Below are 71571 nucleotides of genomic sequence, written 5' to 3' on the forward strand. Positions count from 1 at the left end.
GATTTAATTTTAATGTGCTATACCCAAATGACAATAAAGATAAAGAAACTTAAAGTTTTGCTCTAAGATCTATATAAAAATTTGAAAGTTGGATCTATCTTTGATTAATCTAATATACAAAGATATTTTTATCTTTAATAAACTTATATAATTTGGTAAGTTAAGATCAGAGTGCACAGCAAAAGTATGGTGATTTAAATTGATTAGAAATATTAATCCTTTAAATCAAAAGATATTATAATAGAATATATTAGTTGCAAATAAGAAAGAATTTTATTGATAATGAAAGGATGCTACTGATATTTTTGACCTAATCTGATCATAGACGTGTAATTTTTGTCAGTAGATTATTTTATTACAGATAATGCTAAAAAATTCTAGATATCTCAAGTTTATTGTTAACAGCTTGATAGTTCTTTTGTTAGTTCAAATCTAGAATATCTTGACACAGATCTTATTTTTCAAGATTTAACATTGTTACTCGAACTGACGTAGAAGGTTGAGATTTTTCTAAGAAGAAAGTTCAGTTGTTAAAATTATTGGAAGGTCAAAAGAAAAAGAAGCCTGTAATTATAAGGAGTGTTTGATGTTTAGGCTATCTTTAGTTTCTATTAAAGGTAATGAGTTAATCAATCAATATAATAGATAAAGAATTTTGAGATTTTAATATTAGGTCAAAATGTTATTGTTTGTTAGAAAAAAAAATTGAGAAACTGATACAAAGGGAATGAATGTGAAATGTCACATAATTTTTGTTATATTAAGATCTTATGAAACAAGTACTATATAAGGCAGACTATTAAAAGCTCGAGGATGACATAAACAATATACTTTTAAAGTTATTGATCAAGCAAAGTTAATTTTGAGGATGAAATTATTTTAAGAAGAGAAGAATATAATAACCCAGTTCCCCATTTGGGCCCTTGGACTAGATCCAAATTTTAGATGCCCAAAATCCTTAAAAAAAAAAAATCAAAACCTCACGTGTTGTGCATGTGAGGCTGGGAGAAGGAAGACTCCCATCGGGAGTCTTCCTCTTCTCTGACTTTGGCTGGAAAAATCGTGTTTAGGAGTCTTCCTCTTCTCCGACTTTGGCTGAAAAAATCGTGTTTGGGGCTTTCAAAATTTTGGATTAAATTTTTAAAAATCCATGTATAAAAGGGTTCTTCCCCTCCCTTAAATTTCCTCATGAATTCCTTGAGAAACCATTATCGATTCCTTAGAAAATCACTGCCATTCTCCTAAGTTTTCCTTTCGAGTTTTTTTGATCTATGCTGAAAAAAGAACGCCGGCCTTTTCTTCTTTTGGCATTGTCGGACCGAGGTAACTAGATCACTCTTCCCTCTCTTCCTTTCTTTGGCCTTGCAGTCACTGTCGTCGCATGAATTTAGACCGACGAGCCATCGATTTGGGCATGAATAGGGCTCCTCTGTTTTGAAGTCTTTTCCTCTATTTTGCCATCGACCACAGTTGGCCATGGTCGTAGATGGATTCATAGCCTCGCTGCTTATGGGAGCTAGCATAGGTGGCCGGTTCCGAGCTTCCACCATCACCTTTGGGAGAAGAAGAAAAGAATAGGCATCCCCTATTTTTGGAAGGAGAAAAGAGAAAAATAGAGGATTTTCTTTTCTCTCTTCCCTCTTTATTTTCTTTTCTTTCTTAATTAAATTAATTAATTATTTATTTTTTCTCTCTTATTTTAATTGTTGGATTATGGGATTGGTTGGTAGATCCTTGATGAATTTCAATTGAGGATTCTAGAAATATGAATTTTATTTCATGAACTTTATTTTAAAATATTAAATTTGATTCTGTAGTAATTTTTCAAGCAAAGAATATTAATTAAGGTTCTTGAGATCTAGATTGTAAACCTAATAAATTTCTCTCTCTACTTTCTCTTTCTATCAATTTCTCTTCCTATTTTCTCTCGATTTTCTCTCTCTATAATTTTCTCTCTCTTCATGATTTTTTCTCTCTAAAAATCTCATGGATCAATAGAGGTTCCAGATACCTACGTAATCTAGATAGATTGGTTGACTCTAGAAGAATCTTGGACTTATAATGTTTAGAAATTTTTTCGTAATTTTTCTGTCCTTAATCGTGCATGATTTTTATGTTTAATCCTAATCATGTAGATATACAATTATTGTACAAGAAAATATCGAGTAAATATCTTGATTTCAAGTTCGTAGATTGAGGAGCTCATCGATTTCTGTATTTAAATCGATCATCTGTAGAGATAAGAATCTCCGTACATGATCACTATTATATATGTTATTTTTACCATTGGATTTGTATCGTTGAATTTATATCATTGGAGTTAGATGGATGGATTTGTCATGCTTGAAATACATCTGTTTCATGTATAATTTTTAGCATGAGTATATTATGTGTTGATTAGATATATGTGCACTAATAATTAAAAGTATGACTATATAGATCTGATATACTTGTTTTAATAATGTTTCAAATTAAAATTGATATGATAAATTCAACATGAAACAAAAAGATATAGTTTAGATTAGTATCATCGTGGAATAGCCTGTCAGGAGCTTATGCCTAGAACAGCCTTCATGGGCTTATACTTGGATCAGCTGATCAAAAATTCATGTCAGGGACAGCCCGCTAGGAGCTTATACCTGGGATAGCCCCCACAGGCTTTAGAGCTGTCCAGACGGGCCAACCCATCCTGACCCGCCTCTAAATAGGTCAAGATGGGCTGGTCCATTTAACTGACGGATTGAAAAAATCCTAATCCGACCTGATCCATCATGGGCCATGGGTTAAACAGGCCAACCCGTCAAAATTTTAAAAAAAAATCTGTAAATAGTAATATAAACTGAATTTCATATTCAATTTGAGCTCAAATCAACCTATCAAAGTCTCATATCTCAATTCTTAGAGTCATAAAATAAAATTGTCAAACTTAAACTAAATATTTAATACAACCTAAGCTTAAAAGACTTTCAGTTTCAATTTTCAAACTAATTTAGAGGTAAATCAAAGTCCCAAAAAATTATCCTTTGTATCATCATTGTGGTCCTTATCATTCAATTCTTCATTTTCTTCCTCTTCTTCATCGATTATCTCTTCAATAACATTAAAACCCTCTTTTAAAATATATATATAAATAAAAAGAGACGGATCAACCGGTCCTGATCCATCCTGACCTGTCCACTCAAACGGGGTGGGTCATTTGATCTGCTTTTAAATAGGTTGCTAAAATATAAATCCAATCCGTCCCATTTACATGACGGGACGAGCCAACCCGATGGGCCCAACCCAAATTGACAGCTCTAACGGGCTCAGACTTTCATACGTGGGACAGCCTCTAGGAGCTTATGCCTAGTATAGTCCGTCATGAGCTTATGTCTGGGACAGTCTGTCAGAAGCTCATACCTGGGATAACTCCCATGGGCTTACGCGTGGAATTTTGAATCAGACCAAGAATTGAGGCATGATCTTGATTAGTCCAAAGCTGGAAAGAAAAAATTAAAAAAACTGGATATGTGATAAGATAAATAGATGACAAGACATAAAATTCATGCTGAATAAAAGGCTTTCACTAATCGATATATGATAACACATCTCTTTTGATAAGACAGATGATTGACATATATTTAACATATATTTTATAGATATTAATAATATTTTGGATATTGAATATGAGATTTTATACTATATTGCTTATCAGTATTTTCAGATTATATTATTATACTGATGTGATATATGAGATTTTTACTGGACTGTAAAGCTCACACCCCTCCATTTCTCTTTTTTTCTCAGAATTGCAGGATGCTCATAATTTGCTATGGTATAGATTTGTGAGTAAGCGGATGCATAGACAGAGTGGTATTGATACCTGATCAGAGGATTGAAGGAATTTAATTTGTAATAATGTATGTTTTACTAATTATTGAAATTAGGCATTATGGATGTTGAGGTTGTAATGAATTATTTTAGATCTTGTATATTCTTTAGAACTTGTCCTAAAGAGTGTGTGGCCATCACGTATCCAATCTGGATGTGGGGTTCGGAGCATGACAACTGACCTCCAAGGAAGAATGCCAAACTAGGACTTTGGCCATATTCAAGATGTGAGGTTTACTTCTTTATACACATCGTCGTTGGATCGGACAAGGGTCACTCTGGTCTTTATTTGTACCAAACACATAGTAATTTGGTTTTGGGGTACTTTGAAAATTTGATTTCACATTATTAGTAATCTGATTATCATACTAAATATATCAATCAAGATTTCCAGTAATTTTACTGTAATATTACCTACATGTTCCAAACATAGTAATCAATATTATCGATAATTTAATGATGGCAATATATCTTGAAAGTAATCCATATTACCTTCAAAAATTATCTGACGATGCATCAAATGCAACCTAAATGAAATCTCTATATGTTTACATCAATATGTTTAGATAATTGTTTTATGCAGAGTCCTTTACATTTATTTAAGTATGATAATATGCACTTATTTGTACGATGAGATTTTCATTATAAACAAAAATACATAGTTGTTATAAATGATGAGACAGATCATAAAATATTGTCTCTCGGTTGAAAGAATTAGATTTTTTTTTGATAAATTCCTCGATAAATTGTGATAACTTGGTAAATACATCTTAGTCAAAGCTATGTCATGTCATATATAATAAATCATTTCTATTTTACTACGACTCATCTTACCAAATAAGCTTCGCTGTAAATTTACCAAAACTGGGATTTCTTTTTGCTCGTGTCCAAGCCATTCCAAAGGAGGCAAGAGAGTTTGAGCTTGGTGAGTTGAGATGCTACGTGGTGCTTATTTGGGATGCAATTTGTTGGCAAAGCCTCAACGTGGGACTGGTGGCTGTCATATTTAGTGCCTCCTTACTATTTGGTGGTATTATGGTAGCAATACTTATCCCTATGGGAGAGATATTACCGGTCGTCTTTTTAAATGAGAAATTTAATGATAGTAAAGTGGTCATTTTAGTCTTGTCTCTTAGGGGTTTTGCCTCATATTTGTATGGTGAATTGAAGCAAAGCAAGAAATTAAAGCAAACTGCAGAAGTGGAACTTCCCTTACCTACGCCATGAAAATTCTATTATCATATTAATGGTATGTCATTTTAAAGAAAGTTCCATTGCTCTAAAGCAAAAAACTAAAGTTCAACGGTGGAACTTCTCGTGCTTGTGTCATGAAATTATTATTATCATATTAGTGGTCAGTCATTTTGAAGACAACTATACACCACGAAGTCCTATTGCTCTAGTCTTACTATCAAAGTCCGATCTCTTTTTTACTCATCTATTTTGGATTGAGATTGATTGGTTAGAGGATTTCTCAAGCTTGGAGGAATTTTATCAACCAAAATGGTGCGTGAGAAGATTTTAGTTTTGTAGACATAATGAGCTTAAATTTCCATTTGAATTGGAAGGTTTTGATTTGTTCCTTTTTCTGGGTTTTGGGGGTTCTTACTTAATTTTCTCATAATAATTTGCTTTTGTTTGCACTAGTAATAATGCATGTGCAAATCAACATGGCTACAACTAAAGCTTTTAGATATAGGGACAATTAAAGGAAATAAAAACTAATATACATCACTTATAAAGTTATTTAAAATTTATTATATTATATTAATGGTAATAAAATCAAGTTATGCTATGATCAATAAATTGCTATCAATTTGGATGTTGGATGTGACTTATAGTATGCAAAAAAAAAAAAAATCAATGCAGGAGATTGGGACCATCTACTTAAAGTCCATCAATATTACAATAATTTTCTCCATGAAAATCTATTCATGATCAATATAAATTGCAGAAAGCACAATAAAGTTATTGATATTATTATTGGTACAAGCGAACGATCATATCATTCTAGTATGAGCACATTCATAAAATCAAAAAACAAAAGGTCCTGCAAGACTCACGGGCAAGTCTTATTTGTAGCTAGGTTCCACCTTCGTGTGCTCAGCAATGTAAGATATAACCCAATCTGCCGTGCTATTTGTCTTTTGAAAGATATACCGAATAGACATTATGATGAAATCATGAAAAAAAATCCAGATGACATGGAGGAGTGGATGGACAGCTGCTTCGTATCATGCTGGATTGAGTAGATAATGATGGTATAATCTCTCTTTATGAAAACCCTATCCATCTGTAGCTCTCGTATGGCGCAGATGATACCCACTTAGACGGCTCAAAGCTTCGCTCTCGAGACTGAAGGCTCAAAAAGATACGAGTCCTTTGTCACCAGTAATCTGATATTCTGATCCCCGATGATATAGCCAGCACTAAGGATGGCAATTTGGTCCAACCGTCGAATATCCGATCTGATCGACCCAGATGGGGCGAGTATGGATTTTAGAAAAAAAAATCCGAAGCAAGTATAGGTCGGGTATGGGTAATAGCATATACGGCCCTGATTTGATATATGTATATATGTGTGTATACACATCCAGCACAAAATCTTAGCCATCTAAACTTCTTGTATTTGGCCACTCTGCATCCCCTAAGCTTTCGTATTTAGCCACTCTCCCTCCCACCTAATTAGGGCTCCTGAAGATGGAAAAAATAAAAGAAAATTGGGAGAAAAGACTCCTTTAAGCTTTCCTATTCAGTCACTCCAAGCCTGTCATCTGATTGAAACTTTTGAGGATGAAAAAAATAGAATAAAATTGAGAGAAAATGAAAAAAATTAAGAAAAATAGAGGAATAGTGGAAAAAATTGAGAGATAAGATCTTTTCTTATGTAGATTGTCATTTTTTTTTCTTTTCATTTTTTTTTCTCTTCATTTCTTTCTTTTTTTCGGAGATCTATGGGAATGGAGAGCACTTGTAGGAGATTGGAGAGATCCAAGGGGTTTTTTAAGTCTCCATGGGATTTTTTCTCTATGTGGCCACTCCAAGTCTCCCACATGATTAGGACTCTTGAGGATGAAAAAAGAAAGAGAAAAACTGAGAGAAAACGAAGGGTAAATCAAACAAAAAGAAGGAAAAGTTGAAAAAATTGAGAGGTAAGACCTTTTCCCACATCGATTGTCTTTTTTTTTTTTTTTTGCTTCTTTTTTTTTTCTTTTAATTATCTTTTTCAGAGATCTTTGGGAAAGGAGAGAACTTAAGAGAGATTAGAGAGGTTTCCTAAGTTTTGATTGGGTTTTTTTCTCAAGTGCATGGATTATGTGCAAGTTGTGGTGGTGCGAGTTGGTTCCTTAAGGTTTTGAGAGCTTAATCTTGATAAAAAGATGATATTTTATAGGATTAGAGACATGATAGATAGAGACAAAAGAGGGCCATTGTATAATTTTTTTTAAAAATTGTATAGAGATTTTGTTATATCTGATCCAACCCAACTTGTTCTTGGAGTCTGACTCATCCCAACCTGAGACGGATATGGATATAAATTTTTTTTCTTATGAGACAAGTACGAATACTCGATCGATATTCGATTTTTATCATCTTTAGCTAGCACTACTCCAGCCATCTTTAATATTATTATCAAAATTAACTTTGACAAATCTCCAAGGATGAAACTCCCAGAAAATAAAAATAACCCTTCGAATCACTGTAAAAGTAGCATGAGAGTCTCAAAAATCAAAAGCATCAAGAGATGAGCCGGTAGCATCAAAACCACTGTATTCCACAATCAAGTAAATGGCTCTCTTCAGCATCCGATATGTAGGTACCATTTTGATTTTGAGAATTAAGCTATTTTTGCATAGTCAGAACGGATGGACCATATATACCATCCTATCCTCATGGTAAAGTTATTATAAAAATTGAGAAATTAGAAAATTAAGCCACTCGTATATGCGGTAATACCAGGTGCCCGTCCGATAGACGTAGCGAACGCGTTCTTGGTCCTGCGCTAACGTAGTTTCCGCCAAACACACCCTGCTGAACCACGGGGGGCCATAAATAAAACCACTTTCCTACGTGGCATCATCACCGACGTCGATCACCGCGACCTCTCCGGCCTCGATCAACCCTTGCTTAAACGTGATACAACTAAACCGTCGAGCATCAGAAGGTATCACCGCCTCGGGCGGGTCCCACGCCACCGACGCCCGCGGTAAAAGCCGCACAAGTAACGCTAGCGGTGGCCTCTATCAGACTCTCCCCCGCTTTTCCTTGCCTCTCTCACCGAACGCTCGCGCCTGCGAGCCCTCGGCGAAGATCTCGAAACTCCCTCTCCCCATTTCCCCCTACTCTATCTTTTCGTAGGGTTTCTCCAATCGCCTCCGCCCCCGAGTCGTTACGGATTCCAGGGTTTCGTCTCACTCTCGAGGCTTCTTGGATCGTCACCATTGTCTCTGACGAGCGGACGCCTCTCTGTTCCCCCGATCTGCGTCTTTCCCCTCCAAGAACCCTTAACGCTTCGATCGCGGTTGCTTTCCATTCGGCTGCTCCTCATGGGCCGGAAGAAGAAGAACAAGCGTCCTCTGGCGTCCAGAAATGAGTCCTTTCTTTCCCGTTGTTGCTCGAGCTTGCCCTAATCCTTTGATCTGTAGTATAGGAGTAGGATTTGATTTGATCTGCAGTATAGGTGTAGGATTTGATTTCTATTGGTAGGAATAGGATGGAGTCTTTGAGGAGGAAGAGAAAGGGAGCGAAATCTTCTTCGCTTGTGGGATCATACCTGTCTGATGGCGTGGATCACGCGAGGCAGATCAAGAAGTGCTGCAGGGCCCAGCAGCATGCGTTCCCTCGCGAAAAGGTAGGATCTTGCAGTGGTGACGCGACCGCCGGAGCCGTGATGACTGCCCCGCCCTCGGGAAGACCGTTGGCCAGTTCCCCCGGACGGGGCCTGAAGAGGAAATTGGGTTGCATAGATCCGGTGACCAGTATTGGCCGGAAGAAGAAGCTGGAGTACGAGTACACTCTTGGCCGGGATATCGGCCAAGGGAGGTTTGGGGCTGTTAGGCTGTGCAGGAGCAGGGCAAGCGGTGAGGAGTTTGCATGCAAGACGCTGCCCAAAAATGGGGAAGAGACTGTTCACCGGGAGGTGGAGATTATGCAGCACCTCTCTGGCCACCCTGGTATTGTTACTCTCAAGGCGGTGTTTGAGGATTCTGAATCTTTTCATCTCGTGATGGAGCTGTGCTCTGGGGGGCGGCTGATTGACGAGATGGTGAGGGAAGGAAGGTACTCAGAGCAGCGGGCTGCAATCCTTATAAAGGAGCTGGTTTCGGTCATTAAGTACTGTCATGAAATGGGTGTGGTCCATCGGGACATTAAGCCAGAAAACATTTTGCTCACGACATCAGGGAAGATGAAGCTTGCAGACTTTGGATTGGCAGTCCGGATTGCTGGTGGTAATTATGTTGGATCTTTCTTGATTCTCGTTATATTGTTTTATGCTATTCTTCTTCTTTGTCCTGAAACTATAATTGTCTGCTTTCTGCAATTCGAATATAAACTATTAGAATTTACCTTGAACATTGTCTTCTTATAAAGTTTGCTACTTTTCACTGAGGTTCGCTAGGTTCTCAGAATTGTTACAAATAGTAGCATACAGAAAAGAATGTGGTTGTTAATCCTCTTCTCTCTCAAGCAACCTTGGTATTGTTTATGCTGCAAAAAGAAAAGAAGAAAAATGTTGACATTTGGTTGGAAGTATTGGTAAACTTCATATCAATCATATTATTGGCACTTTAAATGAAGTATCAAAACTTATACTGACATTCCTTGTGGTGGATAGGTTGTCTTTGAATCTCTTGGAGATTTAGTTCTAGAGGGTGTGTATCATTTGTTGCAAAACTTTCTTATGCTACAAACTAATGCAAATCAAGTTATGTATATGCATGAATGCATTGATGTCCAAGTATGTATAGTTTTGGTTGCTAATTTTAGGTGTTGGAAAGTTGAAATTCCAACACCTCACACCAAATCTGACATCGACATCCATATGATAATCTGAGTAATGTAGGAGGTTGTAAGGTGGCCATCTATTAGAATGTCATTGTGAATTGTTCAAATGTTCTCAGGGAGGATTCTTGCTGGGATCCTAAGATTCATGTTGTGAACCTATTGCATATGAATATAATGGTTATGATTGGCCAAGTACTTGCATTTTTTATCTTTTTGTTTCTAATTTTATTCTATACAATAGTTAAAATTCCATATCTTGAACCATTTTGCTGTTAGTACCAATTCAATTCCAAACAAATTCTAGTTAGAGGATAAATGTGGCTAGGTTTTTGTTTTTTTTCCTTCTTTCTTCTGGTGATTGCAAAAGTGTAACGATGTTGGAGATCAGTGATATATTTATATATTTATTTGGACATTTAATTGAACAGGTGGGAGGGTGGGGCAGGGCATGAATGAAACCAAGTTTACTTGTTGGTATCACCCTTATATGATCGATGCATAGTAAGAGATAATATTGCAACAGTTTGAAGAAAACAACTGGATGTGCTTAAATGTTTTTGCTATTGTTGAATAAATGGACATGTTTAAGCGATCGAGTACCTACTTTTGACAATATTTGAAGAAGTAAATTCAGCAAGCTCATGATATGATCAGGGTTTGGAATCAACTGTTGATCTTTATCTTGTATTTAAAATTGCTTGGGGCAATTATAGAACAAGATTGCAATACGAGATGCAGTATGCCAATGCATGAATTATTTGGCTTTCGTAGTATTTTTGAATTGAGAACCTTTCAGTGATGTGGGTTGTGTGCAATGGAATGTCCAAATACACATCTCTAAACAAGGAAATCTGAAGTTAGAAGTGGTAAAATTTTAAAAATGATCCATCTAACAGTTCTAGTTAAGGTCTTGATGTTGGATGTTGCCATCTCATATATGTCTCGTTCCATGTGATGACTATATGAACTTTAGCGCATCAATTAGGACATATTTGTTGCTTTCTTCTTCATTGAATTCATGCTTTCCTTGCATTGACTGGTGATTTAATGCTTGGAAAATAGTATGATCCATTAGGACTTTGTTATCTTTGTTGCCTCTATATTCAGAAAGAGGAGATGAATTATGCATTTGCTGCATCCAGTTGCCATGTATTTGCTAATGGTATGAAGTTTCCTTGCTGCATATGCATGAATACTAAATGAGATTCAGATATGTGTTTTTCTTTTTTTTATTTAAAGGATATGGATTGCTAGCTTTTATTATGGATATTAGAAAGTTTTGTTGGATGCATGAAACATGTCGTTGGAAAGTCAGAGACCTAGCAACAATAATGTAACTGTGACAATGATATGCTAACATCAGGGTTCACATGGGCTTTGGAAGGGGACTTTTCTTTTTGCATTCATTCCTCCCTTTTTTTTTTGTTTTTCTTTTTTTTTGGGGGGAGGGGAGGTGTTGGGACACGGGCAGGGTAGGTGTGTAATTTATAGTATGGAAATGGAACGAATGAATAGTTTCACATGTCATTGATATTATTTCCAATGTGATCTGTGGATACTCCTGATGTAGGAGTTGCAAGCTTTATGGACTGATTGGGTGGTAGAATGGTTCCTTAAAGTTATATGACAATCCATTTGATCTACTCGTGCAAATAGCTTGATTAGATCGTGGAAGTTTGCAAGCTAAATTTGTGGCTAAAAGAGGACTTGTGATCATTTGAATTAGTTTGTTATTTAGGATAGTTGGCTGGGATTACAATTCATTTCTTGTATATTAAGTAGAAAAATGCAGCAACCAACTTCATTATTCTCACGCAACCTGGGCCTATTTTTATCTTTAGTTTTTATTGAGTTTTAAAATGGGCTAGGTCATGTTTTGCTTATTTTAACCTTAATATCTGAGCGTAGGCTTGACTTCAGCATGACCAAATACACTAGTAGGTTGACTTATGTGATTTGACCAAGGTTCAAAGTATCATGTGATGCATCTATGCCTATCATGGAATACTATTTTGTATCATAGTATGTGATGCCTAGTTATATTTTATTGCATATAACCAAGATAATGTGAATGTGCTAGATAGTGGCAGTCCATGGTGATGTATCCTTGACTAGCATAGACCCATACCAAGGTTCACTAAATTAGTATCGGCGGTTGTATCTGCTTATGGGTTTAGTATGGTATCGTTGTGTACCATATCGACTCTGGGCATGCTGTACTATATTAGGGGAGAGGGAGAGGGGGAGAGAGAAGGGGGGTGAGGCTGAGATGGGGGAACAACATACCTTTGATGTCACTGTCATCTGGCTTTGGTGGTGGTAACAAATGGTGACATAACCTTGGTTCTAGCAAGGGTCGCTACTTGCGAGAGGCAAGGATGATTGAGAGGGAAAGGAGAGGGAAGAGGAGGATCAAGAAGGGAGAGGGGGGCGAGAGGTAGGAAGATTGAGAGAGAGCAGAGAAGAATAGGGAGGAGATGCGACTCATGACTCAAATTATGAGCTACTAAAATTATAAACCACCGAATTGTGCGGTGCAGTCAGGAATGGCCTAAAACAGTTTGAAACCGGGTAGAATTAAATGCTTAACTCAGTTCAGGCTGGTTCTCAGCTTGGACCGAATTGGGTAGCTGAAAGTTTCTTGGTCTTTGGCACCAAATCATCTGTTTCAGTGCACTTAGGGTAGTAATGGTTTTGGGTCAGGTCATATATGGATTGGGTCAGATGCAAGTCGAGTTAGAAAATCCCAGCTCTGAATTTGACCTGTTTATTAAACAGATCATGTTTGGAAATGTAAATTTGTCATGTTTAAGATCCGCTTAACCTGTTCCATAAACATGTCATATAGGTTAACTTGTATAACCTATTAACCTATATAACTTGTTTTATAAATGGTTCAAACCTGCAATTAAAATAAATAAATTAAAAAAAAAAAACAGAGAAGCAGAATGTAAAAGCCAAAAACTAGTAATTTGCCAAAAGTTCTATTCTTGATATCCTAACATCCAATAAACCCAATTATAAAGAAGGATAAGAAAGAAGAAGAAAGAGAAGTAAAGAGACCTTATAGCAATCCTCCAAATGCCAAAGAACCCAACAATTATTTGAAAATTGGAAGCATCAATCAAAACTCCTTGTATCATCCTTATTGTATGCGCAAACCTCTAATCAAAAGACAAACATAAATCTCCCTAAATGCATTCAAAAACAACAAAAAAATGTTGAGAGCTACATTTAACCCATAAGAAGCGCAACACACATGGATCAGTGATGTAAACGAAGCACCTGTTGAGAATAATAGAGATGGTGGGGAGGAGATAAGTGAAGGAATCCCTCAATCACAGCCAGAAGTCAGGTCCCCAAGTAGGCCTACAAACAAAGGATTCATTTTGGCCACAAAGAGCAGCACCTTTTTCACCCTCCCCTTTTCCTCTTTCATCCATTCCATTTCAAAAAATAGACCAAACAGTTGAAACCAAGAAAAAGGTGACATCCTTGAGTCAAAAAGGTCAAAACAGAGAGAGGGAGAGAGAGAGAGAGAGAGAGAGAGAGAGAGAGAGAGAGAGATCTTCACTACCCATCTAGGGAACGAGGACATTGGGGAGGCAGAGGAGCTTGGTCAAGCAAAGGTGGGGAGGTAGAGGATGCTTGTTGGTGGTGAACAAGAGCAGTGGCACTATCGCCGGACTGAGCTGCAACCACCATGGTGGCATGGCCGTTGCTCCAGCCACTGTCAACTATTGGATCGAGCAAAGCAAGGCTGAACCATAGCAATCAGTGGGAGGGTAGCACATGCCACAGCTACCCTCAAGCGCTTGGCCCCTTGGTTGCTGAAGTTGCAACAATGACTTGTAGAGATCGGCAAGGCTCACTGAAAAATAGAAGAAACAGTCGGAGTGACCAGAGAAAAGCAGGGAAAGAGGCTTGATGATGGTTGTGAGGCCCAATTGACTCTTTTTCATAGCAGAAGAAGTAACTTCGAAATCAAAAGATGAAGGAGAGGGGGGAGAGCTCAAGTGCCTTGGAGTTGGGTAGTGTGCGCCCAAGAGACCGGCGATAATGCTCTTCCTCTTCCACAAATGCTAACCCTAACTCTAACCATGAATGCATAAAGAGGGAAAATGAAGTGGATTGAACTCTCTAGACTCCAAAAGCCATTTTGGATTAAATGGGTATCAGGTAGGAGTAGTTGGGTTCAAGTAGGCTCGATTTGGTCCGTTTTAGGCAGATACACTGGTTAGCTAAACATGTATAACCCAACTTGACTTGATTAGCATTAAATGGGTTAAATGATTTAATTGGTTGTGATCCTCGAACTTGAATTTGACTTGTTTATTATTCTATTTATTAATAAGAAATAGGTCTAGATGGGTCGACCTACTTATGACCTGAACCTGTTTGGCACAAAATCAAACCTATTTATTGCAAGTCAAATATAGGTCGAGTTAGAAATTGCCGGCCCTTAGTTCACCCAAAAGTGCTTGCTATGGGATGCTTTGGCAATCCTTGATTGATATGAAACAACAACCATGAGTAGTAATATATATACCTCTTTGTTGTGTCCATATCTATATTTTATGGTGCTCATACGATATGAACCTGTATAGTAACGTACTTCAGTCTATTGGTTTGACTCACCTTACCTTGGCCATATATGGCATGTCAATAGCCTAAAACATAGAACAATAATGTGAGAATGCATATAGGAAGCCTTAATGAGAAAAATGGAAGAATAGATTAACTACGTGCATGTTGTTGCAGTTTGCTAGGACATTGAAAGAGTGTAGAAGCCTGCTAAAATTTTCTCCTCCATCTTGTATGATTCTAAAATCGTATTGCTTCTTCTTATGTGTTTGTATCTGGCTGTTTGTGTGTGTGTGGGGGGGGGGGGTGTTTAGAGAAGGCATTGGTAGGGATGGCAATTTAGCTTGATCCATCGGGTATCCGACCTGAATGAGGCGGGTTTTATCCGATCTGATTAGAATCTGGGACGGATATGGGTTCTAAAAGAAATCCGAAGTGTGTTCAGGTCGGGTATGGGTAATGGTATACCCCGCTCCAAATCCGATCTGATATAATCTTAATCTATATCTCTCTTTCAAAATGATAATTATTTTATAATGTTTACAAATTTTACATGTACTCAACTTGACCGATCCAATCCGCACCTCTATTGTACCCGACCCGACCGACCTGACTCGACCCGACCCGAGATGGGTATGGGGCAGGTATGGGTACGGGGTTTTCTAATTGTGGGGCGGGTACGAATATGGGCTGACCCGACTTATACCCTATCCATTTGCCATCCCTAGACATTGGAGGTAAATTGGGAAGCGAGCTCTAGAAGTGTTGACATGGCTTTGAACATCAAAAAGTTCCTAGACGCTTTATACCATACAAACTCGCTTGCTTTTAGTTTCTTACTGATTATGCCTTAAAACAAAAGAACAAGAGGACTGTAACAACCTTAACTGAAAAGTGTGTTAAATTTCTTCATTTTATTATTTGGCTGAACCAGGAAGCATTTGAGTTCAAACAAAATAGATCTCTTGCATTCTATACATATTGCATGCATGCATGATGGTAAATGGTCTGTTCAGTCTGACTTGCTACATTAATGAATTAAAACAGGTTTTTATCTTTCCCAAATTCAACCTGATTAAAAACTCCAGCTAAGCTAGCTGCCTTAGCCATATCCAACCTGAAATAAAATCAATCTTACCTTGGTTGTTCTTTCCACCATTAGTTGGCACACCAACATTATAGAGGAGTTTGATGGTCATTCTCTTTTGCAAATATAAGTGCTCTTCTTGTTCTTCCCTTTCGTGTTTTTTTAAAGGATGATCCGAGGATGTTAAGTTATGTGGTGTCAATTTATAAAATATAGTACATTAAATTAATGGTCCTTTTATTAGATAGCATATGTTGTTTAGTAAACATCCTTACGAATTTTTGCCCTCCATTTTTGAGTTTGATTTTCCAAACTGCTTTAGGTGCCCATATTAATCTTGTTGTGAAGCCCCCTATGGCTGGCTTTCTTATCTTGCAACAACTTGATCTGACCAGCCATCGTTCCTCTATTTCCTCTTTTCCTTTCATGTTTAGAAGCAATGCCACTAACAACTTTACCTTCAATGGGTTTAGAATCATGGAGAGTTGCAAGGTGAAACTTCTGGCAACCATGAGGATAATGTTTTCTGTTATTTAGCATGTTATTGATCATGAAAGCAAAATTGTTGTTTTCTTCTCAAACTTGGTCTTAAAGCTGGGTTTGATATCGGAGTTTGCTGATAACTAACTTATGGGGCCAATTTTAGTATATATCTAGGTCTTTTTACTCTAATATTTGTTATCTTCATTTCTTTAATGTTTGGAGGCTTTTCATCCTCAAATTTTTCGAGTTTTTGAGATCTTTTGGAAGCACAACAATGTCAATTTTCAAGATGCCTGAGCTTATTTGGTTTGGTAAAAGCCAAAGTTTCTGAAATTGAGCTTTTTTAAACCTTGCTACTGGCAAGGTTTGCTAAGATTTGAGTTGAGCCTGTGATTGCAAGTATAAGAAGCTAATGAAGTCGATACCTTTGTACCTTTAGTTATACCATGACTTTGGTAAAACTTCTGTTGACATTTAGGTGCTTAAGGCATACATTCTTGAATCTTTGTTTAAAGTTCATTCTGCTTCGTAATTGAATTCCTAGGGTCTATCAGTTGGCTATCTCTTAGTGAATTTGTTGTTTAAATATTCATTTCGTTATTTGCTTCCCTTGCTTTATTTATAGAATAATGCAAGTTGGTTAGTTTATATCTAAGTCTGTGAACTTGGTAGATAAAAATAACAATGGTATAAAACAGTGGGTGCTGTCCATTTTCACATGCCTTTCTTTTATGAAAAGACGTCTTTATCTAATGTTGTTGAATGTTTTAAAAGTATGACAACCTTTTATTTTCAATTTCCTCTTTCGCTTTTCTTATGCGAATTTATATGTCTGGTAAATTGGGTTCTAATATGCTAATGGTGAATTGAGAAGTTTTACATAGAGCAGTCAGTAACCTAAATTCCACTTAAATATTTATTCCCATGTGCTTAATAGCTAAGAGGAGTGTGAATTGCACTTATCTTTATTCTTCTATAATTAATAGCTAAGAGGGGTTTGTGGATCATATACCAATGCACTGAATGCATCCATAGAGTTGAGTGCTTGGTGTAACCTTTGGCACATTTAGTGCATTATTTAATTGAAAAGAACCTGTTTATGATTTTAGTTTCATAGTAATATAAGGCAGGGTTATTTGGTCAAATTTTGCTCTTCTAATCTAGCCAATAGGCCTTGTCTATTATTAATATCTTAGTGGTAGGATTTGAGGGATGTAATCTATGTGAAATAAGTAGTGGGTCATCTTGACTGAGAGCACACTTTAAACATAGTCTTCATTATTTCAGATGCTTAGTGCCAAAATTCAACTATGCATATGTTCTTTTGCTCATGCATAGAGTGATCTGATCTGATTTGGGTTTAGCAACATAGAAATGTGCAGGAACTTTAGTTTATGCATTTTAACGTGTGTAGATCATGATTAGTGATGCATATTCAAGATTATGATTCACCATTTATTTTGTCATCAAGCTCTAATTTAGTATACATTTTGTCTACTTGATTCATAGTTAATCAACGTCAGGAACATTTGATTCTTGGTATGCATTCTAGGTGTCGTAGATCATGACCAGTGATGCAGTACATTTTGCTCTACGATATGTCTGGTATCGAGTTTATGGTTCATGCGAGCCTTCACAACCCTGTATATGCATTGTTATCTTCTAATATCTCGGAAGTCATGGCTTTTGCTTTGGTGTGGTGTGAGATACATTAGCACCTTGTTACTCATGTTTTGTATGTGCCATTATGCTCTCTTTTGCATATTCCACCCAGTATGAAGTAACAAAGGCACATCGTGATCACTGCATGATTTTTTGGTTTCTCTCTTAATAATTTTGGTAACTTATATTATTAATTATTTTTCAACAATTTTCACAGGTCAGAAACTGTCTGGTATTGCGGGGAGCCCGGCGTATGTTGCACCTGAAGTTCTTTTAGGACTTTATTCTGAGAAAGTGGATATCTGGGCTGCTGGGGTGCTGCTCCATGCACTGTTAGTTGGTACTCTTCCATTTCGAGGTGAATCATTGGAAGCTATTTTTGAGGCAATTAAAAAGGTTGAGCTTGATTTCCAAAGTGGGATATGGGAGTCAGTGTCCAAACTTGCACGGGATCTGCTTTATCGGATGCTGACCCGGGATGTCTCCACAAGATTGGCCGCTGATGAAGTCTTAAGTGCGTCAATAATGTCTGCTTCCTGTTCGTTTATATGCTTTGTTTCACATTTACATGATTCTGATGGTGATTTTGTTGGGGTTTCAGGACACCCATGGATTCTATTCTATACAGAGTGCCAATCGAAGGCATTGCCAATAAAATCAAGAGTCAGAAACAATGGTATGAAACCCAGAACTGAGGTGCAAAGAATTGGAGTAGTGAGCAACTCTGCATCTGTGGAGGGATTGGGTTGCAAGTCAGAGGAACAGGATGCCTGTGGTTTTGTTGATGTTCTTGCAGTGGCAATATCACGTGTGAGGATATCTGAGCCGAAGCGGAGTAGGATTTGTGACCCTGGGAGCCCAATCCAGCAGCAGTGCTCTTCTAACATGAAGTCTAACCTATGTACAGCTTTCTGACTCTGGTATATAGCAGTCGCTGAGTCTATGACAACACATTTGCAAGCTAAACTAATTGGGAGGTAATAGCTATGACACGGTGGCCAGTTGGAGGCTTAAAATTATTGACGTGTTATGCTCGGTTATATTTTCCTCTTGACAAGGCCCCTGAGATACTTGTTCCGGTTTAATTCAGCCGTATTTCCATAAACCTAACTCGGTAGGTGGGCAAACTTCAATGTAAATTTAGTGTAAATAAGACTAGATGCTCTCTGTCCATATTGATATTTTTATCTCACTGGTTGCCACTGCCGTTCATGCAACTTGTTTTTTTGTACCTTGAAGTTGCCTAAAAATTCACGGATTATGTGACAACTGTTTGTAGAATATGACCATGTTTCATTCTACTAAATGCTGATGTGACCCATCAATTGTAGACATGTAGTTTTATTCAAATTCGTGCATTTTAGGAATAAAGAGTTCTGTTGCATGTACTACAACATGAGAATTTATATTGCCGTGTGATTTCCAGAGAGAATACTTCCTGCGTTTGTCCAATGGTAACTAGGTATCCTTGTTACAAGCTTGGTGAGAGTTGTTGTTTTTGTTTTTTTCATTTTTTTTTTATTTTTGTAAGTGAAATATTGGTTTGCATTGTCATCTCTTTTTTAGCATGCATGAGACTTGAGGGCGAAGCAATATTATGTACGAGGGGTGATTGCCAAGAAGCTAATTTAACGTGGCTTTTCTAAACCCCACCCCCCCTTTTTTTTTTTTTTGTGAGGATAATTTTTTGTGATGAAAACAAGAATGGTTGTACCAAGCAACACAGGCTGTGTTGGACGGTTTTACCAGCACGTTGGTGGATACATATAACCAGCCAGTCGCAAGCAACAGGCAATGTAGTTTAGGTTGGACACCCAGCTAGGCAACCAACTTTCCTTCCACTCAATCCACAAGTTGTGCCACAGAATTCGCATATTTCTTTGTGCATCCAGAGGGCCGGTCTTCTTGGTTCAAGACCTTATTTTAAAACTAAAATCTAAACAAACAAACAAATAAATACTACTGTTTCCAGTAGTGCATAGTCATATAGCCTTCCACCTCTGGCGTCACAGGGCTGATAGAAGTATAATGATTTGTTAACATATATTTTCTATTATAAAGCCAACTCCTTAAAACTTTCCTTTGTGACCCGACCTCCAGCCCTCTTTTCTGTGCTATAGACATTTCTTTCTTAATAAAAAGAATCTCAAACTTGATTCATTCTTTTGCTCTGCAGATGGAAACAAGAAAAATGTACCAACTCGAAATAAGAATCAATCTATCAGGCGTTTGCAGCTCTATACAAAGTGGATGCATCTCTCGTTGGGTAATAAGTCGCAGCAATGTTGAAATGTATACGGAAAAGCTTTGAACTTCAGAACATGAGCTCTCACAATTAATGTAGCTACGCTTCAAAGCATCTAGAATGTGTTCATGCACTCTGTAGATTGTGTGCCGGGGGCTGCCCCCCACCTCTCAAATAAATAAATAAATAAATAAATCTTTTTTTCCTTTTCTTTCTGCACTTTTTTAAGACTCAACATCGGTGCTCTCCGTCTTGAGATATGCGGTCACACGTACTGAATGTCAATTGATAAATTTGGTCATATACACAAAAACAGATTTGAAACGTTAAAAACCTTGCAGTTGACTTTTGTTTTTTTTAAATAAATAAACAAACTCGCACTCAATAGCTTCTTGCAAAAAGAAACTATTAAGCGAACTAATTAGGCAGGAACACGTTCTGCGAACCTTCTACGTAATATGCGGTCTTTTACAATTGCTCGGTTTGCTTGTTTCATCAAGAGGTCATCGTTTAAGAAGCCTATGCATGCCCCCTCCCCCCCTCTCTCTCTCTCTCTATATATGTGTGTGTGTGTGTGTGTGTGGGCGGGGGCACAGGCATGTATATGCTCGTGCTGGGTGTGGGTAGGTCAAACTAATACTATTCTATGCCCATCAACATGTAATTCAAAATATAACAGCTGGTGTGTTTGCATGTTCATCATCATTTTCTTCTTGCTTTGTACTTGGGTTTTGAATGGTGCCAAATGAAGCAAGATGAATGGTGGAAGTTCTTTTTGAAAAAAGCATTCATTCTAATTGCCTTGCCCTTGGGTTTTGGATGGTGCCAAATGAAGCAACATGAATGGTGGAAGTTCTTTTTGAAAAAAGCATTCATTCTAATTGCCTTGCTCTTGGGTTTTGGATGGGGCCAAATGAAGCAACATGAATGGCGGAAGACATCAAGTGACTTCTTTGAATGATTTTATGAAGGAACATGAATGGTAATTGGTGAAAGACGCTGACTCTTTTGAATGATTTTTCTGGGTTTGGGTTGGTCAAGCTGGTGCTATTCTATGTCAATCCAAAATTAAAAATGCTTTGGTAATTAAAAAATGTAACTCAAAATATCCCTCAGCTGGTGTTGCATTCTCATTTTTTCTCATGCTGCTTCTTCTTCTTCTTCTTCTTTTTTAACGATGCATTCTAATTGCTTTGCACTTGGCTTTTGATTGGTGCCAAATGAAGCAAATGAATGGTGGAAGACAATAGATCCATTTTTTTGAATGATTTTTCTGAGTTTGGGTAGGTCAAGCTAGTAGCGTTCTACGTCCATCCAAAATCGAAAATGTTTTGGTAGTTCGACAATTAATGTAAGTTAAAAATATCGCTCAGCTCGCACGTTGCATTCTCATTTTTTTCCCAGAAAAAAAGCATTCACTCTGATTGCTTTGCACTTGTGATGTTGGAAGACAGTTGAGTGACTTTTCCGAATGATTTTTCGAGTTACGTAGGATTGTTCGTGCGTTGCGTCATCTATGGGATTGTGAGCATCAAATAATTAGTAACAAAATAAACTTTCTTTTTTTTTTTTTTAATGTTTCTGATCAATGGCACTTTGAAATAATTCCAATTTCAGAGTTCGTTCGCCAATGTTAGGTGTTTAGTTTCTGTGGGCAGTAAGAGTCAAAACTCAGAGAATACAACGAGCAATCCCATTCACCTCTTTTAAATTTTGCATGCTGCCTCGAGTTGCACCTTTCTTGCTAGATTTGGGCAGCAAATACCTTTTTTATTCGAGAGGATGGTCTAGTACCTTCACATGCATTACTCTCGTCAACTTTCGGTTGGAAGTTTTATCTTCAAAGTTTCCTTTTTCTTTTTTTTTTTCAAAAAAAAAAAAAAAAAAAACAAGTCAAGCATCGTGATTCTTTTGCTCAGAATAAGACTTTCGAGAAAGATGAATACGTGCATCTAAAAATTGTTATGGATATGATGACCGACTACTAAAAACCAGAAGATTCTTCAACTCAGCGCAAGTTAGTCTAAAATGAATTGGATGCTTTTTTTTTTGGGGGGGGGATGGAAAAAAAAGGATGGAGAAGACACAAATTGAGACTTCATTACAGGTAATGCTAATGTAGTAGTTTGGTTAGTGGGAATGTTAAGACGGTGAGGTCTAACTCACCTGCGGCCTCTAGTCCCCCACCCCAAGAACCCATGTCGATTAGGTTGGCAACCGCCGAGTCCAAATTCTCCAACGTTATTGGCAGTTTTGGAAATTTACCTAACGACCAAATCAACAATCCTGGCCGAACCCGGCAAATGGGCTTTTATTTTTCTGGATCCAAGAAAATCCCTTTTTCTTGCTCTACTCCGACAAAACCGTTTTTCATGTACGTTAACTCACATGTCCCATCAAATATATATACACACGCAACTCACGCCTTGTACTTTAATTCTACCATAAAGTTAGGCCGTTGACGACTTAAATTAGTGAGAGCATCTCCGACTTTTAGTCATCCCACGCATCATTCTTTCTCCATTCCAAGTTTTCATCGCATTCAAACCCTCACAGCTTCTTGAAGAGTTCCACCTTTACCGCCTCACCCAAGCCTTCAACGTGACCAAGGAGAAGGAAGAGAACAGAGAGTTCTCGAGGCTTAATTAAGAACGACTCCAACATTACTGCGCAATAAATAAAGTAGCCCCTCTCCGATCTCCGAAAGCAAATCCTCACAACACTGGCAGGAAGGCATACTGATCCTGATCACGATGCGCCGATCAACTCTAGCTCAGGATCGCATACACGTAGAATCCTTCTCCAAACAAAGAAGCTTCCCCACTTTTACCCACTCTTATTCCAAGTGCTGCTGCCATTGCTTCCCCCTCGCCCTTATCACCTTTCTTGCCCTCCTCCAAATCGGGACTCTGATCCAAGCACTCAAGATTAACCCGGCCCTCTCCTTCTCCCGAGTATTCCCCACCTCATGGCCATCATTTCCTCACCAAGCCCACAACATTATTTACTCGCTCGCAAAGACCAAGCTCCACGAACCCGTCGCCTTCTTCCCCCTCATTGACCGCCGGTTTGCGAAAACCGCCATGGACGGCAACACTTGGTTCATGAGCTCCCTCAACGACACCTACGAGGAAGGCGAGACCGAGTTCCTCCACTTCCCCTCCAAGGAGTCGGACGGTCGGCTTTTGTGCTTGGCGGGCAGTAACCCGTCGAACGGCACGAGGAATTCCTACGCATTGGCACCGCCGGAGGCCCTCCCACGCAACGCAAAGGTCCTCTCGGGTCTAACGTTCGTATCGGATACTTACTACGACTATGATAACTTGTGGCATGGGCTATCAGCTGCGGCGGTGCCATTTGCGTCATGGCACCGGAGGAAAGAGTGTGCGAGGCCAGCAAGATTGGTGCTGTACCATAGAGGAGAACTTAGAACTCGCATGGGCCCGTGGGTTGCAACCCTGATGAAGGCGGTCTTTGGACAGGAGATGGCCATCGAGCGGTTCGAGAAGAGCGAAGAAGGGCCGAGTTGCTTTGAGGAGGCAGTGGTGTTCAGGCACAACGAGGGATCGATGGCGAGGGAGAGGAGGGAGAAGGTTTATGACATGATGAGGTGCAAGGCTAGAGCTTATTGTGGGATTAGCACGGATGTTGGAGGCTTGAATGCTGTAAGGCTTACATTGTTGTTGAGGAGGGGGGCCAGGTCGTTTAAGGACGAGCCGGCAGTTATAAGGACCTTTGGGAGACAGTGCATGGAGGTGGATGCGTGCCAACTCAAGGTTGCCAGGCCTAATAATTTGACATTCTGTGATCAGGTTGGTGGTTCTTGTATGCTTAATTATCCTCTATGAACACACTAATCGTAGATTGCTGCTTAGCCTTTCAGCCATCAAGGTGAAGATATATACTTTTTGAATTTTTCCACAATATTGGACGAAAAGTACTGAACCCACTCACTCTTCTTGCCTACCGTCAGAACTTCAATGCACATGTCTAGTACGTTCGTCTGTTACTTGGTTAATCCAACTACGTTGCTTTGGAAGTAGTCACTACTAGACCTGACCTTGTTTGTATCATGATACATCTATATATCTTCCCGCTTATATATATAAATCATAGACTTTTTATTTTATAAATTTAGGCAAGTTCCATCCGCACAAAGTTCGCAAGCATCTCTCTACATCACCAATATTAATTGTTCTACTTCTATCATCCGCATGTCTTTGACTAGATCTCTCCAGTGTTTTGAACGCTATGATCATGTGGACTGGAACGTGACATGTCTTGCTCAACAATTTTTACAAGTCTTGTCAAGCTCAAGCTACTCGACAGTAACATTTTTAGGTGGCTCTGAATTACATCACAAGTTTTTTATTTATTCATCCTTACACTGGTTGATGCAGGTGAAATTACTGAGTGAAACAGACATCCTAGCCTCCCCTCATGGGGCTCAGCTGACCAACATGTTCTTCATGGACAAGAACAGCAGCCTGATGGAGTTCTTCCCCAAAGGATGGCAGGAGCTAGCAGGTGTGGGGCAGCATGTTTTCCGGTGGATCGCTAACTATTCAGGGATGAAGCACCAGGGGGCATGGAATGATCCCCAAGGCGATCATTGCCCTCACGATGACGGACGTCGGTGCTTTTCATTCTACAAGAATCGCCAGCTCGGGTATGATGAGGCCTTCTTCGCCAATTGGACGGCAAGGGTCCTCAATGAGGTAAAGGAATACAAGGCATTCAAAAGAGACGCTCAGACGCAGCTCACACAAAGTTCTTGCCAATGTAGCTAGCTAGCTAGCTAGCCCAGATGTTCTAATCGAATTCACTTGCAGCAGAACATGTGGTATATATAGCCAATTTGGCAAGAAATAATGATGTACAAGGCTCGGTCATATATACCCAGGGCAAGATATCGGCTTATGTTTGCCTACTCCCTGAAAATATTTCTAGTGCATGTGAAGATGCATAGCCTTTTCTCCCAACAAGAGATCAACCCGTGAATTGGAATATAATCCATACTTCCAAAATAGTGAATATATTGGCATTAACATGTGATGCGAATTCCCGCCAAATTCTTATTCCACCGCTATTGAGATCTGCTGGGTAGGCAAACAAAAAACCAGATTTTTTTATCATACGTATGGTTTTGGCTTGGTCGACTAGTAAGTAGCTCATCAAGTTTCTGTTCTAAGTGGGAACCAAGACTGAAAGAGCAAGGAAGCTGAAAGATCAAGTTTTGGATGCAATTGATGTACAAATATTAAAGGTCTCTGTTTGCAACATACCTCGTAGCCTCTCAATGAACTTTAATACGAGGAATTGCATCCACCAGTCATAGCCAAATCTGAAACAGTCATGATTTCTGAGTCTCCTATCGCATGCCGCATAACCTAAAATTTTTCTGTAAGCCTCTAGTTTTCCATATTTATATTTCATTTTTAACTCAAGAAGATAGAGGTACAGGAAAAATATTCGTTTGAGACAGCCAGATTTAGTTGGTGCGCACAACTAAAGACAATAAAAGCACTCGCAACTGGAAAGTTAAACAACCAGAGATCTGAGCTACTTTCATATATTTAATTACAGGATCATATATGTCCCTGTTCAGGTCAACACGATTCAACATTTGAAAGCTCAATGCTGCCCACCACCCCTTCCAATTCTTTTACACCAGTATTCTCTCTCCTGTTAATATAAAAGCACACCTAAACCCAAATACCTCATCAACTCCAGAGCAATACATCGAAAACCAGAGAAGAATCAAATCATCATCCATGTTACCTTCCATCTCCTTTCCTCACCTTCTAGAGAATTTGGATAGCAGATAGACTACAAAGAAACAGAAGAGAGCAAACAGAATTACATGGACTACATGGTTAGAGCCCTGCTGGATGATGCTTTTGTTCATCCTCCTCATATTGTTCTTCACTGCAGCCTGAGCTTTTATAAGAGTCATTTGCTGTTTAAAAACACAAGAATTGCACGTGTTATCATTTTATAACAAATAAGTTCTCTCAACAAAAAGAAACGTAAAAAAAAAAAGATGAAGATGATATATGGATTTTGTCACTCATATGCACATGGTTTCATGTGCCACAAAAATGATCTGGGATTAATTGACCATAAAGAAATACTTCTGAAGTTCAAAGCAAATAGATGGACTCAATGAGAGCCCTACATTAGTATAAAAGCAAAGGAAACCTTCCAAGCCACTAAATCTGATGCACATTGGTTGGTATGCTTCAAACTTCAGATTGGAATTAAAAAAAAAAAAAAAAATACTGGCATATGGCAACCATTAGACAGAGCAGTCACTAGAGACAGAAAATATGAAGTTTCTCGTGAACACTTAAGACAGATTCCTCAATCATGAAATATACTGCAAGTTTCCAATTGTCACCTAACTTTAGACAGATTTCTCATCAAATGACTGACCGTTCTCACTTTTTTGGGTTATATAATTTTGTTGCTGTATAAATATCACAATTAAATTATCATATTTATGATTTTTATGCATAATTCATGCACAACAAACTGAATGACAATTGCCATATTTTGTTAAACAATATAAATTCCTTCCCAAAAAATTAAACAAGATTATGAGAGGAGGTCAATTTTAAAAACCAAGTGAAACAAGATAACTTATCAGAAGTTGACACCAGTCAAACAATATGACAATGGCATCGAAAACAAAGATCCCAAAATTACCACTTCATTTATGAAGGAACCAACATATATATTGCAAACGAACAACTACAATTTTCCATCTGATATTAATACAGGTTGATTGTTACAAACAGCCAAAAAGGGAAGCATAGATAATAAAGGTTCATGTGCATGGCCAAACAAAAAATTCACTAACTTAAAAAAGAAATATCTGAACATAATATAAATACTATCAATCAACGATTTTTTCTTTACTAAATAATATATAATTTATAATATCAGTAATGCAATATGAAAGAATGATTAATCTTTCAAGAAATATATAAATTTTATTTGTTATAGTATTTGTCATCTAAATTTTCCATCTGATATGAATACATGTTGATTGTTGCAAACAGCCAAAAATGGAAGCATAGATAATAAAGGTTCATCTGCATGGCAAAGCAAAATTCACTAATTTAAAAAAGAAATATCTGAACATATTATAAATGCCCATCAATCAAAGATTTTCTCTTTACTAAATAATATATAATTTATAATATCAGTAACGCAATATGAAAGAATGATTCATCTCTCAAGAAATACATGAATTTCATATGTTATAGTATTTGTCAAGGATAGGAGTGAATTTTGTAATCAATTTTTAAATATAAATGTATAAATAAGCAATTCAATGAGAGAGAAATAGGCATATACATTGACTAGTATCATTCAGTGCACGAACAGCTAATTTAATTGATAATTGTATTACCAATTGAGATATGAAGTCATTCTGGAACCTTGCTTCCGTTTCTATTTCTTGTGCTACCTGCAATATCAAATTTGAGCAAACATTTGATGAACAAGGAAACAGAAAACTTCAAACTGAAACTCATGACACATGCAAAGAAGAGTACTAATAATGCATGACATAGTAATTAAAAAGAATTACTAAGAATAAGAAATGTGAAATGAGCAATTGCCAAAACATTTCTCCTGAGCACATATATAATCGCTACAGGAGCTGAAAAAGAGACATGATTTTCTAGGAAAAACATAATTTCTAAATAGATGTAGTTCTGGAAACACCAAATCCCAGGCTATGACCTTGAGATGACGCCCTCAACCAAGACAGTCATGTATTGAACAAAACTAAATGGGCCATGACAGGAAGGGTTATGTGGAAGTCAATGCAGGTCAGTCTTGCTTCCTTTTATTCTTGCCCCAGTCCAACTTCCAATACCGTGCCCAACAAACTGGGCCCCTCTTCTCACTCTTGCTTCCCGATCCCACACGTAGGCCTACCAGCTCTAGAATTCCTCCCTATTCAAGAAGATTGATGACTAAATAGGCCCGATTTTACCAACACTCCTTCCCAAATTCCTTTGCTAAAGATATTATTCTACCGCTAGAAGTAAACTCCTTTAGACAAATGGCTGATCAACCTGACATGTCTCAAATATATGTCCACTCCAGTGATATCAAAGGCGCCAAAAGGTGAGCCTCAAGCTCTCAGGTGAGGCGCCAGAAAGGGTCATTGTCCCTTGATGCTTCAGACGATGCCCCCTCACTCAGGCGCACGCCTTTGATGCCTTTTAGAGTTTTTCTCAGTAAGGCGAGGTGCTTGCCTTTGGCGCCTCAGTGAACTCTACAATTATTTTTTTAATGGTTAAAAAGTATAAAAAATCCTAAAAGTCCACTCATTTAACTTCTTAGCTCTATTACTAACAGGGGGTAAAATGGTCAATTAGTATGAAATTAGTTTTGACTTTAGTGATTTAGGATTTTGTAAACGAAAGAAAATTGAGAGGAAAGGGAGACTATTAAGGACCACAGAAGATTGTCGAGGAAATGAAGGCAGAAGGAGACCACTTTAGGACTATTTATGTTTTCTGTTTTATTTATCAGGCTCCATTGATGAACTTTAGGGCTTGTTATATTTTCTATTTTATTTATGAATTTAGAGCTGCCTATGGTTTGTTATCATATACTTTACCTTGAGCTAGTTGAGCATTTTACTATTTTATATATGTTTTATGCTTACATTATTAATTATATGGTAATTCATATTACAATAGTTATCTCTAGTTGTTATTTATTTATATATCATATTTTTTTATTTTTTTTCAATTTTAGCACCTTACTTCACTCAGGCAAGCACTTTTTTCGTGCCTCTCGCCTCAAGCGCCTTAAGGGCTCTAGACCCCCCAAGCGCCTTAAGGGCGCCTTTCGCCTTTGACTACATTAGTCCACTCTCCAAAGGTTCAAGAAAAGTGCATTATAAAGCGGAAGCACTAATGAAGTTTAATTACAACCCCCCTCCCCCCACCACACACACAAAAAAAGAAAAAAAAAAGAAAAAGAAAGAGAGCCCTTCCCAAGCTCCTCAAAGAGAAGCCAGCTCTTGTAGCCTTCAGTCCCCACCAACATCATTTATTTCATAAGGTAACAAGCCTAAGAGCCCAAGCTTAAGGTATTCTGAATCTCTGATTTGAGGCCAGGAAGTGGATTGAGCACAAGGAGTACTGGGGCACTTTTTAAGCCTTGATAACCTTGTCCATGACTTCCCCTCAAACTTCATCTATGTCACCAGACATTTGCACATCTCCTGCACTCACCAACTCATGGCAGTTGATAATTAACTCCAGCATGACACACCCATCCACGCTGCATTTTGGTCTTCCATAACAAATTCATCAAGTTATTCTATTGTTGCCTTCTCAGGATGAAAAGTTTCAAATAGTAACAGATCGTGTAAAATGAAATGCATTTTGAACTGAGTATGTCAGATTAGTCTTTTCCAACAACTATCATCTTAAATTCAAATTTTTGGAATGCTGCTATGAGCCAATGCTCAGTTTATGCCCTGAATCAACGTAAACAATTTATTTTTATTCTTCTTTTAATGAACTTTTATAATTACTATTAACCAAGATGGTGTTTAAGACAAAATCCCATACTCTGTCCTCCTCCATGGATATCTCAGATCAGCCCTTGCAGGCCATAAAGTTAGATCAATCCCATTTTTTGGTTAATTTCTTTTTTCACCTGGATTGAACTAACCAGAGCTTTAAGCTTGATATATACTCTTTAAGAGCTTTTAAATTGTTAGAACACATCTCAAAATTCTGCAGATATAATCTTGTGGAAATCATCCCTCACAAACAAGGAAACTCACTCAATTCCATGACTTCAATCCCAGACTTGTTGTGTACAACTAAACACTACCCTAACTAATTGGCTAACAACCACTTAACACAGTACCTATAACTTCCACTATCAGAGAATGTTCTATCACTTATGTGACAAATAAGCCAAATAAAAACCCATGCGTAGCTGCAGGATAGAGAAAAAGATAGGCCCACTTCCAAGCCACCTCCCTTACCCTTTTTGACCCAAAAATTCTATTAATCATTCCACCAAAAATTACATGCTTAACCATGGCTTGGGCTGGAAACGGGCCGGGCTGGGCCGGAAACGGGCAACACCTCCACCCGAGCCGGTCCGAAATATTTTTTCGGGCTTCGGGCCGGGCTTAGGCCCAAAAATATTTTAAAATTTAAGGCCCGAGCCTAGTCCAAATCCAATCGGGTCGGCCCGAGCCCACACCCGACCCCATGACTCCCCTCCCCCTGCTATCCCAGTCCTCCTTTACTTCGCCCAAACCCCATGTCTCCTCCCCTTTCTTCCCTTGTGCACTGTCTTCCTCCTCCCCCTCCACCGTAAGTACCCAACCCGGCACCATCATCGTTGGCGCCGGCCTCGCCACCGCAACCCACCTCGCCGCCTCCTCCATTCCCTTCCTCCTCGAGGCCTCTAATGCCGTCAACGGTCGCATCCGCACCGACTACCTTGACGGCTTCCTCTTTGACCATAGCTTCCACATCTTCCTCACCACCAATCCTAAGGCCTACCGCCTCCTCGACTACCCCACCCTTCATCTCCGCCCCTTCTACCCTGACGCCCTCATCTACCAACCTCACCGCTTCTATCATATCGCCAACCCCTTTTGCAGCCCCCCTCACGTCCTCGCCCCCCTCCCTAACCCCATCGGCTCCCTCCCCGACAAGCTCCTTATTGGCCTCATCTGCTTCCAAGCTGCCTCTCTCCCAGACTCCATCCTCTCTGCCCCCGAGTCCCCCATCTCCGTCTACCTCCGTGCCTCCAGCTTTTCCCCCGCTATCATGGACTGCTTCTTCCGCCCCCCTCACCGGTATTTTTTTCGATAGAAGACCGATGTCGGCAATGGCTGATGGGGGAAGACGGAAGACCAGCATCGAGGGAAGACGGAAGACGGAAGACGAAAGGCGGGAAGAGGGATTTTAATCATCCTGAATTCTGATATTCGGATGCCGGACGGACACGAACCAGAGGCTAGGGCTCTTCAAGTTGGAGGTAAAGTGACGAACAAACAGACGACATTAAGCCTTATATTTGGGCTAATTTGACTAAAACAATTAGCTAAAGCTAACTGGCTAATTGACTGATCAGACTGAACTAATTTGAGTAGGAAATTGGATTTGGACCGAATATTCGGACTACAGATTGGACTGGAATTCGGACTTGGACCCGGATCCAGACCTGAACCGGAACAAAGGTATGACCAAGCCCGACCCGAAAAATAAATGGACCCTATATTTAGGCCCAAGGCCGGTCTGAATTGTTGCAAACCTAGCTCAAAGCTCGATCCGAAGTCGGCCCGACTCAAGCCTAGTTCCAACCCTAACCATGGCTCTGCTCATATCCCACTTATGTAGTCACCTAATCATGTTCCATGCTACCATGCTTTTAGTGGCCCCATCAGCCTGCTCCTCTCAGAGCACAAACAACCTACAGCCACCAAAACTTCATGCTGACCTGTTCCCTCCGCACTCTTTACCCACACCCCTTTGATTACCATCTCTCGCTCTTCCACTTGTAATGCCTCTTTTAATTCCATTTAATGACATTCTCTTTTATTATTTTTACTTGGAAGAAACTATACAATGTTTTGGATGTTTAAGTTTAAAACACAAGAACAACACTTTATTGTCTATGGTATAAGGTTGATGCTGTTAAGATTTCATCTTCTCACAAGAACCTTTAGATTTGAACCTCTCAAAACTGAAAGGGGGGAATCATGTGAACGTGAAGCACATGTAAAAGATGTTCAGAATAACCTCTATACTTGAGAATTAATGAGCAATCATTATTTATGGTTTTAATTCTGGACATGAGACACAAGAAGAGGCAAAGAAGAGAAGAATCCTGATGAAGTTAACTTTAGTTTTAAACATTCACGGAAGACCACCATGAAGAATTTGGGGAATGATAGGAGCATACTACAATATGCGCATAATTTATCTCTCAGTTCTGCAGACCTCTAGCGGAACCATTTTGCCATTTGAACCATATCTGCTCCAATGCGCAGCAAAAACTAAAAATGAACAAAATAATTCATTCACGCGATTACATATGCGGCCACCATTAACACTAAGATATTCAAACACAAACAACATCCTCATCCTGGGTTTAATTGTTCGATTCCAAGAATGTTTAGGTCCCTAACTTTGGCTTCTTTCTTTTAAATCAGGGGATCTAACAAGAAGAGTGCAAAAAAATCCAACCTATATAAAAGATCGAGAAGAGAAATCAAATCAAACCTATCATATGAAATTGCAAGCAAAAATCAACAGAAACTCCAAAAAAAAAAAAATCAAGAAAAGAAAAGAAAAACTCACGCCTTTCAACAGCCGAATCTTTTTGTGGAGGCCTGAGATCTCCTCGTCCAAGTCCGCGTGCATAGGATCGATCCGCAACTGGATCTCGTCCGAGCTAGCCGCAGGCCTCGAGATGAGGCCTTCCCTGCGATACCAACCCCACAAGAAGCGAATTTAGGGGATTATAGGTTATTTAACGAAAGAAAATTCGCGAAATTCCCATAAGATAGATGGAGAAAGGGAGGGAGAGAGAGACCTGGATCGAAGAGGACCGGAGCCATAGACTGGATTCGCCATGACAAGGTACGGAAGAACACCGATCGTCCTCGGAGAAAAATAGAATGGAAGAATGAAGGCTAGGAGGATTTATCTGGGGGAAAGAGACGGGTTCCGCCGTGCTGGTTCGATTGGTTCGGATCGAGCCCGGCGGCATGGACCGTCTAGACCGCGACGTTCCGAGTTGGTTAATTTGAACCGGTTCCGGCAATGTCCACCTTGATTTCGAGATCCTAAATATAGGGCAAACAGCAGACAGCCCAACAGTTGACACTGTTGTTAGAGAGAGAAAAATGGATTATTTTTGGAGTGAAGCGGTTTAGTTTGCAACTAATTATGATTGCAATGGACAGTAGAATCGTGGATGAAAGGGTCATGCCACATAGAGTGCATTGGATCTCATTACACACCTCCATTTCAACTTAAGATTGCATTAACTTGTTTGATTAGTTTTTTTCTCTTTTAGAGTGCTATGAAAGTAGATGCTAAAGCAATTGAAAGTAGGTAATAATGACTTGGGTACAAATCTAGCCCTGATCGATTTCATTTGCTGGGGTTTGAACTCTATGGTATAATAATATGAAGGGATTATTTATCCAAATTAAGTCCTAAACATTCATTTAGGGTTTGCTGCGGGTTTGGACTTTGGGAGATAAAAATATGAATGGATTATCTATCCAAATTAAGTCCCATTGGTGTTAGAGGGGCTTCCTTTGTCACTAGTCCACCTCACCATGATGATATTGTGCTACAAGCCCTAAATCATTTAAAATGTGACGCACATGGTCTAGATAAAGAAAAAAATCTTAAGGTTACAATGTTCATGGACCTAAGAAATTTTTGCCTCCTTATATTGTTGTGCACCTTTCTTTTATAGGAGATGGTCATATAAATGAAATTGATTATCTATATTATATGCTAAACATCATTGGCATTAGAGAGGCCTCTTCGTTCATGAGCCCAGCTATGATGATTGTGCTATAGACCATAATTTATTTTAAAATGTTAAGTATATAAATTAGTGACAAATGAACAAGAAGTCAAAAGTATGACATTGCACTAATACTTATCTAGCTTAAAAGAAAAAGCAAAAATCTTTTTATTTTTGGTATTAAAAAAATAGGCTTCTTCTTTCATTAGCCACTAGCTATAATGATTGTGCTGTAAGCTCCAATTCATTTTAGAATGTCAAGTATATGAACTAGTGGCAAATGATTCAGAAGTCGAAAGTATGACATTGCACTAATACTTATCTAGCTTAATAGAAAAAGCAAGAAATTTTTTGATAGTAAAAAGGTAGGATTATTTTTTTTTTTTGGGTACAAAAAAAGTAGGAACTTTTAAAAGTGACAATTTACACACTATTAAGCACGAGATAGGCAAACATCCGAATGTCAATCATTACCTATCTTGAGATCGATTTCCTTTGATATACAACCACACATGCACAACTGTAAAAACATTAGTCATTTCTCACGACTAGCACAATCTTATTTTTATGCATAGCTTTAAGAAATTTAAAAACTGACAAATTGATTGACGACTAGATCTCAAAAGCTTAAATTATAAGAGACTGAATCAAAAATATATATTTAGCCTTAACGATCTCAAACTAATTATTTCAGTTGATATAAATGGATTATTCTGAGATATTGGCTGGGATATTATTGAGATTTTGAATGTCTCAGTTTCATAATTTCCTCATCTTCCATCTTGATTGGGATAAACCAAGATCTAAGTTCACCTCAGCATTGCTGCCTAAGTTGGCTACTGACAGGTTGGTAACAGCATTTTTTTTGTTTTTGGTAAGTGGTGACTCAGCATTTAAATTTTTAGAAGACATAAGAAATAAGAAAAATGATAGGGCCCATGAGATCTCATGCCTACTGATGCTAGAGATTTTAGTTCTCATTAACGTAGTTATATACGACACTCAGAAAAAAGAGTAGGTGCCCTTCCAAACAAACACGAGGGTAATGTGAAGCATCTCTACTGGACTCTGCTTCAAGGGCAGCCAAACCCCTCCTTTCTTTATCACTTGCGCGGAAAGCACCATCAGTCATATTTGTCTTTTGACTCTGACTAAAGTTCCGACGTACTTAGCGATCGGTATGGAGAGCTTTGGCGCTAACAAATTCAACACTTCAATCTTTTGAAATCTCTCATCCAACCTCTTAATCCTGTCAATGTAAATTTTATTTTTTTGATGTAACATCTTACCTGTTTGCTTAACTCTACTATAATAAAGGGACTAACCTGAACAGTAAGAATTATGAATACTCGTGGTACAACTCAGAGTGAGGAGACATTTTGTATGTTTGGATTGTAATACATGTAACAGTTGCCAGGTCAGTCTTCTCTTCCCCTTCTATCAGCCCTTTTATCTGAAATGAACTGGGAAACCTCAAATGCGTTTGGTAAAAATTTCAAATTTGGAGGGCAAACAGCTTGATTGAACTCATTGCAACTCAACATGGCTTGATCTTTTGGTGGAGTCTACTTCTCTCTCCTTCTTCCCCTTTCTAGTATTCTTACATGTAATTGGGTGTCAGTTACTTCTATTTAAAACTTGGTTATTGAAATTTTCAGCGACACATTTTTCATGAATTTATACAGAGAGCTGGTAATATCTGATCCTTTAGTACTTGCAGTAAGCTTTTGCTAATTTCAAATTCTTTATCCTTGCTATTTTTGACACAGTATGTTCAAGGAAAAAGTTGACAAATTTGTTGTTCAACTTACATCACTGCAGACGGACCATTGCATTACATTAATGAAATAAGCAGCTTAATTTTTAAAATTGTTTAAGAAAAATTAATAAAGTTTTTGAAGATACAAGTTTGCCATTTAACAAATGCCAGTATGTTAAAGGTTTCTGAAACTAGTAGTAAAACGTTCAGAAGAAAGATAATGAAATAAATTGGTTTTAACTGCGAAGGGTTTCTTTGTGATTCTTGAAAAACTAAAGACTAAAATGACGTGAATGTCAACTTTTGGACTAAGGTAGTAGTTTCTGTAACCCATTCAGTATAAGCATGGTTTGCTGACATACAAATACCAACATCTTACACATCTTTGCTTGCTGATATTAACAGAACATCTTTACTTTTTAAGGACAAAAGATGACGTGGCAAGTTTTTTTCCTTATGATAACACTACATCCTTATAATTTTTTAATGCTATGCGAGCATTGGTGTTATACCATTCTAATCATGCTTCTGTTGAACCACCTCAAATTAATGATAAGCTTTTCTGTCTATGGTGCTTTGAACAGAAATTTTATGTCAGAAGAAGAGCAAAAGATGAGAGAGGAACTCAAGAATGATATAGAAAGGGATTTGGAAGAAGAGATCAAAGATGGTATACGCCAACTTGCTCTCCACTTACACATATAGCTTGTATCAACACAATAAAGACAGGAGCAGGCCAAGTTCATCAATGAACAACACCAGACAACAATCAGACCCCAAAAATGAAGTCCACACGGAGGTGAATATAACCAAAAAAATGGAATGAATGCAAGATTGAAATATTTTAAAATAAGCAAGATGCTCTCAATATTGTTAGATACCAAAGCTCTCGATCCGAAGATAAGCAAGGAAGGACAAGCTGTGGCATCTAGCAGTTTGATTGGTTGAGGAACTCAGTTAAGGGAAGAGATGGGTCATTGCCATTGGCAAGAAGCATAGCAATCTGCATGAGAGGAATTACAACAAGCCATCTAAATTGGTATGGAAATATTAAACTGCAGGAACTGCTCAATAAACATATAATGATAAGCTCTTGTGAGATAAACATATGTAAAGATACAGGAAAAAAAGAATTATGTCCTTCAAATACTATAATCTTATTAACAAGCATGATGATCAAACATTGAAACTAGTTTATTTTTCACAAAATATGGCACAGTGAATATCTCTTAGCTATCAAAACATGGACACACACGAAGAATCATCCAGCTAAATCAATCACACGATATGTTTCTAGCATACTAAGGTATATGATGCACAGAGACTCAATGGGAACTGCAAATCCAAATCCATCAACATCACTAGGGTTGCAAGTTGGGAGCACCATGCACAGCCTCCTGTAAATTTTTTACAGCACTGTCATAGTTCACAAAACCCATGAACCAGAACTCATGGTTGTCAACAGACACAACCTGAATATATTTTTCTGCTGGATTTACTCTGCTTGCTGAAGGATTAACTGACCTTAGCTGATGCAGTGGAATTACCACCTGTTTGTATTCCAAGAAAAACCATCAGATAACGGAATACTAGTAAAAAATACAAAATTTGTAGTGTCTACTTTATTACACAAGGGAAGAACTGTAAAAAGTGGGATCCAAGTGCAGAAAGAACAAAGATACCAGCATCATATTGCATAAAGGGAAAACTAGAAGTTGCCCCAGTGAAGAAAATGAATAGATTGTTGGTGACAGTTATGCTAATGCAAAGCTTATTTTCTGCATGCAAAATTATTGTGACTTCAAATTAAGATATTTCTACACATTGAATGCTAACAAAAACTTAAATGCATCAACCAGGTAACTTGATCATGGGTTAAAAATCAAAGAGAAACCTAACCAAAGAATAAAATGAGAAGAACCATCTTGTAAGTGTTTAAAAGCTGTAACATTCAGTACATAAGATAACCACTCATCTCAAGTTCATCCATTACTAACATTCGCCTAAGTTATATAAAGCTGGTTATTCTAAGGAACATGCTGGTCCATGCTACAAACCAAAGAACAAATATTTTGCCGTGTACATGCTGGTGAACATACATAGACAACCTGGACAAAGTACCTTGTAATAGCTCCATTCAGTTTGGTCCCCAACTTTGTATGACAGAGGATTGTCACTACAAAATGCAAGTTTAGCAGTAGAGAGGTATAAAACTCCCATAACAGGCCCAGCAGATGTTGATAGATAGCATGCAAATGACCTTTTAAGTTTCTCTTCAGGAAGTGACTCGAAAGTCTGTTGGAATATTTTGTCATAACCACCTTCTGCTATGACCTTAGTCGTTTGAGCAATCCTCCCCATTGCTGCTTCTGTGACACTAGGTCCTGTTTTCACTGGATCAAGGAAGAATGTAAGCATCTTTCACAGTTAAAATATGATATGCAAAGTGCAACATTAGCCTGACCTACTAAAGATTTAAAAAACAAATACAAAATATGCTCCAACATGCTAAAACATAAGTGCCAAACAAGCATAAAAGAGCATGAATAATAAAAAACAGTGAAACTGATTTATTCAGCAAAGAGTTGGAATGTAAAATGATCAAGCTCCCAATTTATGCAATATCAAAAGTCATATTCAATATGTAAATCTGTTTCATGATTATGTACGTATATGCATATATACATACGCACATATGTGCCTGGATGCATGCATGCATGTGTGCATGCAAAATGTAAAATAATAAGCTCCCACTTTATGCAATATTTGAAGTTGTATTCGATATGTATATCTGTTTCCATGATTAAGCAAGAAAACTGATGGAATGTTGGTTTATATTTCATGTATGTGTATCTGTGCGTGCGTGCGTGTGCGTACGTGTGCGTGCGTGCGTGCGTGTGCATGTGTGTGTGTGTGTGTGTGTGTGTGTGTGTGTGAAGACAAGCATAAAAGAAAATGAATAATGAAAAAGACCAAACTGATTTATTCAGCAAAGAATTGGAATATAAAATGAATAAGCTCCCAATTTATTCGATATTGAAAGCTGTCTTCAAGATGTAAAATCTGTTTCATGATTAAGCAAGAATACTGAATATTGGTTTATATTTTATTATGTCTGTATGTATATATGTAGGTATATCTCTCAACTTATGCAACATTGAAAGTTGTAATCATCATAAGAACCTGGAGGTTCTTTGCTTGCCTGAACTGTAACTTTATCAAAATTAGTATGACCATTTATTCTGCAAAGGAGCTGAGATATGTGAACTTAGCTTTGTTTTCAATGCCATCTTAATCTCCTTTTGTCTCATCTGAATTAAAAGCAGCACAAAATGCCCACTTTTAGTAAGAATAAAGTGGATTGTCAATGCTTTATGTTTTACTGAAAATTCGTATTCATGTTGCTACTGCTTGGTACTCTTAACACCTTGACCAATATGATCATCTACCAAAACAAACAGTTGTACCATCTTAAGTTTTACATTGTTACTAAACAAGATATTCTACATGATATCTTACATATTGTATGAACTCATTATTTTTCTTATTTTTCCTTTTTACCATTTCTTGGCTTGTTTGACATGATTTTTCACATAGTTTGACTAAAAGTAATTGAAAGAGCGCACTCAAAAATGATGCTACATTTGCTGTTAACTAGCATTCCTATTTCATTGGATTTCTAAAATATTTACTTTTTCTATTTATTAACTGAATTCAAATTGAAACCATGAAAGTTAAAAAGAAACTTCTGAAATTACTGAAAGATTTTGGACCAGGCTAGGATAGAAACTTATAGTTATACGCTTCTTCAAAATAATCAGAGACATAAATTACTGTTTCACAATATTGCTCCTTTTACCTATTTTTTCTCTTTCTTCCATTTTGTTCCTCTTCACTTTTTTTTTCATTTGTCTTTTTTCAATTTTGTCCAGATGAATGTTTACATGCAAAAGAAAGCTCTTTTCAACTTGTGCTAACCTGAACCACCAACTTAGGTTGGTTTTAATAGTCGAACCATAATTCTCCCCTCTACTGATAATGTGGTCATCCCATTTTTGTACCAACAAAGTTTTTATTCCAAATATTTTCTTTATCATTCTGCTTTCAATTCCTGTTCCCATCACTCTAACTAATATCTTTAAACACTTTCTTTTTTGTAATAACCATCTTTTACAGGTCTATTATTTGCTTATCTATTTGTCTGTGCATATTCTCAAACTTACAAGAGGGCTAGAAGTGCCGGAACTCAAGGGTTTGGTGTTCCTTACGTCAGGCCTCACTTATTCCATCTCCCTATTAATAACAAGCCTTGTCACTATTCTCTTAATCCACCTAGCTCATTTTTTCCAAACAATAAATGCATGCTCTTTACTTCATTTGGCCTATTGGTATTCAGCATTCAGTCCACTTGGGCTTCCATGCATCCTATGTTCAATGTAACTTTACCTACCCATCTAAAGGAGGGTTATCACTCATTCCACACCATTTATTTTAGAAGGACCGTTAATTTGTCTCCAACAACTTCTCCATATTATATTGAACAATTTCTATTCATCATATAATAGATATTTTCGACCTCTTTAACATCCTTTTAATAAAAATTAGAAGTCATTTCTCTCATGAAGCTTCCCTATGCCATTGTTATCAAAGTACATACTAACCTTATAAGTCCTCTGCTACTTTATCCTTAAATGGCATAATTTCCAGCCTTCAGACAACATACTCATTCTGAACCATGATCTAAAGAGCCAGTCAGAATGAGTAATATGGAATGACATGCAGCGTAATAATGCCTTGCCAACAATGTAAACTACGGGTAGCGATGTTGACTTGGTTCAGATTCATGTTAAGTTGAGATATAGGCATTTCGATTAAACTGCCAACCTGAAAACAAGTCAATGATTAAGGAACTTGACCTGTTCATTATACAGGTACGACAGCCTGATCCCCTTAACCTACTTAATAAGAAAATAGGATTAGTCTACATCTAACATCATACGGTTAACCTGTTAACCTATCTTGACACACTTAAACACAAACTAACATAATTTAGCTAATATTAAACTAGCTACTCTAATAAAATGTCAATCCACTAATTTTATAACTAATTAGCCCCATTACTTCATATCATATTATATAGAAATAATTTTATACCTTGTTAAATTGTTTGACAATGATCACTTTCTCATCTGGGTTTCCAACACAATCATAAAATGGGTTAATAGGGCCGAATTGTCAACTCTGTAAATTCTTTCCACCCGTCCCTTTCGTAAGAACCCTGACCCGTTTAATAAATGAATTAATTTTGCCACCCTGTTTTCACCCAACCCCAAATTATGCCAATCCCAACCTGCTAACTTTGTGTCGCTTCTTGTAGCGTTAGCAGGTCAGGTCAAGGACTGCAATCAGTGCTGGCACATTGTCAATTGTGTGTCAATGCATTGCCCATGACAAGCCAACATTACATTGGCATGTGATGACTTAATCCATTTTCTAACTTCAACCTTATTTGTAGTATTTTTAGGTTCGCTCTTTCTCTATCTCCACCATGTGCATCTTTATGACACTTGGACTGATCTTTATACCCGACATTTTGATCCATCTAATAATGTGAGTATTATCATACTTCTATCATAATTTCCTTTTGAGCCTCAAAGGCATAGGAGATAAGAAAACACCAAAAAAAATCCACTCCATTCACAGCACATAAATTCCACGATCCCATCTCCTCCCATTCTACTATATGATGGATCCAAGACAGTGAAAATTCAGATTTAAATTCAGCCATGACTTTGGCGTCAGTTTCCATTAATGTATTTATTATCATCATTGGACATAGAAGTTCTGCATATTATTAGATGTTTGTCCTCCAAGGCTTTTCTTACAGTTCCAATTTCACGTTCAATTAAATTTTCACTTAGTCAATTCAAAAATGACCTTCCTTGCATTTAAAATTCAAAAAAAGAAAATCAAAATTTCCCTTTCAAGTCTCAAAGGTATAGTAGATCATAAAAACATAGATCCAAGTCAGCAAAAATGGACACAGTTAAGCATTTTTTGGCCATCAATTTCACAAATAATATAATTATGGCATATTGTGGTTCTACTTATTATTAGATGTTCGTCCTCCAATGCTTTCCTTCTATTTCCTTTCAAAAGTTGTAGGCCCTTGTCCGTTGCAAAATCACTGGAATTAAGCCAATAACCACCTTATGGCAATCAAATCCAACTTCCTAGTAGAGGTCCTATCAATTTCCCATAACTCACCAATATCAAGGGGGGAAAGATCAAAACTAATCACCCTTTTGCTTCCCCCCACCCCCCGCCCCCCAACGGGCGGTCCAAACCTTTTGAATTGTGGTGACAAATCCATCATTAGTTATCATTTTTTAATGTGTTTTAATTTGTTTTTCACAGAAACCCTTCAAAACAGGGTTTGCAGAATAATTGGGAAGTTCAAGTGAGAAGCATGCATGTTGAAAAATTGTAATAGACAATATCTTTTAATGTCCTCATAGAATATTTAAATATACATATTTTAGCTACTTTTTTTAAATATTCCCCCATCACCCTTCCTCTCTTGCCAACCAAATACTTGGAAAAATGTCCAAATCCAATTCTCATATACATGTCCTTGCAACAGTGGAGTACAAATGTGATACCAAAAGAGCTACTTGGTTGGATTAGAGTGAGATTCATCACACATGAAAGCAGTTCCTAGGTCAAAGTAAGAGTTCTGAGGCTGCCACGTGGTGGGATACTAAGGAATTGCAGAGCATAATAATGGCATGTAATGATCTTGGTTAACACCAGTGCCTTAAACACCAGTAAAGCCTAGGCAATTAGGTCTACAGATAAGGGTCATAACAGAGAATACTTTGAATTAGGTTACTTTGTCCCCACTGAGGAAGCGATAAACTTAGACTAAATCGTAATTGAGCAATAATTCATTGGACTTCCATTTTCTTAAGATACATCTTAGAACTCTAATATCTATATTAGCACCAAAACAGTCCACAAGGCCATTTTATCATTTCGCCAAAAACTTTGCAACTAGACTCAACCTCTTTCATGATCATCAGCATTGATCTTTCCAGCCTGCAATCCCAACCTTATAGGACAAAGTCGAATCACGTCCACTGTAGCTACTTCACATCTAAAACTTATCGAACTTAAAACAACTTACATCAAACTTCACTCATCCCACTAATGATTGATTAAAGTTAACCGAAAAGCAATTTTTTCATAAGTCTAACAATCTAAGTCTCTCGTTAAAGAAAATATTTATTATTGTTTTCTCCACAAATAACATCGAGCAGATTAAACACAAATGAATAATTCAAAAGGATAAATAGGAAAGCAAATTCGATTACATAGAAAGAGAAAAAGAGCCATTTTCTAAAATTAATTCATCTAAATCTGATACTCACAGTGCTGCCAAACATTCCCCGCCAAATCCTCGGTCTTCTTTGCCGCTTCCCCTACCTTCTTCCCCCACTTCCCGAGCACATCACGAACGGTGTCTATCGTATCTATTCATCATAGTCCACAAATAAATAAATAAATAAATAAAATAAAATGAAATAAAATGAAACAAAATCACACAAAATTAATCAAACCCTATACATCATTCATGAAATTAATCAAATATTCAAAAAGAACAACAAACGGGATAAACGAATCGCACAAAATTAAGTCTCTCTAGTCTCAGACCAAGGAACAGCAAAGAGAGAGGGCAGACTTTTGGAGGACGAGGCAACGGGGGCGGGGGTGACGTAGGGGTTGAACTCGGCCGGCATGGTGGTGGCGTGGGGGGCGGAGGGCGGCGGAGGGGGCGAGACGTCCTCCGGGTTGAGCGTGGGGTAGGGAGCGTAATCCGCCGAGTGCTCGCCTTCCGATTGCTTCTTGGGATTGGCGGTGGGATCCATGGCCGCCGGCGAGGAGACTCCCGATTGGTTGCGGAAGCGTCGGCCTCGTGGCGGTATCTGGGACTCTTCGAGAGGGGCGTTTTCCACGCGGCTTCCACGTCGAGATTATCCGGAACGAGAGACGACGGGTAGTTGATGAACCCTCGTTACTTCGATACCAAGCTGCGGTTTGAAATGGGTTGGCCCAAGTACAGCTTTGGACAGGCTGGTGGCTTGTGCACGTGCGTGTCGCAAACAGAATTTGTTTTGGGTCGCATCGCGCTGGAGATCACCTGCCAAATGACTGCTTAGTTAATCAGTCTAACACGGAAATTAGTAATTAGCACAGGATTAGCTGGAACCTCTCTGACACCATCAACTTACCCACATACTATATCAATCGTCGACCGTGATATCAGTCTGGTGAACTAAGCGGCGGTTTCACAGGTGATTAGTAGTGGTTGTGGTTTATCACGTTACTTTATAAATTGCACAACGTGCGAGATATAATATTTTTTTCTTTTTTTTATCTAGTCTTTAAGCAAATTTTAAAAATATAATAAATTGATTGTTCTTATTATGATCAATTTTCTGTTCGCCCGATGCCGGAGAAGAACACTCACAAAAGAAGTCTACACTGACTGAAGTTGTGTCCGACGGAGACCCTCTAATACTTAAGTCAGTGGAGAGTGATGAACAGCAGATAAATTTTTAGAGAGGCATGATATCTGTCCAAAAATTTCTTACCAATACTGTTCATTTACCTTTTTTTATAGACGAGTTGTTGGTAACCATTTGTAATGATCAGACATGTAGGTTCTGTTTATTCCAGCATTACACGATTGTCGTGTGGACAGTTGTGCCCATTAATGATCATGGTATATAGCTGTCGCACGCCTTCTGCACTGGCAATTTTTGATATGTCGATGTTATGTCGGTTGTTTGAGTGTGCCGATCGAATGTCGGTACTTGTAGGATCTCGAATGACTGTCGGTTCGTAATTCTGATATCGACTGGACATCGGCTGAAAAGTCGGTCGAGCATTCATAGTTGACTTGATCTGGCTAAGGGATCGATTGAGAGCATCCGAATGTTTGTCGGTGTGTCCGACTAATAATCAGATGTCCACATCCTTATCACTGACTGAGAGTCGAGTGACAGTGTTGTAATTTGGTTGAGACTCATTCTGCAATGTGAATCCGACGGTCCATCACAACCGTCGACATTCAGTCGGTCTGCCGATTGTGAATCGGTCTGGCTAATGATAAGTTGGAATTATATTATGGATGTGCTAAGGTCGGCATTGCTCATTCGCCAACTAGGGCTCGATGCCAAATATCAGCTATCCCGAGATTGTACGGTACTCCACTGTTTGACTAGGAATTGATCCCAAAGGTCGGGTAGTTGTCGGGATTAAGAGCTAGACAATCAGGGCTCAGACAATATGCTGGCCGACCCTTCAATTGAAATCATCAGGCTGGGTCGGAGAATCATCGGTTATGTCGAGTATGGGTCGGACAAAATCAGATATCCTAATAGTTGCCCCCACTCCCAAGTTCAAGGTGACTCATTACCTTGGACGATGGATGTATCTTCTGTCATGATTTGTCATCGAATTCTGCGATCATTTTTATTGACAAGGAGTTAGAATGAGAAAAAAAATTTCTATTGAGGACCAAGTTAGAATCGGCCAAGGCTGAAGCAAAATTGGCTAGAGCTGAAGTGCCAACTCTTTTTCCTTTCTTTTCATGCTTGTGTGGTTGGATATTCACCATGTTGGTGGTCGTCAATTATTTACCGATCGGAGTCGATCTTTTACCAATCGAAGTCGGTCTTTTATCGACCGAAGTTGGTTTTTGGTCCTTTCCAGACTTATCAATCCGGAGATTGATATTGACTTTGGCCCTTCGGGGCTTGAGCTAGAGCTCATATTTCTTTCGATTGACTAGGAGTCAGATTGTGACCCTTCGGGGCTTGAGCTTGAGCTCGTATTTCTTTTCGACTGACCAGGAGTTGGGTCGTGATCCTTTGAGGCTTGAGTCGGAGCTTGTATTTCTTTTCGATCGATCAGGAATCGGATCATGGCCCTTCGAGGCTTGAGCTGGAGCTTGTATTTCTTTTCGACCGACTAGGAGTCGGATCGTGGCCCTTCGAGGCTTGAGTCGGAGCTCGTATTTCTTTTCGACCAATCAAGAGTTGGATCGTGGCCCTTCGGGAGTTGAGTCGGAGCTCGTATTTCTTTTTGACCGATCAGGAGTCGGACCGTGGCCCTTCGGGACTTGAGCCGGAGCTTGTATATCTTTTCGATCGATCAGGAGTCGGATCGATGTGTAGATAAATCGATGAGTCGTCGACAGCATATCAATCTTGTAGATAGTCGAATACATAAGTGTTGAAAACCGAACATATTTCTTCAAATATATATGCATTGTAAGACATCTTTATTGATATACTTGTAGATTTGTCTTGTCGTCGCTTTGTAAATGATGCCTCTCCAGAACTTGCCCCCAGTTTCTTTGTCAGCCTGAGATCATGTGGATTATGCCTGCAGTTGGTCGGTTGAAAATTTTTTTAGTCGGTGGCAAGGGTTGCTCAGCAACAATTTCAGGTTATCGACTTTGGACAAATTTCTTGAGATACTCTCTATGGATGAGGGCCTCAATTTCATCCTTCAATTGGATGCATTCATCGGTGTCATATCCATGGTTGCAGTGGAACCAACAATATCTATTTCGATTGCAGGAATGTGGTGGAGCCCGCATCGATGGAGGCCTTCGAAGATAGCTTTCCTTCTCGATCTCCATAAGGATTTGAGATCGAGGAGTCACAAGCGGATTATAGTTGTTGTACTTATAGTTTGGATTCCTCAAACTCGACATCGATCGTTGTCGAGAAGGCTCCTTTTCGAACCATCGCTGACCCGATCCTTCGTCGGTCTTCTTTTTCTTGGAAGTTCCTCTACCTTCCCTGTCATCTCGAGCAGCGACAGCTCCTTCTGCTTGGATGTATTTCTGCATCCGAGCGAGGAACTCAGAAAATAACTTTGGCACCATTTTGTCTAGGGAATAAGTGAAGCGTGATTGGCATTGTCCCTAGCTCGCGGCCACCATTGTCATGTCTTGGTTCAAGTCGTAAACATCTAACATGGCGACGTTGAAATACGCCACATAGTCTTTAAGAGATTCTCCTTCTCGTTGCTTGATGGAAAAGAGACTAGTAGAGTTGCGGGGCATCTTCCTGCTAGTACGGAAGTGCACCGTAAACTATTAACTTAATTGGTCAAAAGAGTGGATGCTCTTCGGACCAAATCCCGAGTGCTAAGCTCGGACCGCCTTCCAAAGAGTTGTCGAGAAGGTCCTGCAGAGTAAGGTGTCGATCGCACTCTAGATCATCATGAAGACTTTATAGCTCTCCAAGTGGTCGATGGGATCGATGGAGCCATCGTATGGCTCCACCCACGGCACCTTGAAACGAGCTAGAATAGGCTCATCTTGAATGCATCAAGTGAAGGGTGACGTCGAGTGGATGCCCAGATCGTTGAAGAACCTGCGGCCATCTACTTGGACCTGTGTAAGTCGATGGTCAAACTCCCTCAGTCTGCGCTCATAGTCATTGAGTCGTTATCGTTGGGATGCTCCGGGCACAGAATCTTCTCCAGAAGAACTTGAAGGGGAAGAACTCGATGATGAGCGAGGATGCTTTCCCTTCTTTGCACTATGATGGTGAGAGGGAGAAGACCGTCGCTCTTTGTGGCCGGCACACTGAGAGTGCCGGGATGGTTGAGGCTCAACATGGGATTATCCAGCTTGTCATTGTTTAGGGGGTGGAGAAGGTGATCGTCGCGGTGCACGATGACTGTGCCTTGATAGCATCTGGTGCAGTGGTGATTCTTTCGATGCTGGCGGCTGTTGTTGTTGCTGTTGTTACTGTTGGAGGCTATGTACCGCCTCTGCTAGCGAGGTAACTTGCTGCACCAAAGCAGTAAATTGTTGGGCGTCTACTGTGACGACCAGACGAGAGGTGCTGGGTTCCACTAGTGGTGGTAGAGAGTGGACGAGAGGTGCTGATTTCATCGGTGGTGGTTGAGGGTCTTCCCGATGGGGAGACTGTCTGGCGAAACCGATGGAGAGCTGTGCTCTTGTTTTTGCCATGATTTCTTATAGCCACCCCTATCTGGTATGTCAATCTATTGCGACCAACCTCCTGTTACGTCCTTGTCGAAAAAGAACACCTGCAGAAGAAGTCCATGCTGATCGGAATCATATCCGATAGGGATCCTCCGATACTTAAGTCAGTGAGGAGTGATGAACAGCAGATAAATTTTTAAAGAGGCTGAATATCATCCCAGAAATCTCTTACCAATGCTGTTCATTTATCTTTTTTTATAGACGAGTTGTTGGTAACCATTTGTAACGGTCAGACACGTCGGTTCTGCTTATTCTGGCATTACACGATCATAGTGTGGGCAGTTAATGCCCATTAATGATCATAGTATATGGCTGTCGCACGCATTCTGTGCTGGCAGTTTCTGATATGCCGATGTTATGTCAATTATTTGAGTGTGCCGACCAAATATCGGTACTTGTAGGATCCTGAATGACTGTCGGTTCGTGATTCTGATACCGACTGGACATTGGTTGAAGAGTTGGTCGAGCCTTCACAGTTGACTTGATCTGGCTAAGGGGTTGATTGAGAGCATCTAAATGTTTGTCGGCGTGTCTGGCTAATAATCGGATGTCCACATCCTTATCACCAACTGAGAGTCGGATAACTGTGTTATAATTTGGCTAAGACTCATTCTGCAATGTGAGTCCGATGGTCCATCGCAGTTGCCGACATTCAGTCGGTCGGCTGATTGTGAATCGATCTGACCAATGATAAGTCAGAATTATATTATGGACGTTCCAAGGTCAGTGTTGCTCATTCACCAACTAGGACTCGGTGCCAAATACCAGCCATCCCGAGATCGTATGGTACTCCACTGTTTGACTAAGAATTGATCCCAGAGGCCGAGTAGTTGTCGGGATTAAGAGCTGGACGATCAGGGCTCGGACAATGTGCTGGTCGACCCTTCAATTGAAATCGTCGGACTTGATCGGAGAATCGTCGGTTATGCCGAGTATGGGCCGGGCAAAATCAGATATCCCAACAGTTTCATAGTGAAATTTTATTAAGTAACGAAGTTTAATGATTCGTGAATATCTTAATACAAGTGTCACCCATTATTAAATAATGAACTTTATCAATCGATTAGTAGATTAATATGGTGTTATTAATACTAGTGTCTACGTAGTGAAAGAAGAACGTGGTACAAACTAAACTTCTATTTTAGATAATAAATAGAGTTACATATTAAACAATCAACCTTAAGAACAATTAGACCATACTGACCCCGACTTTTTTGTGGAAACATTGTGGACATTAGGCGAGAGCAGAATTTTCTTGGTGTCGCACTTTTCCTAGCCAAAAAGGTTAACACCTTAACATGCTGTTATATCACTCAATTTTGAGTACAACGTGTGGCCAAGTATGTTGAACCTCCTACGTCTCTGCTTCAACGCACCGTCTTCTCCATGATTGTCCATGGTATTGCATAATCATTTAAATCCCAATCGATAATATCTGCCATCCATGTTTGCTTGGATCTTAAAGACCTTAAGATAATATACTAGGAGAATTCCGCCAATACCAACAAGTCCTCTCTGTATCCATGTGATCATCCTTAGCGTGAAAATAGGATACCATTAAATTATTTAATAGAATAAAAACATTACAAACTAAATAATCTAACAGATAATGATATACTCAATGATAAGATATTACAATGTGAAGGCCAGTGTGAATATATATTTAGTTTCATATCAATTATTTATTAAAAAAAATTTAAATATTTATATAAAATTGAAAAAATCTAAATAATACTTTCTGATTAGTCTATTTGGATAATGTCTTATATTATGAGACTAAGAGATACTGCAGTAAGAATTCATTAAAACCGGCCACAAGCCAATCATAATCCTCATTGGAATCATCATAGTGTGTGCAAGTACTTTCTAGAGCATATTGGAAGCTTATAGATCATAATCCACCTTCAAATTCTTTCCGCTTTGTATGGAGGATATATGAGAGAGAGGGAATTGCCGCCGTAGGAATTAGGGATGGAATTGACATAAGCAGAGTGGCAGCTTTCCCTTCCATTCTCTTTTGATCTCTCCTTCAGTCTTGAAAGTCACCTTTTCTTTCCGAGCAAAGAGAAATGCTATGCTCATCAATGTGCAGGAAGAAACGAGAAAACGAGGAATTTCTAGGGAGGGTGTTAACCTGAATGCAAGATTACTGGTGGTTCAATTATCTTAGAGCACCACATCTTTTAAGATTTAGAGTTAAATAAAAATTCAATTATCTACAATATTTATAGATCAGCAGTGATGGATTGGTCCGTTCTGACCCACACCTCTTGAAGGACTGAGCTAGACCAGGTATATGCTGTCTCATTTTTTGGCTGGGCCTAGTCCGGCCCAGTCCATCAAATTTTAAGTCTTTGTAGACTGAGCCAGATCGGACTGGACCAGCCCATGTTGGCAGCTCTAACAACAATCCACATTGTTAGGGAAAGAAGATGCGAAATCGATTCAACCTGCAGATAAAATGCGGATTAACTGCAGTATATACAGTTAATTTCTAGGAAGATCAGGTTAGCACCGGTAAACAACTTCTCTTGAAGAGCCCACTGCCCACAACTTAATTTTCGGTAATCCCTCAAGCTAACCATATTTAATAAATTTCTCTTGAACTAAACAATTAAAACTAGTGATAAGCGGACAATAACAAAGAGGATCAAGAGAGAGCAAGTTTAAACTTTAGTTAGATTTGTCATTCCAAATCCTAAGTCAGGTCTGTTCACGTAGAAATTATTGCATCGGGTTTTAAGATGCTGCCACGTTGGGAATCGCAGACGGATCCAATTTTGCCCTCTGAGGCGGGAATCATATTTCGGGTCCATTGCGTCGCGTGGATGGGCTCGACGCTTCCAGAAAAAGAAAAGCCTTCTCTTATTCATTTTTCTCTTCATCGGTCTTCCATCGCGGCCCTCTGCATCCTTCCGCACCTGGCATTCGACACTCAGCATTGGCCGCCTCCGCCACGCCTTCGGTCACGATGGTGACGAGGAGATTACCGGAGGCCCTGTCCGCCGCCTCGATGGCCCTCCACTGCGGCGTGTATGTGCCTGAGGAGCACGATAAGACTATGGGGTTCCCCACCTCGATCTGACAGCTGACTGCCACGTGCTAAGCACCCTGATTCTCAAACACAACTGTCCGCATTTAAATTTATATGCGGGCTCCAAAGATCCGCATAGATGTTATACACACTCGTCCGCACCGGAAGTGCGAATATCCGCCTATTCTTCTATGCGGTATTGTGTACGCATAAAATGTTATATGCACACTCTTGAACCGCATATTCTTTCTGTATGGTCGTTTTCCGCACAGAAATATTATGTAGACGTCGCATAAATCTCTGCATCTAGTTTTCTATGCGGACGTATATCCGCATAGATATTTTATGCTCTCGCTGCGCCTTTACCCATGGAGTTCGCATATGATTTCTGTGCGATGTGCATACATATTTGTGAAGCGTAGATGTCTTACGAACTAATTCGCATCAATTTTCGTACAGATATTTCAAAGAGTATTTTATCTCGATGATATGCATTTATCCATTTGCTTGGAGAGAGATTTCAAAAGCTTCATTGATTAGCATAGATTTATTTTGGAGCATACACCAATTAATTTGCACCATCCTTCTGTGATTTTTATGGTAGGATTATTGATACCAGCCATGATATTTCGAAGAATTGGTGAACAAAAGAAAAAGAAAGGAAAAGGGATTTTTGGAGGGAACCATCCAGAGAATAGAATGACCATACAACCTTTTACTGCTCCTCGTGTGCCATCATGATCGAAACTTTAATATTCCAAAAAGCTAGCTTTTCATGACCATAAAATTCTTCCTTTGTTCTCCGTCTAGTTGCAAGTTGATATGATATCAGCTTGTTGCTTGCTGCCTAGCCTTCCTATGGGATTGTCTTTTTTTATTTTTTAATGAAAACTTATGCGAGTGTCAAAACGAACATTTTTACCAGGTAGTAAATCATATGTAGCACCACCCAACATTCAAGACAACCATTTTTTTTTTTTACCCATCATGCATAATAATCGATTCGAACAATCTTGTTTTTTTCTTTGTCAAAAGCTATTGCGTCATGTGTATGCCATGGACATCATAATTAGTTCTGCGTGATGCTTATCATACTCTGTTATCATGCTATCACCTTTGTTGCTTTCTTGAATGTATATCCATTTCCTCCTTAGACTCCATGAAGAAATGTTTGAATAATGGGTCTGTTCTTTGCTAGAATCCAACTAATCACAACAATGGCAGATGCTATAATCTTAAAAACTCATACATACTTCGCTCCAAAATCTGTCTCAACCGAGCTATGTCTTGTACAACCAAGCCTAGATCACCAAGCCAGTCATGCAGGTCCGGGAGGACCCCACTCCGGTTTGCGCTGAAGGCTTCAGTTCACTCTTCTCCTATTGGGCTGGATTCATCATTCAAGTGCATCATAGATGGACATTGGACCTGAGCTAAATATGTCAAGGCCGAAATAATTCAAGCATGCCCCATGATCTGACCCATAAATACATATGTGATCCAAACCAAACCCTTAAATCAGTCAAGTCATGGCTCCAAATCTTTCAAATCAATGCTAGAATCCTCTTTCAACCCTAATCCAAGGGAAGCAAGCACCTGGATTCCCTCCTACATGGGCCACCTAAAAAGAGCTACACAAAGGAAGGATTGGCACTCAAATTCCCAACACAAAATATGCACTCGTTTGCACCAACTCAAAATACCTTTCAGATCCCCGTTCTGGCCAAGGGAGCGTGCACGCCAGCATATGGCAAAAGGACAAACACAGAGGCAAGGGGCCTCCACTACCCTTGGCATCCAACAAAGCCTACACAAGTTGATGCAAGGGGGCCCAAGGCATTTGAAGAGCAATCCCTCATGAAGCCAAGCTATATTGAATTGTTCTTTGAGCTGTGGACTACTTGTTGGGGGTGTGAGGGAAGGTGAGGCAATCCAATCAAAGGCCATTTCACTTAACTTCTCAAAGCCTAGATGGGTCTTGTGACGGTGTGTCATGGATCATGTCCAAGAGATAGCTACACTGCATTGGATCTCGCTTTTGTTTGTCGTGTCCCTCTCTCTCTCCCTCCCCCCTTCAGGATATGAATAAACTAAGAACAGAAGTGGTGGAGGACTTTTGAGTGATGGTTCCACCCTCAATCATTCATGAGGTGGGCCTCGAGTAATTTAATGGCTTCAAGGCATTGCATTGTACCAATGAAGACTTGAGAGCTTCTGTGGGGGTGTGAGTGTGAGCGAGTCTTTCACCACATCCCTTCGATTTGAGACAGATTGGCGGTTTCATGCTCATGCCCGCTTGCTTTTGTCCTCTTATTTTGGAGAATTCAGGGCTGTGATAAAGTTTGGCAACTGATACTATTGATATTGAAGAATCCAATTACCCATGTACTACCATCAGTCTTGAAATATAAAGATACTATTTTTTTTTTTTTAGATCTTATGTGTACCCATAAAACCACAAATGGGGATAGTCCAATTTTTTTTTTTTTTTTTAAGAAAAAATTTATGGACACTTTAGTTTGGCTTCTATCTAAAATCTCAAAAAATAATTTAGACAATGATAGCAATGGATTCATGTGATCCTATTAGGGCTAAACATGGGTTGGATTTGATCGGATTGATAGAAAAATTTTATCCGATCGAATCCAATCGGATTGAAAAAAATTCAACCCGCTGTCAATCGTTTATTATGTATAAATCGTTTGAAACTGAAGTAAACGATTTGTAACGGGTTCGGATGGATTGTGTGAGTTTGGACTTCAATATTGACCCAATATTGATTTTAAGTCCAATGTTGGTTCATTGAAACTTATTTATTTATTTTTATTAATTTAATATAAAAAAGATTTAAATCTTATAAATTTTAAATTTTAAATTTTTTTTTAAACTATATAAAATAAAATAGAAAAATAAAAGATTTACTCATCTGAAAGTAACTATATCTGAAAGCTTTCACTTTAGAATTATCTCAAATTAATATGCTTTCATCGATAATTCAATATGAATATTTTCATGAATGTCAATAGATGATGCGATATTTTTTAGAATAAAATATTGAAGTCTAAATAATGCCGTCCCAAAATAAAAGTGAGTTTGTAAAATACTACATCGGTTTAATTCGGTTTCATACAGTTAAAAAATATAGAAATTGAATCCGATTGTAAATAATCGATTTTTTATAAATTTCAATCCGATTCTATCCGATTTATGTCTTTCAACCGATAGAAATTGGTGTTTATTGGATCAGATTGGATGGGTTTCTTTAGATTTCGATTATTTGCTCAGCCTCAGATCCTATTAGAGCATAGTCTTAACATGAACGTGAAAACATTTTAAAAAAGAAAACAAAAAAATGATCTAGTTAATGAGATTCCTTCCATTGGAAGGTCTGGGATACACAAACTTAATTTTAGAGACTATTTTGAATATTTCAAATCTATGGTCTTCGGATCATAATGGAGCAATTTTATCGTTGTCTCGAAGCACATACTCTAAGAATGTAGAAAGCATGCAAATGATAAAATTTTACAGATGGTAGTATATCTGAGGAAGGGTATATTCAAGGATGGCTGGGATCTTGTCCAAAATAAATGGAAAAGTAAGCAGTGTGACTTTAGAGAACGAAGACTTGGGTGTGTGATCAATTTTGAGTGAATGAATTTCCTCCTTTTTTTTGTTAGTCAATATTTCGAAGCTGGGAAAAAGCAGCCACATGGATGCATAGGCAGTCCACTTAATTTTAAAGTTTTGGTAATGTAATAAGTAATAGATGTTGATGCATTCTAATTAAAACATAGATGTTTGTGCATGACCCAATGATTCTAGCTATTTAAGGAGGCACTAAGCCTATGCTAATAAGACTGGTAGTTAAATAGAAAACTGAAAAGATGATGACAAGGCTAGCACTCATATTTAAATTCTGTAGGTTATTTTTCTGATGTTTCTATCGCCAACTGACCATTTGTCTTAATTGTGAAGTCGTACACCCATGAATTTACTTCCCTCAAAATTTCACTTTAAGCCGAACTTCCTCAATGTGCATCTAAAAATTGAGTCTTGTGCTGAGGAAAGAAAATATTTACTCCAAGGTTGTGCATGGATCGTTTGAACTAAGCTTTGGGAAAAAAAGAAAAGAATTTATCAAACAGTAGGAATAATTGTGGAACACGCTTTTGCTTGAAGAACCTACATAAGTTGGTCACAGCCATCTATGTACATTTTGTACTGCAGTACTCTAAGCGACTCTTTGGAGTTCTATAAATGGAGCTACATACAGTTGAAGTTACAGGTATAGGTCAGTCTACGAATCTGTGCAACTTAAATTATAACATAAGTCAAGTAGCTTGCTGGCTCGTGACAGCAAATCAAGAATCTCTTGCAGTAAGAAGACTCACAATCAAAATACTTGGAGGATGAGTGGCAGCTGCTTGAATAGGTATATTAATTAAAAGGATTTTCTCTTCCCTTCCCTCTCCTCTACTTTACCTCCTCTTTAGCATGTACTAGCAAAATGTTTGACAGAATATTTGCTAAAGATGCTTCCCTTCTGTGTTATTTATTTTAACTTAATTATAATGATAGATAACCCATGAATCCTTTTACTTACCCAGACAAATAATAGGTAAGCCATGGATATCTAAAACTTCTAGGAATGTTCATGATAATAAAATATAAACTGATCCAAAGTTATCATAGCTTTTCCTTCTAAATTTCCCCTAAATGATGCACCAGGCTGCTATTAATTTTCTGTCCACCTCTTCTTTAGTCTCAAGCAAATGTCACACAATAAAGAGAGTAGATGAGGAGATTTCTATGGTACTAGCTTTATTATCACATTGACCTGACCTAAAGTGGATTCTGGATAACCGGATAAGATATAACAGATGGATGATGAAAGGGATCTGGGAGTAGTACACTTATTGTGGACCATCTTGTCCCCTTGTATGTACAATCTAAATCATGCCATGCAGATAAAGGCTTAATGCATATAAATGAACAGTTGCTAAATTTCTCTTCCATCTCCTACAATTCAACATCAACACCTTTATACCATGTCCATTACTAAAAAGTTGGTTCATGTAATTAATTGAGCCCTCTGTTGGTCATTGTTTCTATGATGCCTCTAGTCATCTTTAGCCAATTAATTTCTTTGCCAAACTACAATTAGAATTTAGCTTAGTTCATTGGAGCAAACACTATGTTGGACCTTTTACAATTATTGGGCAAAATCGAAACACATTAGTAAGAAAATATGGTCCAACTTAATCTTGTTTGATAAGAGTATGTATTTTCATTTGTATTAGCACAAGCCCTATCCTGTCTATCGGCGATGACTGATCGAGATGCATCTGCCAAAGTTAGATCAATTTAAGACCAAACTCATTTTGACATCAACCTTGTGATTGCTGCTCATTTTCTGGATTAACAACTTCAAACAGCAGTCTTGCCATAAACGTAGAACGTTGGTTGATGGATACAAGTTTGAGATCATGCAAGTTTGAAGCTATCATGGATACAAGTAACACAAAATGCCGTTTACAAGAGATAAAAACCTAAAACAATACCTATCATTAACCATCAACCTAGGAAGAAAAGTAATTTTTCTGATCAGAGCAAAAATCTCGATGTAAGAATGTTAAGCTTTTACCGCAACCCTTTTTTTTTTTTTATATATATATATAACTTCTAACAATTTAAGCAAATGACAGGTTCCACTTTCGACATAAAAAATAGATCCCTCCATAACGTCATAGCTCAACCATTATGTATTGCCAATTTCTTGCACAAATTGAACTAGGCTTATCCTGCAAATTTCTTTACCTACTGGTTTCCACCAAAGTTAACATAGTAGCACTCACTTAAGACGACCTTTGCTGTGCAATTAGTCACGATTTGAAATGGTTCATAACTCCGCTTAAAAATGTGAAGATATCCTATTAGCAAATTCAGGTTAAATTTTCTGACCAACCAATCCCAAGATGATAATTATGTAACCGAACTTGGCTTAGATTGAGTAGGCTTGGCTGGGTCAAAAATTGCCTATCCTTGGCCGGCAAATTTCTTATGTACAGAAGATTGCCCTCCTTGGGTTAACAGGTACATATCCCATCATCATTTTTCTTATCCGTTACAACCACCGGCTCAAAGCAACAGGGTTCCACTCGGTTACTGCTGCATACCTGGGCCCTTTTACTCATTTGGCCTATCAGTACAAATTTTGGTAATATTTCCAGTTTTATTTGTGCAACTGTTCGAATGATAAGGACAGTGATCCAAAAGTTCCAGCAGACATGTTCAAAGGAAAAAAATGTCGCTACCTGAAGGATTTGATTTTGGTTAAAGGATTTATGATATTATAATCTTTAAATTTGATATTGTTGCCACGGGTTCCAGGGAAAATATGATGAGATCGGTGCTGGATCAAGTTGGAGTGTTGCAAAAGGCTATATCGATGTAGACCACAAATAAACTTGCAAAAGAAGTTCTAGGATCAGTAGAATACCCTCTAGTTTAGAATCTTTCGATGCTTGAGTCAGTCGGAGCTTTGAGAATAGATAGTAAAAATAGAGAAAAATGGAAGGTGAAAAGAAAAATTTTGGTGGAGAGAATAAGAGTTTTTTGGTTCCCTTCAGTGGGGAAAGAGATTGGTAAAATTTGAACTCTGTGAATTATGACTTACCTCCTGGAGGATATCTTGTCCCCTTTTTAGATAGAGAATGCTTGCTTAAGCCGTTAGGTCATTAGAAAAATTTATTAGGTCGTTAGTTTATTATAACAGAACATCTAACTGTATAAGGATCGTTGATTATGTCAATCCATGTGTAGATTAGCTGTAGCATAATTGGAAGACAGCTACTGTTGAGTTAGATGATAGCTATAAGATAACTGTCCGTATTTTGGAGTTACATCGATTCTGGACCGATGTTTCTTATGGTAGACCGATAAATAGCTGAGCTGATCATCATGCTTTATTAAGAATCAACTCTGATCAGCTCAGATCGATATACAGTTGAGCTGAAGATCGAAATATATTGATATTTAGCCGATCTGATCTTAATCAATATAATTCTTAGATAACTCTGATGTTGCTACATGGTTCGATGATGAGATCAGTTTATATGTATTAACAGAAATAAACTAATCCCTTTAGAGAAAAATAATTTAGCTGCTAATGTGCTTGCCTATATTACCCATGAAAATAAATGCTGTTTATTAAACCACAACAAGAGCTAGAGACATTATTATATCTTAGTAAGTTTGGTTATGTCAATATCCCATATAAGTAGCAATCAAGTTAAGTAGAAAATAAGATAACACGTGTGCAATCAAAAAGTCAAAAATTAGAGTTAGATACTGAGAAATATTGTCGGATGCTATTGCCAAAGTTTGAACTTTGATTCTCTCTCAAGCAGAGAGGAATATAAGCTAGCCAAATTAAAATGAGTTGGTAGATAACTATTTTAATATTATAAAATATTTTTTTTAAAAAAATATTGCACATGTAAGTCAAAACTTTTTATGGTCATCAATGAAATTTCTTTTTTTTAAGAAATTCTAAATCCATAATCAACATTAAAGATGGGATATCCTAGACTAAAATTTATCATGGAAAATAACAACTGGATCATCATTTGAGTCACAAAAGGGTGCTCTTCGATTCATTGATTAATAAATTTTGTAAAGCCACCATATAGTCTTTGTATTTTTAAAAGTTTCCTCCCCTATTTTCTCAATTTACCAAAAGTTAAAATGATTTTCTATCTAAATTCATTAATTATGGCTTCATGTTTCATACTGCCACCTAAGCCCACAACAAAAGGGAGGACCATGATGAACCATTATTCAAATGTTTAATAGCTTGAGTCACTCATATTTATGTGTTCATGAGTCAACATCTAGAATTCTCAAATCTTAACATTTTAATAAAAGTGCAACAATTTGGGAGATGATCATAACTTAATCCTCACTGCTTATCCAGATATATTTTTACAATCACATTTACAGCAAAGATCGATTGGTAAAAAAGTGACACCAAATGAATGATAAAGAAGATAGATCACAAGTGCATCCCCTTCCTTCATATTTTATTACCCTAGCATGTCAACAATACTTTTAAAAGAAGGGGCTCAAAGGGATGCATTATTGGTAATCTTTGTCAATTCCTTAAAATGTTAAAAATTCGTAAGAAAATGAAAATAAGAAGAGCACTCTCCTCCAGTTACACCATACAGCACAGAATGCCGAACTATCCAAAGCAAAAAAAAAAAAAAAAGAGCTCTCTAAAAAAATATCATTAATTTTATTTCCTAGATATAAAAATCCTAGAGTTTTTGTTTTTCTATAATATTTTTGTTGGGTCTTCAACCCTTCTTTAGTTTATCTTCTTTTCCATTTAGATAGAATGGGCGGTGCAAATAAAGGGTTACAAAGATGATGGTGCAAATACATTCTAATTATAAGCAAAAATAAATTATTAGTTTTATAAAAGCTTATATCATGAATATGAGAGGAAAACTGGCATAGAGATTAAGATGGATCGAATAGAGGAAGTAAAATGAAATAGAGACATGAAGCTCAAATTACATAAATAATAGTAAACTTGTTCCAGGTTTGGAAAAAATAAAACTCAAATGAAGAGAGAAAAACTCATCTAGAAAAATAAAATTACAAACTAAAGGAAAACAAGGATGATGGGCGAGAAATGCTTGAATTGTAAATATTAGATAATAATAATGGATATAAATCAAAAGGAAACCAAAAGATACAGACATGCTTATTGAACATCTGATATATAAATAATGCATTAAAAAGTCCAACTTGATCAATAAACAGCAAAAACAAAGTTAAATTATGCATCTCAACTCGATTAAAGAAAGCCAGATTGATTAAATTAAGGACAGGACAGAGTGATGAACTTAATTTATGCATAGAATGAACTCACAAACCATAAAAAGGCCAAATAATAGAGTTGGATAACTAGGTATGTCGGACATTGCAGTTGTGAGGAACATGGGAGAATCCCAATGCTCAGACTTCAGAGGTTGCACAGCCAGTAGTGTGTAGTCTGGGGAAGGGTGGTGGTAACCAAATAAAAAAAAAACAAAAAACAGAACACCACCTTTTAATTCCCCATGCGAGGAGCCCAGGCCAGGTATGACTCGCTCTCGTCTCCATTTGTATCCCTATCCCACCGCTTCCCATTCCCTGTATCCTCTCCTCCCTTTTCGCTCTTTACATTTCTTTTACTTCCAGATCTCAAACATATAATTTAACCTCTAATTCGCCATGACTATGACTCCACTGTCACCGTCTAAAAACTAAAACCCTTACGTCCTCCTCCTCCTCCTCCTCATAATACTAAAAGTAGTAATAATTCTTCCCTTCGTTTCTCCTTCTCCTCCCCCTCTTATCTGTGGTTGATGAGAGAGGAGAGATCGTCCGAGATGTCGGACGAGGAGCCCCCTGGTGGCGGTGGCGACGGCCCTCCGCCGCCATTCTCCGACCAGGTCCTGGAGAACGTCCTCGAGAGCGTGCTCCAGTTCCTGGACTGCCGCCGGGACCGGAACGCGGCCTCGCTGGTGTGCCGGTCCTGGTGCCGCGCCGAGGGCCAGACCCGGCGCGAGCTCTTCATCGGCAACTGCTACGCCGTCTCCCCGGCACGCGCCGTCGAGCGCTTCCCCCGCGTCCGGGCGCTCGTTCTCAAGGGCAAGCCCCGCTTCGCCGACTTCGATCTCGTCCCCGCAGGGTGGGGTGCCCGCTTCTCCCCCTGGCTCGCCGCCTTCGCCACCGCCAACCCCTGGCTCGAGCGCCTCTGCCTCAAGCGCATGTCCGTCTCGGACGCCGACCTCTACCTCCTCGCCCGCTCCTTCCCCTCCTTCCACGACCTCACTCTTATCTGCTGCGACGGCTTCGGCACCGCCGGCCTCGCCGCCATCGCCGAGCATTGCAGGTAATGAATGATTGTATCAGTGTGAGATCATTCCTCCTCCGATCATCAGATCCAATTCGGTTGCATACAATCTCTTTTAGCCTTAGGACTAATACTAGTGGTGGAGTACTGGCTGCTATTAATTGGAGAGATGGATGGTTTTTTTTCTTTTAGGCACCTCCGAGTGCTGGATCTGATAGAGAACGACGTGGAGGACTTGGAGGACCAGGCGCTGGACTGGGTGTCGAGATTCCCGGAGTCGACGACGAGCCTGGAGTCGCTCGTCTTCGACTGCGTGGGATGCGAGGTGAACATGGATGCGTTGGAGGCGCTCGTCGCGCGCTCCCCCTCCCTCCGGAGGCTGCGGGTGAACCAGCGCGTCTCCGTCGGCCAGCTCCGGCGCCTCATGGTGCGGGCGCCGCAGCTCACCGACCTCGGCACCGGTTCCTTCGAGGTGGGGCAGGGGGAGTGGGAGATGGAGATCGCCGAGCTGGAGGCCGCCTTCGCCGCCTCCAGGTCCCTGGTGTGCCTCTCGGGCTTCCGGAACCACTCTCTGGAGTACTTCCCTGCCATCTACGTGGTTTGTGCCAACCTCGTGTCTCTCAATCTCGGATACTCGGTGATCACCACCGAGGAGTTCGAGCCGGTCATTATTCATTGCCACAATCTCCAAACTCTCTGGGTATCGTCTCCTTCCTTCCTTCCTTCCTTCCTCCTACTTAGAATTCAACTGATAAGGGATTTTCTTGCTTCAGGTTCTTGACACCGTTCAAGATGAAGGGCTCCAGGCAGTGGCTGCGACTTGCAAGGATCTCCGTGAGCTCCGGGTATTCCCTTTGGATGGAGCAGAGGAATCCGAGGGCTTTGTATCGGACATCGGCCTCATTGCAATTTCCGAGGGATGTCCGAAGCTCCGATCGATTCTTTACTTCTGCCAACGAATGACCAATGCTGCCGTGGTGAGCATGTCCAGGAATTGCCCGGAGTTGGTCGTGTTCCGTCTCTGCATCATGGGCTTCTGCCGCCCCGATCGCCTCACCGGGGAACCCATGGATGAGGGGTTCGGGGCCATCGTGATGAACTGCAAGAAGCTCACCAGGCTTGCTGTTTCTGGCCTGCTGACCGACAAGGCCTTCGGGTACATTGGAAAGTATGGGAAGTCGGTGAGGACCCTGTCGGTGGCCTTCGCGGGGAACAGTGACTCCGGTCTGAGGTATGTGCTTGAGGGGTGCCCCAAATTGCAGAAGCTTGAGATCAGGGACAGCCCTTTCGGGGATGCAGCTCTTCTCTCTGGGATTCACCATTACTATAACATGAGGTTCTTGTGGATGTCTTCGTGCAAGCTTTCGATTAGGGGTTGCAAGGAAGTGGCCCGGAGGCTGCCTCACTTGGTGGTGGAAGTGATCAGGGACAGACCTGAGAAAGATGATGGTGAGGCCATGGAGAAAGATGATGGTGAGGCCGTTGAGAAGTTATACATGTACCGGTCTCTTGCAGGGCCAAGGGATGATGCACCTCCTTTTGTGAAGATCCTATAGGCTTTGCCTTTTTGGTAGAGATACTAGGGAAGAAGAACAAGCCAGGCTCTTCTCTACTTCTGGGTGTCGCTGAGGAGCTTACTTCCAAACGGATGATGCTTTGCTTCAATGCAATGAGCGTGAGTTTGGTGGACGGTAGTTTTCATAGCCCACCAGATAATTCTCATGCTCCATGCCATTAAGACCGGATAGCTCCATTGTTGTTATCATTTATTTTTAATCGTCTTTGCCCCCTCATGCTTGGGTTGTGGAAATGCCATTAGGTACCAATCTTTCGGCGCATCTCTTTCTTTTCTTTGCAAAGACGAAATAGAAGCAGAGGGGGAGCATATTAGAAGTGGGAACGGGTAATGTGATCTTGTTGTATCAATACCACATTATAAAATACCATCGTCTAGCATTATGAGATCATCACAAGAGCGATACTGCATGGTGATGGGTTTCGGATGGGCAGTGGATGCATCCTATGCCTCCAGTTTGCTGAGACCTCTCGTTCTCATTTGCTCTCTTGGAGAACAAAGTGAGAGCATCTTTGGATCCTTTTCCTATCCAGGACCAGGGCCTTGATCATGAGGTGAAACTTGGAACTTGGAAATTGTTCTTTATTTTATTATGTCCAGGAGTTTTGTCGTATTCCATGAAAAAGTTAAGAGTTCTCTTCCCTTCAGATGTTTCTTAGTTCATCAATTTTTGTGATCGTTTGAGCAATATATGAGATGCTTTTGTAGGAACCGAAGAATATCTGCTTTCACCTCTTTGTTTTTTTCTTTTCTTTTCTTTTTTGGATCACTGTTTCTTTGCTAGTAATGTGATAAGTTTTTAATGTATTCACCGACTCTTCAGCATTTGGAGTTTTTCTCTTCTGCTTGTCCCCATTCAATTATATACCAGGGCATGCTAATGATTCGTTCATAGAGACCTGAAAGTGCCACGGCATGAAACATACAACCATGACCTTCATTTGAGGTTAGCAAAAGTTAGGCTTTGGTCCCAAATGAAAACAAAAATAAACCGACCATTGATTCGGACAGTCTTATTCATCAAATTAGAGCAGCCTTCAGCACAGAGGCCATTGGCTTTGTTTTCTTCTCCTCAATGGTGGACTGGTGTGCTGCATCTATCGTCTATGGCCCATATAAGTTTAAATGACACTGAATCCACTCTCCTAACAACTGGTAAGTAGGATTTTTCAATATTCGGCAATGGAGAAGATTTGCTGCCGTACAATTTCTTTTCTTTGTTAGGTACAAGCATGTTATATAACTGTAATGTCTGTGTTATGCGTTTCCTTTGAAGTCCTTAGCTTTCACGTTTCTAACTTTCTACGGAACCTGTTGATAATAAAAGAGTTTATTGTACATCCGGACCACCTTTTGCTATAGAAGCAAGCAGTGCAAAGGCTATCCACATGACATCATTCTCCAATAAATAATTGTTCTCCTCTGTATGTTATGGTGGATGTTGTGGAATTGAATTTTCTAGAGGTAAAACACAGAGCACCTTTAGAACATGCATTGCTGAGATTGTGTTGGGCTCAAGCAGTCACCATCGTTTTTGTATTGCTTACCCCAAAATAGTCCTCTAAAAACTGCATCTGCCCAGCTTTTTCCCATGGATCTCATCCAGAGCTTATCATAGGGTACCCTTCCATCCCAATGTAAGGAAAATGACCCATCGATCATGACTGGTCCACCCGGAAGACGAGTGAATCTGAGCCAGAGGGGGTCATGGGCGAGCGCAGGTGGGGACTGGGACCCAACAATCGTCTCCACGAGTCGCTCAGAAGTGTGGATATCAAGCTGTTTGGTAGGCTGGTGGAATAAGGTGGGAATAAGATGAGAACACAAGTTAAAAAGGGAAATGCCTTGTCATTATTATCCTATATCTCCTCTTTAAAGCTGAAGCAACTGATGATCTCCCTTGGCTGAACTAATCAGGCACTCTTAGCTCTTTCACTGCTAAATTATTTATGCTTCGTGGTAAAAGATGAAGGAAGAATCCCAAGGGTGGTACAAAAAGGTCGTTGGCACCTTGAGAAAAAGCAATGCTGATGCTCAGAGCAAGTGGCGAGCGGACAGAGCTGAACGACAAACATTGGGAGAGGGAGGGGAGGCATCAAGCCAGCTGAGGTCTGTTCCTGTGCTGAAGCAAAGGCAAGGGGTCTCTGGCTCCTTGGGGGCAGCAAGCCAGCAGCATGGTCCATTTGAGATAGAGATGACCCGCTTGTGGGAAAAAAGCCACTCGCTCTTTAGCAGAGAATGGAGGTGTCTTATGTGGATTCAACTCACCTACAGCTTGATGCACAAAAGGCAAGCATGGAATGTTTGAGGCTGTGGTGACCGGTTAGTGTGGTTAAGAGCTTTGGTTGCGTGGAATCCTGCAGTAGTGCCTCATTTTCTGTCAGGCTAATTTTTTACTCATTTCTTGAGTAATATTAGGAGCCAGATGAGGAAATCTTTATTCCTGATGTCTCTCTGATCCTACTGGAATAAATTCTAAGATGGTTTTACCGCACGCAAGCCACAAGTTGGTGCATAAAAGAGCCTAATAGGGGGATTGGTTGAAAATTTTGTTAGTTGGATTCACCTGGAATGCAACTGTAACTTTTAATATAGATCATTAATGCAGAAATCTGGGTGCAGAGTATTAGTAGGTCTCCGTTATGGTGAATCAAGTAGAAAGGAAAGGTGCTCTAATCCAGCAACAAGCTTTGGATAACTCTTCGACCCCTCACTCTCCGCAGCACGTCTTGAATATTTTTTAAACAGAACCATTACCTTGATGCATCAAGCATCAGGTGATTTCACCTTTTAACTTGCTGAAATGTCCAAAATGAAAAGGAATCTGAGACTGTACAATAGATCTGTGATAATGCAATTGCTGTTTATTATTTATTTAGTTATAGATGAAAGATTCATTTTCTGTAACATAATATTCGGTGCACACTTTTCTGACAACATAACTGACCGTTGTTCATCTGCATGAACCCAAAAGAAATTTTTTAGGGCTCCTGAGCAAATTTCTGGATTTCCTTCTGGAGGAATCTCCTCTGTATGTTAACCATTAAAATTCCCCATGGCTAGCTTTAGGTACTACTTTAGAAGAGGAAGTGAATCCTGGTCTACAATAAGCAGTACTGAGCTAAATATACGTCTCTAGTGGGGATTTATCCAAATCCAGATAGCAGATATTTTCATCCTTATCTCCCACACTGGTTTAGGTTTAGAATAAGAACAAAGATAACATCGATTTTCCTAGTGAAGAAAAGACAGCTTCAACTTAAGATCGGGACTCAGGTACATTTGCTTGGTCATGTTATGTTTGGAGGGGACCCTTCATGTGTATAAATACCTCAGTTTGATGAAGTGATCAACATTATGTTGTGTGCAGTTAATGATTTAAACTAACAAGTCCAAGAATGTGCAGAACATTAGTTGTTGCCCTCTTACAAATCAGTGACAGTTCACCATGGTGCAAGAGATGATCATATAAAATACAGAAGGCATTAGCGACAACCACTTGAGTACATCATCGCGACAAAGTTTGGTAGTAGAACTTTTTAGGTGGTGTCTTAGTGTTGCAGTTTGCTATAGGAATCCATATAAATTTACACATCCTGACAGTGTTCCTCCAGTCTGTCCTCAAATGCCTACGATCATCATTTACATAAAACAAGGATTTGTGTCTCCAGCTATAGTGCTGAATGGCAACCAATAATGCCCACTGTATGCCTGGGTATCTGATATCATATTCATCAAATTGTGATGAACTTATACTATTATGTCTTATCAAGATGTCGGCACCTTTGTCCATGTGGTAACAGGCATGCAGGTGGTGAGGTATGAGGGAAGAAAGCTGGATAAAAACTTGGTTATCTTTTTTAGTTTTTTGGTAGATAAAAGTTGGTTGATTAGATGTCATTGGGCAGGGTACCACATTTGTCAATTATGGTAACATAAATTACCTTTAAGCTGATTTGATATCCTGAGGACTGTAGAAATTGTGCTCTCTCCGGATCCTGCAAGCTTCCATCAATACTTCCATCCCTCATCTTTTTTAGACTAGAGTCCCCGCTATTAGAAGGATGTGTTAAACATCCATACTACCCGGGTAATCTTGCTTCTTTAATTTTGTTTCTTTTCCCCGTGGGTACATGTTCTATATTGTGCTTTATGATGATGCTCGGACCGAAGGAGGATGATGGTGCTTCATTCTTTCTTATATTTTGTTCTGCAACTCCTGAAATCAGTAGCAATAAAGCGAACCATTTTTGCGATGATTGATGATGCAACAGGAGCATAGATGTAGTACTCTATGGAGGATGGCTTATGACAAAGTTGGAATAACAAGCGGGTGTAGATGGATACAGTTCGTGCTTAGCACAGGAGTGGGTTATATATGAATATCATAGGACTTTTCTATCGATAGCTATATATGATTCGCATGCATACACACACGTTCGCACATAAAACCATGCACGTAGCTAGATGCTCATGAACATGCATACTAGTAAAAAGCAGAAAGAAAAAGGTTCAACCAAGTCTCATGCCATCCTAAAGAAATATCATAAATCAACTTGCTATAGGTCAAAGAACTCAAAACTAGATACCACAAATAGAATTCATGCAAACAGTTCTAGAAGAATCACCTGTTTCTTGCTACCAAAATTTTGAGCTTGGCAAATCATATAGGAATATGGTAGAGATACACTTCATCCATTGTATATACCAGTCTAGATTTATAGCATAGGGTAAGAGAGAACCGGAAAGCTCTAGGGAATCAACACGAAGGGTGAAGAGAATCAGCTCGAGGAAAAAGAAGAAAATTCTAAAGTACTAGCAGTTTATAGAAGGGGCTCACCCGACCGCATTGCTCTAACTCATTCCCAATCTCCTAAAGAAGGCTGTCCACTGTGGCTTGTTGAGTAGTTGTTCAACTTATAGATTATTCGAGATGATCAAACATGTCTGTAAAGGAAACATGTACATAAACATTAAGGACAAATTTTACAACCTCTGAAATGTTTAAAGCATGTAAAGGCATGAAAGAACCTTTTCAAAAGCAATGTAAAATTACTCCAATCTTCAGACGAACGTGCTAATGAAAAGCTATTGAAAAGTTTGCAAAACAACTAAGAAAGCTTTGAAAACAAAGAATTAATACGGTAAACATGACATAGGTGCCCGAAGCTATGAAAGACCATTTAAAAATTTCCAATAATTTCAATCTGGAGCTTAAAAATTTAGACACATGCTGGTTCATCAATTTTTTTGAATCAGGGTGAGCAGTCTACTTACTAGAAGAGCTTATCAGCGCAGGAGGTCTAAGTACTGTAGTGAGATGCATGCATGGAAATCAGAACTGAAAGAATGGAACCAACAAACGCAATTACTTGTCCAATTACTAATAAATGCGAAGTCCACTATGGTTTCTTCAGCCTTTCAATATTCCAGATGCAAAGGTATCTAAAAGAACTCTTTTCCTGCAGTAATGCCCCGCTGTCATGCAAAATCCATACCGCCAGTCCCTGTCTCTCAACTTTTTTAAAATCTAAGACCCCTTCTTTCAACTTGGAAGAATAACTTGGAAGCATAAAGATCTTGTTGACTAGTGCTCAATTGATAAGGGAGATCTTGGTATAATATATGGTGGATTGAAGCATTTCTACGACACAAACATGTGCTAGACTGTAAGTCACTATGCTTTCCAAGTCTTGATGGTCCCAATTATAATCCAGGTGCATGACAGGCAATTGTTAGTGTAATGATATAGTCTGTCGCATGTCATGCTGGCCATCTATAAAGTTTAGCAAAACATGATGTGAATAAATCACAAATGGAAGGGCATGCACCTGTGAAAAATTGAGCAGAGCTGTGCCCTTGTCATGCCGTGCTAGAACTCATTATATTTTTTGGAGGTTAATAATAACCCGTATACATCTCCCATGCAGATAAGGACGAAGAAACAAACCAACCACCAAGTCAGAGCAGCAGTACCATTGCTGCTTTCTTTTGTTTGGTCCAAACTTGGCCTAACTTCCATCTTTTTCCCCCACCTAACTTCACAAGGTATCAGACATCCCTAAAGAATCCAGCACTGAAGTTTTAATGCCCTGCTATAAAGCTTCGCTATCTGAAATTCTGGATGGGGCATCAGTTTCTACAGCTGAAGTTGCCACAATGAGAAATATACGGTAAATTAACTTGCTTGTTCTCAGAAGATATTATCTGAATATAAAATTATTAGAAGTGGAAACATTTGTCAGGCAGGACTCAGACTTTCATATGTGGACCTCACTTGAAAGACCCGATCATTTCCCCACTTGAGAGAGAGAGAGAGAGAGAGAGAGAGAGAGAGGGGCAGGGGGAGGCTCATTAAAGGTCCATATTTGAAAGCTTTGTTTCCTTGTTTGAAAGTGGATGGAATCTCTTATGATTGCCCCCTGAACTCAACAACCCTACCCTATTTATGGTGCAACAAATCCTCCACACAGTCATTGCTATAGCAACCTATTAATCTCTCTCTCTCTCTCTCTCTCAACATAAAAAGCTGCATGTATAGTCATCCACCCGCATGTATGGTCATCCACCCATTGTGGGAGAGAGTAGTCTTTTTCTAAGGAATATTGTGGGAGAGAGTAGTCAGGAGCTTTTTACAGCAGGGTTTGGCGTATGCGGTCAAAAGAGCTTTCAAACTGAACTCATCTCTCTCTCTCTAAAGATCAATGTGGGGCTCGTATGTCAAGAACTTACCATCTCTAGTGCATTTAGTCGAATTGAAATCTGTTGCAAATTAATGCCACGAACACCAGTTCTACCATTACCTTTAGGCTGGTTGACTTGGTCAACACGGGCATTAGATTCACTAGTTGGGCAGCCAATTCTGTATTCAATGGGACCAAGTACAAGGACCTTGGGGCAATTTTACACCCATCTGTTTGAATTGTGGCGACCATAAGTAAAAGCATGGTTAAATGTCTAAAACCACCAAATTTTGAGATTTTTCTTGCCCATCTCTAGTCCAAGCTTTGGGCCCTTGCCTTGGGTGGTCCAAATCAGTCTGCGCACGGAAAAGCCGTTTAAAAAAAAGAGACAGGAAGGATGTTCAGGTGAAAAGCTATGGTAGTGGACGGGAACAAAGAGACTCATCTTTTTCCTACCAAAAAACAAAAGAGACTCACCTTTTTTTTTTTTTTTTGGAAGAAAAAAGAGACTCGTCTATATGGATGGGAAACATGTTTCAAGGGCATTAGGGCTTGAACCGACTATTCTCTCATAGAAGAAGAGCAGGCCACACTTCACCAAGATTGATGCCATCCTTTGCATTCCATTCCGTGGGGAGGGATAGGGGAAATCATAAGCACATGTTTTTTCTTTAATCATTTGTCGTGCAAGCAGATGGTAAAAACCATCAAATGAAACAGTCTATTTCTATCACCGCTTAACAAAAGCCCAAGTCAAAGCTGCAATTTAGGAAATCTGTTGGTCCACATGAAAGGAGTCCAAAAGAAATTCTACTTTTTAGCCTTGCTTTTAATATTACTCATGCACTGAGATACAAATAGGCCAAACCGTTCTAAGAACGCTTAATTATACACACACACACTCACTCACTCACACGCACCCACACACGCTCCCTTTCCTGCTTTCCAGTTCCAACCCACCTCACTCAGCACGAATATACGGGCGCCAACTGCCAACTAATAAACCCAATGATGGTGGCAGCAAACACACTTGTTTAGACCAAAATCTTTTTGCTTTGAATTAGGTCAGGTTGGGGCATCTCAGCATCAATTCATGTTAAATTGACATGTTATGTTCTGATGGGATCCACTGTGATAATGCTGGTATGATCGCCCCCAAATTGACAAGTTCAAAGCTGCTCGATCCATCTCTAAAGACTTACTGGCTGGGGTGAGGAGTTGATTGTCTTAACATCTACTAAACCAGCCTACATGCTAGTGAACCACAGCCATCCCTCCTACTGCATGACCAAAGTTTAGGTACTAGGGGGGGTAAAACAGAAGAAACGACAAAGGGCATGTAACTCGCGCACATTTAGCCGCCTTCTTGTTGCCATTACCACTTAAAATATTATTGGAGCACTAAGTTTTCCTGCTGGCCCGGTAGGAAACGTACTTGTTGAGATTGAGTAACATAGTAGCCTAGTTTTCATCCCATTGGCATGACTACAGGATCTTTTCCGAAGATACTGGTGGTAACCAAAAATCATGGAGCTACTTCCCAAATTTCAACTGGAAGAAAAATTTTGGGCTCGAGCAGTTGAAGTGTCAGTTTAATCAAATCAAGCCTCTGTAGGAATTTAAGTGGACCAAAGCTGAAGCTTCTTCATCAGCACATTCGGTTCAAGAAAATTTAACACAGATATTATCCAAATCAACCCAACACAAGGTTTCCGCCGCTCGACTAAGAAGTCGCAGCACCTGGTGATGGAATCTGCGTCTCAATCAGGCGAATCAGATCACCGACCTACCTAACCGGCCCATTTGCAGGTGAATAATAATGATAGAACTGCACTACAAAAGCTTCCATCAATCATTAATATTTAATACCCATAAGCTTTTCATGTGCTTGGCTGAGCGATTTTGTCATTTAATTTTAGTTTCTGTTCCCAGTGAGACCTTCTTTAAGACCTTTTTATAACTTCCAATAATGTTCTTTAATTAAGGGACCGTATGTCTCCAAGCCACTTGATGGATCTAGAGAATCTGCCAAGAGTCATTGACCCCACCACCCACAACTGACCCACTGATTGAAAAGCACCGGATCTCCATAACGGTTCCTGTTAGTAATTTACATGGGAACCTAACCGAAGTCTAAGGCCATGAAAGAAAGAAGGGTAAAAAAATAAAATAAATTTTGGGATCATGGAAAGCTGGTGGGGTGCCAATGGCAGCCACACACAGATGTCATCCAGGACCAGTAGGCTTTCAGATCTTAAGATCACAACAGCAAGTCAGATGGCAGGCTAGCACTCAATAGCCATTGGATGCTTTTGTTCCACATCTTTCATGGAGACTGTATCTCACAAACAAAGATCCAACAAGTCCATGCAAGCAAACAAGGCACGGTTCCATGCTATGAAAAGTTTTGAGTTTTGGTGGAATCCTATGGGTGAAGAAGTTGCAATAAAAAGAACTCATTGTGGTGCTTATTTATTGTTATAGGGTAGAAAATGAGGGTACCAGTCATAGGTACAGCCTTCCGATATGCCATACTTGTTTCCCATCTACTTCTCTCAGTGAGTACTGCAACCTGTCAAGGAATATAATGGGCATTAAATCATACATAACGGGCTATTAAGACTTTAAATATTTTCAGAAATGTGTTGGAAAACTTGAGTAACTGCACAAGATGAACCTGCTGATCATGCAGAAAAGAAGTTTGTCCTTGCCAACATTCGAATGTTGTTTTTAGTCTATAACCACCACAATCCTCTGGTTTTGGAATTAATCTCCTGTTTGATCATAGTACAGAAAATCAGGTCGTTTTACCTACTCGATCTGTTAAAATCATGCAGAGATCACATTATTTATCAAGTGGGTAGTTATCAACAAGGTTTAACATCAGAAGAATGACAAGAATTTCTTTTCTATGCAATTCTGCTCCTATTCAGCAACTAGAACAATATAAAAACCTCCTTATATAATAAAAAAAGGTATTAATTCAGTAATATTAGTAATGTTGAGGTCATGAGATTGGATAAACCT

General features: G+C 39.1%; 5 protein-coding genes, 1 long non-coding RNA gene and 1 pseudogene across 6 annotated transcripts in view; 5 read left to right on the forward strand and 2 right to left on the reverse strand.

Moving 5' to 3' along the window:
• LOC140856110 (uncharacterized) overlaps positions 1 to 3936 on the forward strand; it is a 6595-nt gene extending 2659 nt beyond the window's left edge. Inside the window, exon 2 of the long non-coding RNA XR_012139495.1 lies at positions 3787 to 3936. This is a non-coding gene — a long non-coding RNA (uncharacterized lncRNA). The remainder of the gene's footprint in view (positions 1 to 3786) is intronic.
• Positions 3937 to 8154: 4218 nt separating this feature from the next.
• On the forward strand, positions 8155 to 18909 carry LOC105041421 (serine/threonine-protein kinase PEPKR2). The gene is made up of 3 exons (XM_010918394.3): positions 8155 to 9320; positions 17910 to 18206; positions 18294 to 18909. The coding sequence occupies exons 1-3, from the start codon at positions 8585 to 8587 to the stop codon at positions 18605 to 18607; spliced, it is 1347 nt and encodes a 448-aa protein (XP_010916696.1). The 5' UTR covers positions 8155 to 8584; the 3' UTR covers positions 18608 to 18909.
• Positions 18910 to 22563: 3654 nt separating this feature from the next.
• Positions 22564 to 24727, forward strand: LOC105041591 (uncharacterized). The gene is made up of 2 exons (XM_010918532.3): positions 22564 to 23749; positions 24338 to 24727. The coding sequence occupies exons 1-2, from the start codon at positions 22691 to 22693 to the stop codon at positions 24725 to 24727; spliced, it is 1449 nt and encodes a 482-aa protein (XP_010916834.1). The 5' UTR covers positions 22564 to 22690.
• A 751-nt stretch (positions 24728 to 25478) lies between these two features.
• LOC105041420 (bet1-like protein At4g14600) lies at positions 25479 to 32693 on the reverse strand. The gene is made up of 4 exons (XM_010918393.4): positions 32538 to 32693; positions 32303 to 32426; positions 27355 to 27411; positions 25479 to 25896 (listed from the first exon to the last, which is right to left on the reverse strand). The coding sequence occupies exons 1-4, from the start codon at positions 32576 to 32578 to the stop codon at positions 25735 to 25737; spliced, it is 384 nt and encodes a 127-aa protein (XP_010916695.1). The 5' UTR covers positions 32579 to 32693; the 3' UTR covers positions 25479 to 25734.
• Positions 32694 to 35548: 2855 nt separating this feature from the next.
• On the forward strand, positions 35549 to 36301 carry LOC140856552 (uncharacterized; annotated as a pseudogene).
• Positions 36302 to 36380: 79 nt separating this feature from the next.
• Positions 36381 to 43314, reverse strand: LOC105041418 (GEM-like protein 1). The gene is made up of 4 exons (XM_010918392.4): positions 42989 to 43314; positions 42678 to 42779; positions 37369 to 37640; positions 36381 to 36797 (listed from the first exon to the last, which is right to left on the reverse strand). The coding sequence occupies exons 1-4, from the start codon at positions 43173 to 43175 to the stop codon at positions 36609 to 36611; spliced, it is 750 nt and encodes a 249-aa protein (XP_010916694.1). The 5' UTR covers positions 43176 to 43314; the 3' UTR covers positions 36381 to 36608.
• Positions 43315 to 59693: 16379 nt separating this feature from the next.
• On the forward strand, positions 59694 to 62252 carry LOC105041417 (transport inhibitor response 1-like protein). The gene is made up of 3 exons (XM_010918391.4): positions 59694 to 60324; positions 60478 to 60985; positions 61059 to 62252. The coding sequence occupies exons 1-3, from the start codon at positions 59795 to 59797 to the stop codon at positions 61839 to 61841; spliced, it is 1821 nt and encodes a 606-aa protein (XP_010916693.1). The 5' UTR covers positions 59694 to 59794; the 3' UTR covers positions 61842 to 62252.
• Positions 62253 to 71571: the final 9319 nt, after the last annotated feature.

This window comes from Elaeis guineensis, chromosome 3 (genome assembly GCF_000442705.2).
Source record: "Elaeis guineensis isolate ETL-2024a chromosome 3, EG11, whole genome shotgun sequence".
Lineage (NCBI taxonomy): Eukaryota > Viridiplantae > Streptophyta > Magnoliopsida > Arecales > Arecaceae > Elaeis > Elaeis guineensis.

Bases quoted from the DNA above. Each gene is read 5' to 3' on its own strand.
- LOC105041420 (XM_010918393.4), bottom strand. From the start codon at position 32,578: ATGGCGAATCCAGTCTATGGCTCCGGTCCTCTTCGATCCAG. The intron at 32,427-32,537 runs GTCTCTCTCTCC...TTGGTATCGCAG, and splicing joins TCCGGTCCTCTTCGATCCAG to GGAAGGCCTCATCTCGAGGC. The intron at 27,412-32,302 runs GTGAGTTTTTCT...TTGATATTGCAG, and splicing joins AGATTCGGCTGTTGAAAGGC to GTAGCACAAGAAATAGAAAC.
- LOC105041417 (XM_010918391.4), top strand. From the start codon at position 59,795: ATGAGAGAGGAGAGATCGTCCGAGATGTCGGACGAGGAGCCCCCTGGT. The intron at 60,325-60,477 runs GTAATGAATGAT...TTTTTCTTTTAG, and splicing joins GCCATCGCCGAGCATTGCAG to GCACCTCCGAGTGCTGGATC. The intron at 60,986-61,058 runs GTATCGTCTCCT...TTCTTGCTTCAG, and splicing joins ACAATCTCCAAACTCTCTGG to GTTCTTGACACCGTTCAAGA.
- LOC105041418 (XM_010918392.4), bottom strand. From the start codon at position 43,175: ATGGATCCCACCGCCAATCCCAAGAAGCAATCGGAAGGCGAGCACTCG. The intron at 37,641-42,677 runs GTGAGTATCAGA...TCCTTGATCCAG, and splicing joins GGGGAATGTTTGGCAGCACT to TGAAAACAGGACCTAGTGTC. The intron at 36,798-37,368 runs GTACTTTGTCCA...GAATACAAACAG, and splicing joins CTGAATGGAGCTATTACAAG to GTGGTAATTCCACTGCATCA.
- LOC105041591 (XM_010918532.3), top strand. From the start codon at position 22,691: ATGCGCCGATCAACTCTAGCTCAGGATCGCATACACGTAGAATCCTTC. The intron at 23,750-24,337 runs GTTGGTGGTTCT...TGGTTGATGCAG, and splicing joins ATTTGACATTCTGTGATCAG to GTGAAATTACTGAGTGAAAC.
- LOC105041421 (XM_010918394.3), top strand. From the start codon at position 8,585: ATGGAGTCTTTGAGGAGGAAGAGAAAGGGAGCGAAATCTTCTTCGCTT. The intron at 9,321-17,909 runs GTAATTATGTTG...CAATTTTCACAG, and splicing joins GGCAGTCCGGATTGCTGGTG to GTCAGAAACTGTCTGGTATT. The intron at 18,207-18,293 runs GTGCGTCAATAA...TTGGGGTTTCAG, and splicing joins GGCCGCTGATGAAGTCTTAA to GACACCCATGGATTCTATTC.